This window comes from Dipteris shenzhenensis, chromosome 15 (assembly GCF_047967505.1).
Source record: "Dipteris shenzhenensis isolate YYH24624 ecotype China chromosome 15, Dip_SZ_1.0, whole genome shotgun sequence".
In the NCBI taxonomy this organism is placed as follows: Eukaryota; Viridiplantae; Streptophyta; class Polypodiopsida; order Gleicheniales; family Dipteridaceae; genus Dipteris; species Dipteris shenzhenensis.
In genome coordinates this window covers 1,523,467-1,595,555 of record NC_141610.1, presented here as the reverse complement: position 1 = coordinate 1,595,555, position 72,089 = coordinate 1,523,467, and the positions used below count along the sequence as shown (strand labels likewise).

The window sequence follows — 72,089 nt, the reverse complement described above, 5'->3', positions numbered from 1 at the left end:
TGCTTATGCTTATGCATAAGCATATGCTCTCTCTCTTTTTCTCTTATGCATATGCTTTCTCTCTTTTTTCTCTTATGCATATTTGGTTCTTTTCCCCTCTTTCAGTCTCTTTTCCCCTTTTCTTTCTCTTCTTTTCCCCTCTGGTTCTCTTATGCTTCTCCTTCTCTTTTGCTTCTTATGCTTTTCCTCATATGCTTTCCGCTTCTTACTTGCTCTTGTTTTTATATTTTTTGTTTTCATGTTTGTGTCTACATTTGTCCAATCCCCCCAAATTAGACATGGGATCATGTCGCACGTCTGACACGTATGAAAACCCTCGTAGGAGGAGACATCATGATCTCTATTCTCTAGAGGACTTTGATTTCACTTAGGCGACACCTCAAGGACCTACCCCTACAACTACCCCTGGCCCAATGCCTGGCCCAACTCCTCTCGGGCGTAGCACTGTGACTACCCCTCGGGGAACTTCTTTGCTAGCAGCCCATGGCTTTGTCGAGTCCTGACGAGTTTGTCGTACAGATGAGCAATGAGGAGGCAGCGAGATTCTTCTCTTTGCTATCCCAGAGGACCTCAGCAACTCTCTCTCCTACATTGACGATTGGACCTACTGTCCAATCATCCCCTCTAACCCCTTTGACTGAGGGATCATCACCTGGGTGTGCCCATCATAAGGGAAGGAAGAGTAGGAGGGGTCGCTTATGTTGTGCTAACTCGGGAGATGTAGATGAGTCAGCACACTCACATCCCTATAGGTCTCCACTTGGTCCCGAGACCTAGTACCAGTCAAGTTCCTTGCCCTCTCCTACTCCCACTACTACTCCTCGCTCCGGAAGCTCCGGAAGTACTCGCACAAACACCACTCACTCTAACTTTGCCACTACCATGAGTCCTCCTTACTCGATCGAGGACCTGGCCTATAAAATCACGGCTGCTGCTGGAGAGATAATACAAGATAAAAAGGGCATAGCAGTGATGGCCACCATGAGGCGGTTGATGAGCCACCACTTCAGGAGCGGCATAGCTACTAACTGGCAGTACCAAGATGACCAAAAGAATCAGGCAATCATCGATGAATTGAAAAGAAAATATTCTAACCCCCCAAATTGGGAGTTCAATGAGAATTACATGCGAGAGCGCATGGGTTTGGTCTTGAAGCATCGTAGGTCAACCTTGTGTACTTCCATCGCAAAGGGGAAAGCTAAACCTAGCTGGGCAGACAAAGCTGACTAGAAGTTCTTCAAGAAGCAAAACAGGGACCATCCTGAAATGTTCGAGGGTTAGAGGAGGGCTGTGAGGAGATGGCTAGACTCTGTAGGTACTTCGCACTTTGGTGTAGGCAGACGGTTGGCATTCGAGGCAATCGTGGTAAGTCTACTTCTTCTCATTTAATGCATTGTTTTATTTGTTTTACTACATATTGCATGCACTTTATCTAACTCTTATAAATTGGGCCCACAGCAAGTTGTGATGGGTCTCCTTTCTACAAACGCAGAGACGAGATGCACGTTTGACGTAGGAACAAAGCCGTGGTTTATTGAGCAAGAGACACTAGGAGCGACAATCGATTGGGCTAAGGTGGCTGCTCGCATGGTATAAGTGTACTCCTACTTGTAATCTCACTTTTTAAACTGTTTTATTCTTTAAGTTCCAATCTAATTTCCAATTAATATGGTTTTACTCTTAGAATCAAAGCTCGAATGTCCCATCAGCGGAGGTGAGCGGTGATGATGAGGGATTAGGCTTACACGGCTTCGACGAGGGCCAGAGATCATCAGGCACAGCTCACGAGGGCCAGGGAGCAGGGCCAGCAAGATGAGGACGAGGATGACGATGATGATTCGGATGAGTAGTAGTAGTAGTAGTAGTAGTAGTAGTAGTAGTAGTAGTAGTAGCAGTTTGCATATACTTCATCATATATATGCTTTTGTATATTGGCTCGTTCGAGCGATTTTGTATCACCCTTTTCAAAAGGGTAATTTTGTAACAAACAATGTTGTATATCTTTGACATATATATGCTTCTGTTGCTCGGTTCATTTGAACGATTTTGTATTACCCTTTCCACAAGGAAAATTTTGTAATAAAAAAACATTCTTTTGTAATTACTAAATAAAAAACATTAGTGGGGCAAAACAGGCCTTACTGTGGCCTTGTTTAGCCCCACTAATGTTTTTTTTTGCTTTTGTTAATCGTCGCTATATAGCTACATTTACCAGTGTCGCTATATAGCAACGTTTATGATATTTTCATTGAAAAAGGACCTATGCCTTGTAGTGCTGTAGCAGTGACTTCCGCACTTAGGCTGTCTCTCCTTTTCTTGTGTTCTATTGAAACCCATAGACTTCTCAGATCGGGATGATCATGCATTGCTTCTGCTCTACATTTAACTGCTAGAGCCACGTTGGTCCTTCTAATTGACAACATCTTTGACATTGAGCACCCAAACCATCTCTCCTTTGTTTCATGGGACACCAACATAGCTAATGTCACCCTCTTTGCAGCTAGTTGATCTAAGTTGTGCACCCCTTTCACTTTTTGTAGGCCGTTTTTGAAGTTAGAGAGCATCACCTCTTGGGCATGCATCTCCCGAGGTGTTGGTAGGGTGTTACTCTACGGACTTTAGGATGCAGGCTAAAGCTTGTAAAGACTTGAGACAGGTAATCACCTGAATGGCCTGATGTTGCTACCTCTAATACTCCCACCAATCGTGATACCATGATGCATATTCTTTGCTTTGATGGCAATGATCGAATGGACTTACGATGGGTATGACCAAGTGATGACCCCTCGATTGAAGGGACTATAGGGGACGGCTATCAAGTAGGTCCTGTCGTTGGTCCTGATCTACATTTGAGGGGTGTAGGAGAGGGAATAGATGAGGTCCTCTTAGATAGCAAAGAGAAGAATATCGCTACATCCACATCACTCATGGATGCGACAAACTCGTCGGGACTCCCAAGGAAGCCATGGACTGCTAGTAGCAAAGGAGTTCCCCAAGGGGTAGTCGCAATGCTAGGACTGAGAGGAGTCGGCCCAGGAGTAGTTATGGGAGCAGGTCCCTGAGGAGTCAGCTAAGGGGAATCAAAGTCCTTTGGAGAGTACAGATAATGACGTCTCCTCCTATGAGGGGTTCCGTACTCTCCGGACATGCGACGTGATGCCATGTCTAATTTGGGGGGAATTGGAAAAACATAGACACAAACACAAAAACCAAAACAAACACAAGATTGGGTAAGAAGCGGAAAGACAATTTAGTTAAATACAATTTATTACTTCAAACTCAATTTCAATTTAATAAAACTATGAAAAGACAATTATGAAAGGACAACTATTTACTTAAGACAAGTGGAATCCAAGAGAGTTTTCATATATAAAAAATATCACAAAAAATAGTATTGCTCAACAAGAGTTCTCATATACAAAAAATATCACGAAAATAGTATTGTTAAGCAAAATCTGTCTCCAAAAGAGACATTCTCCAAAAATGCCAAAATAGAGGAGGAGGTCTACTGCTCTGCATTACTATCTGAGGTACTTTCCTCCTACTCACCACTAGACGGGTCACCCGGGACCTCATCTTCCACTTCTTCTAATATATAATCATACTCTTCATGGATTATGTACTTGTAGTCCATGAAGACCTCTACACAATCCATTATGTCCTTTATATTGTCATCCTTCCTATATAGTCAGTCATAGCAGTCTCTCGAAAGCTTACGGAGATCCCATAGGTTGTTTTGTGCCTTCCTCAGTCTTCCTCGCTCCACGTGCCATCAGTTAGAATCCCACCCAAGCACACACACTTCGATGTTATACTTCACCCAATCTAGATCATGCATAATCTTCTTTGCTACATGTGATAGCAGAGTTTATGTCCTGAATCACTCCAACGTGGGGAACCGGGTTAAGGTTTTGGGAAGACACTCGTGGATTTTGTTTAGAATCTGTTTGAAAAAAAAACCAAATACGGCTAAGGAAAAGAGAGGAAAAGAGAGGAAAAAAAAGAAAAAGAGAGAACGAAAGAGAGCAAAAGAGAGGATGAAATAGGAGGAAAAGAGGATGAATGAGAGAAAAAGAGAGGAAAAAAGAGAGGGGAAAGAGGATGAAAGAGGAAAAAAGAGAGGGAAAAGAGGATGAAAGTGGAAAAAAGAGAGGGGAAAAGAGGATGAAAGAGAAAATGAAAAAAGAGGGAAAGAGAGGATGAAAGAGAGGAAAAGAGAGAGGGGAAAAGAAGAGGAAAGGAGAGAATGAAAGAGAGGAAAAGAGAGGAAAGGAGAGATCGAAGGAAAGAGAGGAGGAAAAGAGAGAGGGAAAGAGAGGAAAAGAGAGGAGGAAAGAGAGGAGGAAAAGAGAGAAGGAAAGAGGGGAAAAGAGAGAATGAAGAGAGTGGAAAGAGAGGAAGAGAAGATAAAAGAGAGGAAAAGAGAGGAAAAAAGAGAGGGGAAAAGAAGAGGAAAAGAGAGAATGAAGGCTTAAAGGAAAGAGAGGAAAGGAGAGAAGAAAAAGAGAGGGGGAAAGAAGAGGAAAGGAGAGAATGAAAGAGAGGAAAAGAGAGGAAAGGAAAGAAGGAAAGAGAGGAAAAGAGAGAAGGAAAGAGAGAAGGAAAGATAGGAGGAAGAGAGAGAAGTAAAGAGGGGAAAAGAGAGAATGAAAGAGAGGAAAGATTGGAAAAGAGAGAATGAAAGAGGGGAAAAGAGAGAATGAAAGAGAGGAAAAGAGAGGGGAAAAGAGAGGAAGAGAAGAAAAGAGAGGGGAAAAGAAGATGAAAAGCGAGAATGGAGGCTTAAAGGAAAGCGAGGAGGAAAGGAAAGAAGGAAAGAGAGGAGGAAAAGAGAGAAGGAAAGAGGGGAAAAGAGAGAATGAATAAGAGGAAAAGAGAGGGGAAAAGAGACTTGGAAGAGAGGAGAGAAGGAAAAGAGAGGGAAAAAGAAGAGTAAAGGAGAGAATGAAAGAGAGGAAAAGAGAGAAAAGGAGAGAAGGAAAGAGAGGAAAAGAGAGAAGGGAAGAGAGGAGGGAAAGAGAGAAAGAAAGAGGGGAAAAGAGAGAATGAAAGAGAGGAAAATAGAGGAAAAAAGAGAGGGGAAGAGAAGAGGAAAAGAGACAATGAAGGCTTAAAGGAAAGAGAGAAAAGGAGAGAAGGAAAAGAGAGGAAAAGAGGAAGAGAGGATGAAAGAGTGGAAGGAAAAGAGAGGAGGAAAAGAGATAAGGAAAGAGGGGAAAATATAGAATAAAAGAGAGGGAAAAAGAGAGCAAGAGAGGATGCAAGAGAGGGACCCTTGTTGCCATAGGGTCAACGAATCCCCCAAACCAATTTGATTACTCGTACTTGGGCTATACTTGATTATGCAATTCGAGTTTGTTACTGTCCTTGTTACCTAGCAATTTTGGTATAGTTGGCATCGATGTCTACGAATTTTGTTAAAGGATTTGTGGCTACATCTTCTCTATCATGCTTTCTTTGAACCTTTGAATCTCTTTCTCTGCTTTATAGATCCTCGTTTGGATTGATGGAATTGTGTGCCTTTCTATTTCATATTGCTACTCTTCTACTGCCATAATAGCAAATAGTTTGGACAATTGTAGAACTTGTAGACTTTGATGCTGTATGATTTGAAATGTGGGATTTCCTTGTTTGTATTGGTTACAATTTGGTCCCCTACACCCAGGTTTTATCTTGACTACCACTAGAGTTGTTTGTAGATGTGTCAATGGAATAGCAAGGTAAAGCCAGGTCAAGGCATAAGGAACAGAGTGTGAGTTAAGGAAAGTGCTGGCACGGTATCAAATCAGCAATGGAAGACACTTTTACAACATCTATGAAGGGAGAGACAATGAGAAGAAATAAGACTCCTTGCAGAGCAGCAACAAGAAGCGGTTGCAGATGCACGCATTCGATCATTGCCATTGGAGCAAAGAACATGAGCTGTGGTGTCATGATTGGTGGGAGCATTCGAGACAGCAACATTAGGACATTCAAGTAAATGTCAGTCTTGATTCTTCACAAGCTTTAGCCTATACCCTAAAGTTTGTTGAGTAACAACCCTACCAACACCTTGGGAGATGCACGCCCAAGAGGCGATGCTCTCTAACTTGAGGAATGGCCTACAAAAAGTGAAAGGGGTGCACAGCTTAGATCGAATAGTTGTAGAGAGGGCAACATTAGCTATGTTGGTGTCCCCTAAAACAAAGGAAAAATGGCTTGGGCGAACAATGCGAAAGATGTTGTCAATCAAAAGGACCAACGTGGTTCCAATGGTTGAACATAGAGCAGAAGCAATGCACAATCATCCTGATATGAGAAGTCTGTAGGCTTCAACAGAATGCAAGAAAAGGAGAGACAACCTAAGTGCAAAAGTCATTGCTTGAAGTTTTGGCACAAAAATACGAGAGTTTCTCCAAATAAAAAGGACATTTGTAAGAAGCGGACGGGATGCAAGGTGTTTGAGTAGCACATCATACACATGCTAGATACAACACAAGTCAGTGGTGCCTAACCAGCCCAGTGGTTGTTTGTGATTGAGCTTTGCGATAGTTAACTTGTTTCATTTCTTAAACCATGCTTGGACTAAATATGATTGTCCTAAACCAGCTCGATGGTTGGAACATCATGCATTCGTAGGCTAGTTCAGCTCAATCACCAATTATGTGATTGTCCTGAACCAACGTGGTTGAATAGACATTAGTTGTTGTCCAGCCCGGTGGCATGGTTGAGGAAAAATTAATAGCAATATATTGTTATTTTACTAAACCATCCTGGTGGTTGGAACATCATGCAATCGTGGCTACTTCAGCTTAATCACCAATTATGTAATTGTTTTGAACCAGCGTGTTTGAATAGACATTAGTTATTGACCAGCCCAATGGTTGAAATTATTGTGCTTCTTAGTACTTAAATTCAATAAATTGAATTTCTTGCTATTCGGGTCATATACCACTATTAAATTGTGGAATTTCAAAATGAAAAGCAATATTTATTATTTTCTAGGTAAAATTCAGAAATGAAAAGCAATATACTTGTTATTGTCTAATATGTGAAGTTGAGACCATCAGGCTAAACCATCTTGGTGGTTGAAACTGTGACAGTGTCCTAAACCATCTGATGGTTGAAATTGTGACTATCCTAAACATGTGTTAAACCAGCCCAGTGGTTGAGTGTCCTAAACGTGTCCCAAACCATCCCGGTGATTGAAATTGTGGTTGTCCTAAACCAGCACGGTGATTGAAATTTATTTTGCTTCATTATATACTTTAATTAGGCTGTGTTTAGTGTGTTGTTGTCCAACTTGGTGGCATGGTTGAGCAGAAATTAATAGCAATCACTACAAGGCATAGGCCCTTTTTCGACGGAAATACCGACCTTTTTTACACTAAAAAGTTTTTTTTTGATGGGCGTAAATGTCGATATTTATGTTGCTATAAGCGTCAGAAAAGAACGGTCACTATATAAGCGTCGCTATATAGTGACACTAATAAGTGTCGCTATATAGCGACACTAATAAACGTCACTATATAGAGACACTAGTGAACGTCACTATATAGTGACACTGGTAAACATCGCTATATAGCGACGATTAATAGAAGCTTTAAAAAAAACATTAGTGGGGCTAAACAGGGCCACAGTAAGCCCTGTTTTGCCCCACTAATGTTTTTTTTAAAGTAATTTCCTTTGTGAAAAGAGTGATACAAAATCACTCAAATGAGCCGAGCGACAGAAGCATGTACATGTCGAAGATATATAACATTGTTTGTTACAAAATTACCCTTTTGAAAGAGAGGAGAAAAGAAGAAAAGAGGGAAAAAAAGTGAAAAAAAGAGAGCGTATGCTTATGAAAAGAAGAGAAAAGAAAATGAAAGAGAGGAAATAAGAGAGTGAAAAAAAAGAGAAAGAAGAGAAAGGAAGAGGGGAAAAGAGAAGGAAAAAAGAGAGGGAAAAGCATATGAGCATATGAGCATATGAGCATACACTCATGAATAAGCATAAGCATATGAGCATAAGCATAGGCAAACGCATATGCTTATGAAAAGAATAGAAGAGAGGATGAAAGAGAGGAAATAAGAGAGGGGAAAAGAAGAGAAGGAAGAGAAAGGAAGATGAGAAAAGAGAAGGAAAAAAGAGAGGCGAAAAGCATATGAGCATATGAGCATATGCTCATGCATAAGCATAAGCATATGAGCATAAGCATAGGCAAATGCATATGCTTATGAAAAGAAGAGAAAAGAGGATGAAAGAGAGGAAATAAGAGAAGGGAAAAGAAGAGAAGGAAGAGGAAGGAAGAGGGGGAAAAAGAATGATAAAAGAGAGGGGAAAAGAGTGTAAGCATAAGAGAAGGAAAAAGAAGGGAAAATAAAAAAAGAGAGGAGAAAAGAAGAAAAGAGGGGAAAAAAGAGAAAAAGAGAGAAAGCATATGCATATGCTTATGCTTATGAGAGAGATACATAGACCAATGAATATGCTTATAAAAAGAAGAGAAAAGAGGATGAAAGAGAGAAAATAAGAGAGGGGAAAAGTGGAGAAAGAAGAGAAAGAAAGAGGGGAAAAGAGAAGGAAAAAAGAGAAAGGGGAAAAAATGAAAAGAGAGGAAAAAAGAGAAAGCATATGCTCATGCGAAAGCATAGGCAAATGCATATGCTTATGAAAAGAGGAGAAAAGATGATGAAAAAGAGGAAATAAGAGAGGGAAAAAGAAAAGGAAGAGGGAAAAAGAGAAGGAAAAAAGGGTAAAAGCATATGAGCATATGAGCATATGCTCATGCATAAGCATAAGCATAGGCAAATGCATATGCTTATGAAAAGAAGAGAAAAGAGGATGAAAGAGAGGAAATAAGAGAGGGGAAAAGAAGAGAAGAAAGAGGAAGGAAAAGGGGAAAAGAGAATGAAAAAAGAGAGGGGAAAAGAAGAAAAGAGAGGAAGAAGCAGAAATAAGAGAGGGACGGAAAGAGGAGGGAAAGAGGGAGGAAAAGAGGAAAAGAGGGGAAGAAGAGGGAATAAGAGAAGAGAGGGGAAGAAAGGGTTCCTATGCCCATCACTATAGCTAGCGCTTAAAGCGCTAGCTATAGGCCAATGCAAATAACGGAAACAAAAAAAGAAAAAAAAGAGGAAGCACTTTCTTACCTGGAAAAGTCCCGCTGGGTGTTTCTTGGACTAGCTCTACAAAAGATAGGAAACATACCATTTTTCAAATAACTAGTTAGAGGAAGGAGGAGTTTGGAGAAGCACTTTCCAAAGGGATTGGATTGAGGGAACAAGCATAAGCCCACAAACAAGGAGAAAGCATGAAAGGAAGGGAAAGAGGAGGAAGAGAAATACCAAAAAGAGAAGAGAAAATCTCGTTTTTTGTCCTTAATCTCTAAAAATCAAGCATGAAAATTAGCACATAAGCTTAGCAATGCAAGGAGAAACACGCTTCAACACTCACAAAATGAAATCTCACAAAAAATGAACCTACATTGCTTAAAGAGTCACACCTTCTGGGAAAACTTCCTTTCACACAAGTAGAGAGGGAGAAGAGTGGAGAGGGAGCACAATGTCAATGGGAGAGGGAGAAGGGTGGAGAGGGAGCACAATGTCAATGGGTGAGGAGTGTGGGGAATAGAGGAGGAAAGCGAGGTCACTGAATATAATGTGGGAGGAGAGATTCTTGCATTTCTCAATGTTGCGCGGGGTTTCGGGTTTTAGCCCCTCAGCATTGCTATATAGTAACACTGGTCAGTCATTATATACTGACACCTATACCCTAAAAGTGTCGCTATATAGCTACACTCATATCCTAAAAGTGTCGCTATATAGTGACACTCATACCCTTAAAGTGTCACTATATAGCGACACTCATACCCTAAGTGTCGCTATATAGCGACACTCATACCCTAAGTGTCGCTATATAGCAACACTTATACCTTAAAAGTGCCACTATATACTTCTACCCTAAAAGCTTTGCTATATAGATGAAACAGAGCAAAGCGTTGCTATATAGCGACAGTTCAGGACACTTGATCTAAGAAGAGAGGGAAGGAGCTCATGGGTGGCTATTTTTTGGATCTTGATTTCCTTGCATTTTGTGTTGCGATTTTGGAGGTATGCAAATGGAAGAGATGAGTTGAAGCTTGTCAGATGATGTGCCAATGCTCGGGAGTGCAGAGTGGCTTACAGAGCGGTTGTATTGTCATTGTACTCATTGGAAGCGAGAAGTATGACATCAATGCCATATTGTCATGCGCCACTTGAGGATGTATATGGAGGAGCCCAAACTAGTACCCACTGTTGGTGGTGCACGTGGTGATGGATCATCGAAAAGTCAATGCTATTTGAGTTCCTGATTAATATTGCCTATGTACATGACATGAAATCTTGAGACAAGATCTTATATTTACACGAAACCTTGAGACAGGATAGTCTCCTAGATGTGCCAGATGATGAGGAGGGTATGGTGGACATGATGGATTCTATATTTAGGGAAAATGCACGTGATGTTCGAGTTTGAGGTTGTGTACATGGTACCTTTGATAGAGGAGTTACAGATCTTATGGATAGGAGTGCGGGTCTTTGATATTTCTACAGCTGACATTTCTGTGTGGAATACATTGATTGAAAGAGAGTCACGTATGATTTTGGAGTCATGGCTAACTTCACACAAAATAGGGCAAAGCATCGCTATATAGCAATGATTCATGGCACTTGATCTAAGAAGAGAGGGAAGGAGCTCATGGGTGGCTATTTTTGGAGTCTTAATGGATTTCGTTGCATTTTGTGTTGTTATTTTGGAGGTGTGCAGATGGAAGGGATGAGTGGAAGCTTGTTAGATGATGCGCCAATGCTCGGGAGCACAGAGTGGCTTATGGAGAGGTTGTATTATCATTGCACTCATTCCAAGTGAGAAGTATGATCTCAACACTGTATTGTCATGCACCACTTGAGGATGACCAGTACCCACCATTGGTGGTGCATGTGGTGATGGATCATCAAAAAGTCAATGCTATTTGAGTTCGTGATTAATATTGCATGCATACACAACACGAAATCTTGAGACAAGATCTTATATTTACACGAAACCTTGAGATAGGATGAGGAGGGTAGTGTGCATATACCTTCACACTTTGAGAAGGAGTATAGTCTCCCGGATGTGCCAGATGATGATGAGGGTATGATGGACATGATGGATTCCATTTTTAGGGACAATGCACATGATGTCCGAGTCTGAGGCCGTGTACATTGTACCTTTGATAGAGGAGTTACATAATCTTTCGTTTTTAAATATTAATTGGTACATGTATATAAGCATAGTTTCATATAATTAGTGGCATTTGGCACCCATCTTCAATATAGGTGGTGTTTCATCTGGATCATTCTAATCCAAGATGGTGATACGTGTTCCAAGTTGCACCACGAAGTAAGTAAATTTTTGAAGATAGAGATGTAGATATAAAGATGCCACTACCAATGCCAGATCCAATTGATCTAGATGGATTTAGAGAAGAAGATGAAGATCACAATATGAGCCAAGAGGCAGATGTGCATAATGACATCATACGGGAGGAAGATGGAGATCATGATATTGAGGAAGAAGATGACGATCATCAAGAATCACCCGACTTTATTAAAGAAGATGATCAAGTCTATGGTGTGTTGAGATATCGAGCTCCGATATGCCAGGGTGACCGTTGTGTATTTATGTCACCGACTTGTTAGCTGGAGATGCGGTTGGTACACTGCCCACGAATAATAGCTAGATGACAGCTATCCTTATCTACACTAGTTCGTGGCTCAGTTAGTATGCCACCTTAGTTAGTTGATTTTGGTTTGAGACCCACATATAGGGTTCTTCTATTTCTTTGTACTTGAGTTCTTTTGGCTTTCACAACTAAGAAGAGGAAAACTTGTTTTCAGCCTCCACCTTTGTGTGTATTCCCCCATTGTGCTTGTGAGAAAGCCTCAAGTGAGACTCCTTCCCTCTCTCCCACTATCTTCACATGGTATCAGAGCCTTGTTCGTGGTAAGGAGCTCAAGAAAGCAAACCAACTTCGCAGTGTCCTAGTAAGAGGACCAGTGTTGCTTTCCTTTTTCGAGTTTGGGAGCAAATCTCTGCAGGTAGCACAGCCAGAAGTGCAAGACTGCACTGTCTCAGATTGAGACGCCCTTTGCGGTGTGGTGAGAGGGCATTATATGCTGCGGGATCGAGCAAAGCCCTCGATGACTTTATTTTTTTGATTCGAGGTCATTTCGGGGCCCGTTTTGGAGGCGGAAGTTCTCCGCAGGCACTCAGAAAAAGGCCTTGTTTTTGCTGTGCGACCACTATTCTGCAGGTCGATGAAAAGTTGCCGTAGAAATTGCATCGTATGCCTGTGCGCAGAGACATTGGGAGTTGCAGATTCATGCTTGTTGCCTGTTGATGCAAAATCGTCACTAGGAAGTGACTATGTGGTGAAATACCACTTTCGTCAGTTTTGCAGATCTGCCCATGTGAGGTAAAAGCTGTGTTTTTTGCAGTGACAGAATATTTTGCAGTGTTTTGTAATGGCATCTGATTCTCTTTCACAGATTGTCACTGAAAAGCTTGACAAGAACAACTTCCAGGCATGGAAGTTTAGAATGATGAATTTCTTGATGGGAAAAGGCTATTGGGAGTTCATTACAGGAAATGAAGAAGAACCTGTTCTTCCTAATGTTCCCAATCAACAGGAAATGTAGGCATTCAAAGGATGGCATGAGAGAGCCAGGAAAGTTATGTACTGGCTGTCTATCAGTATTTCGGACTCCATGATTGTGCATATTCAGGATGCAAGTACGCCAAAGGAGGCATGGGATACTTTGGCAAAAATGTACAGCACAAATATGCAAGCCAGGAAAATGCAGCGCTCAAGCAGGAGCTGCACAATGGTGCAGAGAGAAAATATGAGCATCAATGACTACCACATGAAGGTGAAGAAAATTGCGGATGCATTCGCTTCCATTGGGTCGCCAGTGGATGATGACGATTTAGTTTCTGTGACCTTGAATGGTCTAGGAAAGGATTATGCACAGTTCCGGACATCCATTGCCGTCTGTGAAAAATTTCCTGATTTTGAGGAGTTGATTGCTCTTCTAATTTCTGAAGAGCAGAGAAATGGGGGTGCATCTTCTTCAGCAGGAACTTCAAAAGAAACTGTCTTCTACTCAAATGCTAGCAGAGGTAGAGGCAGAGGTAGAGGAGGCCGATCTGCAGGCCGTGGTAGAAATCAGAATATGCAGCAAATGCAAGAAAACCAGTCCTATGCAGGAGGACATGGTAACTCTAGAGGCAGGGGGAGCCAAAGAGGCCGTGGTGGATGGCAGAGAGGCCAAAATGCAAACAGCAATGTTGAATGCTACTATTGTGGCAAAATGGGTCATATGGCTAAAGACTGCTATAAAAAGCAGAATGACATTATGAATGGAAAACTGCAGCAAGGCAATTATGCATCCTCTAGTAGACAGGGTGATGACAGAAATGAGCATTTGTTTATGGTACAGCATATGACAAATTCTGTGACAAGTGCAGAAGAAAGCAATGATGTGTGGTATGTTGACGTAGGTGCGTCAAACCACATGACAGGTCATGCTGAATGGATGCAGGATGCAAGGAAAATGGAAAAACCAGGATTTGTGGAGACTGGTGATGATATTGCACATCCTATTGTGTAGATTGGCAAAATTCCTTTGTCTATGCAGGATGGGAAAAGAAATACTTGTCTGATGTATTTCATGTCCCGAACATCACCAAGAACCTGGTTTCTGTTGGTCAAATGGTTGAGCAGGGCTTGCAGGTCAGATTCAATCCTCATGGATGCTTTGTTGAGGATATGAAAAATAATGGTTGCTTGATAGCAAAAGGAAAGAAGAAGGGCAGGATGTTTACGCTGGATGCAGACATGCCTGAATTGAGTGCAGCAATGTTTGCACATGGGACCGGTGTAGTTCCAGATATTGATATCTGGCATAAACGCATTGGTCATGTTAATATAGCGACTTAAATCAATGCAAGCCCAAAATATTGTTGCAGGATTGCCTAAATTCAAGGTTGCAGAAATGCACAAGGTTTGTGAAGCTTGTCAATTTGGGAAACAGGCAAGGAAACCTTTTCCTAGGCATGTTCAAGAGAGTAAAAAGCCATTGGAATTAATCCACTCTGATGTGTGGACTACTAAAGCTGCATCTATTGGTGGCTGTCACTATTTTGTCACATTTATTGATGACTTCAGCAGAAAACTTTGGGTGTATTTTATGAAAAAGAAAAGTTAAGTGTTTGGGCACTTCAAAGCTTTCAAAGCTATGGTTGAAAAAGAAACAGGCCTGCAAATAAAATGCCTAAGGTCAGATGGAGGGGGAGAGTACCTCTCAAATGAGTTTGCAAGGTTCTTGCAGGAGCATGGTATAAAGCAGCAATATTCATGCAGTCATACCCCACAGCAAAATGGAATTGCAGAAAGGAAAAACAGGCATATTGGAGAGGTATCTCGGGCTATGCTAAATGAAAAAGATCTACCAGATTATTATTGGGCTGAAGCAGTTGCAACAGTAGTTTATATAATGAACAGGACTCCCACTACAGCAATACATGGCATGACGCCAGAGGAGATGTATACTTGTAGGAAACCAGGTATTTCTCATTTGAAAATTTTTGGTTGCATTGCCTATGTCCATGTGCCAGATGAGTTGAGGTCCAAGTTGGATCCAAAAGCTGAGAAGTGCATCTTTATTGGTTATTCTCTACAGCAGAAAGGGTATAGATGCTATAACCCTTCTACTCATAAGTTTACAGTGAGCAGAGATGTTGTTTTTGATGAGATGAGCAGCTGGTATAAACCAGTAAATGTGATGATTGATGTAGATGCACAAAATGGTAATGCTGCACAGAATTCATAGCACCAATCACAAAATATTAGTGGACCTGCAGTGTCGTCTAGCAGTGGTTCACATACTTCGCCATGGACTGGCAGATTGAGATCAGGAGAATCTCCTCAAAGCAATGCAGAGAGTGGTATGCAGGTATCACGAAAAGGAAAAGAGAAGGTAGATCAGCCCATGTTTGATGTGAATTCAGGTCACTCTTGTGTGGATGGTGAATCCAGTGGCTCAGAACAGAGCATTGATTATGAGTTGGGTATTCCTTCTGTTGTTACACCTAGAGTAAGGAAGACCAGGGATGTTTTGAGAGCACCTGGAAGCAATCCTGTTTTGTGCAGGTCTACCAGGGTTAGGTATCCTATGGATAAGTTGAAATATGATGGATTTACAGCCATTCACTATGCCTATATGGTCAAAGTGATACAGGAACCAGAACCCACTTCTTTTGAGCAAGCCATGGGAAATGAAAAATGGGAGAAAGCCATGGATGAAGAAATGGATGCCTTGGATGAAAATGCTACATGGGAATTGGTGCCTTTGCCTAAATACAAGAATGCAATTGGCTGTAAGTGGGTTTATAAGATCAAGCACAATGCAGATGGTTCTGTGAATAGATACACGGCAAGATTAATTGTCAAGGGGTATGCACAGACATATGGCATTGATTATGAAGAAACTTTCAGCCCAGTTGCAAGGATGGCAACCGTAAGAGCAGCCATTGCTATGGCCGCATCAAAGGGATGGTCTTTACATCAGATGGATGTAAAGAATGCCTTCTTGCAGGGTGATTTGCAAGAAGAGGTTTTTATGGAGCAGCCAGCAGGTTATGTTCATGCTATTCATCCTGAGTTTGTTTGCAGGTTAAAGAAAGCCTTGTATGGCTTGAAGCAAGCACCTAGAGCATGGTCTGACAAGATAGGACAGTATCTTGTCACTATTGGCTTTCAGATTTCCAAGGCAGATTTCTCACTCTATGTGAGAAAAACAGAGAAAGGGATTATGCTGCTTGTCATTTATGTTGATGATTTGATCATCACAGGTGATAGTGATGAAGATATCCTTCATGTGAAAATGCTATTGAGGCAGAAGTTTGAGATGAAGGATTTGGGAGAGCTGCATTATTTCTTGGGCATTGAGGTGATTAGATCACCAAGTGGGATACAGCTCTTGCAGAGGCAGTATGGATTGGACATGCTGTCCAAATATGGGACGACAGGCTGTAAGCCTATTTCAGTTCCTTTGGAGTAGAATGTGAAGCTGAGCGCAGATGCAGGTGAGCTTCTGGAAGACCCTACTATGTACAAACGCATAGTAGGAAGTTTGATTTACATGACTATTACCAGGCCAGATTTGAGCTATGCTGTTGGGTTGTAAGTCAGTTTATGCAGGCTCCAAGGAAACCGCATTTGGGTGCAGCTAGATGCATACTCAGGTATGTGAAGTCCACATTGCAGTATGGACTATTTTATGAGGCAAGGGTTCAGATACAGTTGCATGGATATACTGATGCTGATTGGGCTGGTAGTATTTCTGATAGACGATCTACCAGTAGATATGTGTTCTCTTTTGGGAGTGCTGCAATCACTTGGAGCAGCAAGAAACAGCCTACAGTTGCCTTGTCGAGCACAGAGGCTGAGTACAGGTGTGCAGCAATGGCTGCATGTGAGGTAGCTTGGTTGCATAAGCTACTCTATGATATGCATCAGTCTACAGATGGGCCAGGTTTCATTTATTGTGACAACATGAGCAGCATACACTTGGCATACACTTGGCAAAGAACCCATTCTTTCATGCTAGAACAAAGCACATTGAGGTGCATTATCACTATGTACGGGAGAAGGTTTTACTAGGTCTTATTGATCTAGTTTATGTCAGCACAGAGGATCAGGTAGCTGACATATTCACGAAAGCATTGGGTGCAGAGAAGTTGCGCAAGTTCAGAGACCTGCTTGGTGTGCAGGAATTGGGATTGAGCTTGAGGGGGAGTGTTGAGATATCGAGCTCCACTCGCGATATGCCAGGGTGACCATTGTGTATTTATGTTACCGACTTGTTAGCTGGAGATGTGGTTGGTACACCGCCCACGAATAATAGCTGGATGATAGCTATCCTTATCTACACTAGTTCGTGGCTCAGTTAGTATGCCACCTTAGTTAGTTGAGTTTGGTTTGAGACCCACATATAGGGTTCTTCTATTTCTTTGTACTTGAGTTCTTTTGGCTTTCACAACTAAGAAGAGGAAAACTGTTTTCAGCCTCCACCTTTGTGTGTATTCTCCCATTGTGCTTGTGAGAAAGCCTCAAGTGAGACTCCTTCCCTCTCTCCCACTATCTTCACATGGTGAACGTATGATGCCAGAGTATGATGATGATATAGGAGATCAACTCAGTACAGAGTTGGAGATAGACTTGTTTGGCACACTAGACTTGAAGCCAAGTCTCAAACGTGGACATGAAGATATGAGCTTCAAACTTGATGTACATGCTCTTGTACTTTTATTCTTTGAAAGAATCAAACATGTATGAAAAGAAATTGTTTTTGTCATTGGGTAAAACTATCTTTAAAGGTCAGTATGGGGAAAAACACTCTCTATAAAATGTCGCTATATGATGACCTTATACAAGTTCGGCAAGTGTCGCTATATAGCAACACTTTTTAAGCCTGCTTTGCATACCAATGATTAGCATCCTACACATGCTAAATGTCGGTGCTTAACCATAGGAATAAGGCCCGTGTATAGTAGTGAATATATTTTGTAATATATTATTATTTTACTAAACTAGCCCGGTGGTTGAAACATCATGCAACCGTGGCTGCTTCAGCTCAATCACCAATTATGTGATTGTTCTAAACCAGCGTGGTTGAACATACATTACTTATTGACCAGCCCAGTGGTTGAAATTATTGTTTTTCTTAGTACTTAAATTTGCTAAATTTAATTTCCTGCTATTCGGATCATATACTACTATTAAATTGTGGAATTCAGAAACAAAAACCAATATATTGTTATTTTCTAATGGTGAAAATTAGAAATGAAAAGCAATATACTTGTTATTGTCTAACATGTGAAGTTCATGAGACCATCAGGCTAAAGCATCCCCATGGTTAAAACTGTGATAGTGTCCTAAACCATTCCGATGGTTGAAATTGTGACTGTCCTAAACGTGTCCTAAACCAGCCTGGTGGTTGATTGTCCTAAATGTGTCCTAAACCAGCCTGATGATTGAAATTGTGACTACAATCCTAAACCAGTGCAGTGGTTGAATATTTTGCTTCATTATATACTTTAATTGGATTGTGTTTTGTATTCTTTTAGTAATAGCAAAAAGGGGGCTCATTGTTCTATTGTTCCCACATGTTGGGTCAGTAGACAGAGTTGTATCTCAAGTTTGTGGATTAGAATCTGAACATGTCAATTGGGTAGAGGAGCTTTGAGCATTGTAAGCCCTGATACATCAGGAAACTCAAAGTCACGAATGTTTGTTGTTGCAAAACGCACATAGACTTTGACCTGGCCCGGCAAGCTATGAATGACTTGAGATCTGATTGTGTTAGAGCATTTCTCCATGGAGATAGATACCCATGCCTCCCCAATGAATGCGCAATTTGTAGGCCACCTAGATCCTCATAATGTGTTGTAAGGGAGGGCAGGTTTTGTAGCTTGAGGGCTCTGTGGGAGTCAGTGGTTTGTCCAAAGGGAGACCGTGAGTGGCACATGATTAAATACATTCACGGCACATGCAAGCATTGCAGTTTGAGGCTAAAAAAGAAGACATTCAATGTCTATCCAAATGAAATGAGGGAAGACAACCATGTTGCTCTAAAATGGAGGATATTTGAAAATGTCAATGTTGAAGGATCCGATAAAAAGAGATGGCCATTGTCATATAAGAGCACCCAGCCAAGAGATCTTGTAGATCACATGGTTCAATCCATCCCAAAATATGTGCTTCATAATTTCACGGCAGCCGATTGGCAAGATAAGAAGTTCAAGATGTGCCTTGCCAATTTTCCCTGTGACACTATTGTATGTGTCATAAATTTTGCAAAAAATTAATTTTTTCAGAACAAGATGAGATACAAAGTGCTCACTTGTACAACAAGCAGATAACAATTCTTGTGTATATCACGTACAGTAATTTGCTTGATTCATCCACACCTGATGCCAATCTTTTTGCTGACTCATAGGAGTCTAGGTCAATGCAACACACTTATGATTTCTACATTTCAGATGGTAGGAAACATGACACCCTATTTGTGCAGCATGCTTTTCTATAGCATTGGGAATGGTTGAAAAACGAAAATCCCCATGCAGAAAATATAAAACAACATTGGGTGCGGTTAGATGGTGCTGCCTCTCAATTTAAATCAGCACGTGGATTCTACTTTGTCTCAAGGTTCAAAAACCTGACCGATCTAGACATGATGTGGAATTTCTTTGGGTCTAGCCATGGCAAGGGTGAACATGATGGATGTGGTGCTATTATTAAGCAAGCGCTATTTAAACACCAATTAGCATGCCCTCAAGGAAAACTCAATGATGCCCATGATGCTATAACATGGCTTACAACCAACCTCTCCACAAGCACACATTCAACATACAATAAAAAAAGCCTTAAGAATACTGTAATATGTAGAGTGATCCATGAAGTGAAAGTAGATGAAGTGCAAAGGAGACGCTAGCACGATTGAGAGAAAATTAAAGGAGTTCGTGCTCTCCACAGCATATGGGGCTTTTCAAACAACCAACTAATTAAAACGTAAAAACTTTCTTGTTTTTACAGTGCGTGCATCATAGGGGATCATGATGATTGTGAGAACATTGCAACTGCGAAGACATGGGAGCGACTTCAAGTTTTTCCTCTATGTCTAGATGGAGTCACAAATGACTCGCCATAGTGTGGGGAGAGTTTTGATGACCTCACTGACTGTCTAGAAGAGGGGGATAACTTTGCACTTGTCGTAGATTCTTGGGAGAACGAGGAAGATTACCCATACTCTGTGTTGGAGTGCACAAAACCTAAGTACAAGGTTGAGGAAACATTTAAGGATAATTGGGGAATAACCTATGAGAAGTGGGATGTAGTAGTCAGAGCTTTTTGGTACAAAAAACATCCAAGAGATGCCGCAATTATGAACTGCTACATAAGAGTCCACAAACATGTGTGTACTCTCATCTAGTAATAGCTATTAAGTTCCAGGTGCAACCTGTGCCACAACAAAAGAAGGGCAAGAGTGTCTTCAAATTGGATTTAGACACGCATGAGCACATCTTGGGGTGTCTTAGAGCAGTGGACGAGGATGATTGACATAGTACTAAGAAAGTGTATGTAGTCTCATTGCAGGGAAACAATATGTCCACTTGTCCTACAAAATGGAATTTGTATTGAGACTGCTTCTTTTTAGTATATCCCAAACAACCAACTTGCTAGTTTTATTAAATTGTTTTTGTAAATCACAAATGTAAAACCCATGCTTGTTTTTAGTATATCCCAATAACCACCGTGCTGGTTTTCCATAACAAATTCACACATCCCACAAATCCATTCATCTTGTAATAATAGAAGCAAACCACTGCACTGGTGGCTGTTAATATCCTAGTGCAAACCAACCACTACACTGGCGATAATGTATCTTGCACTTATCCTACACTACTACCATGCTATCCCTACACTATTGCCATGCTATCCTAAAATTTGTGGCATAGTTCTATACTAAAATAGTGCCCTTTGGACTATTTATCCTTTCGTTAACCACCATATTATTTCATCCCATGCTTGCTTTTAGTATATCCCAACAACCACCACACTGGTTTCCCATAAAGAATTCATTAATCTTGTAAGAATAGAAGCAAACACAGCACTGGTGGCTGTTCATATCCTAGTGTAACCAGCCATCCCATCGGTGATAACTTATCTTACACTACAACCGCGCTATCCCTACACTATTACCTTGCTATCTTAAAATTTGTTGCATTGCACTAGTGCCCTTTAGACTGGTTATAGTTAACTATTAGATTTTAGCCACTGAGCTACTTAAAACATTTAAGTACTAACATGGAAGTAGGTCGATACAAAATCAGGTATTACGAGTACCATGAGAATATCCACAAGTTCAAGAAATGTCTGCAAGATTTTTATTATTTCAAAACACAATGACATTTTTCTTTTTCAAGGAAATTTCAGACTCCCGACTATCTTATCAACCTCTCTATAGCAAGCATCTCCCAGCTCTTGAGGTCAGTCTGTTGCACAATCGTAGACCTCTTCACATACTCAGATTACACACTGCTTTCTTGACTCTACCAATTTATATGCCCATAGTAACTCCTCCTTTTGCTGGGGGTCCTCTTCATCCTGCTCTTTATGCTTTATACATCTTCGCGCCTCTATCATGTCTTGCCAAAAGAAACCTACATCATCAGCTTGACAAGTACCTTAAAGGAGCAAGAAAAACAATAGCTAGGGAAATTAATATTCACCATCTGTGCCGACTCCAAGTGTCCTCCTTGTAGCTATTTTCCTCATTCTCTGGGTCTGTTTCTATGAGTATGCCATCCAACATCATTTTCAAATATAACAAAAGCATTCCAAAGTATTTTGGGTATGCCATAGATTTGCAGCAGGTGGATCAGTGTACACAGTTTGGATCGATGTACATAATTTTGGGGCTAGATTTTATAATGGGCTCTTAGTTGTGTCTATACTGCACTTAAATAGGGAGAGAGTTCATTGAGCCCCACCTTCTCATTCTTCAATCTCATGTTAGTTGTCTAATCTAAATCTTTTGTCTCACATTAGTGTCTAATCGAAATCTTTCATCTCACATTAGTTCACTAATTGAAATCTTTCAATCTCACATTACACGACTACACATGGGCCCTATTCCAATGCTTAAGCATCGACATTTAGCACGTGTAGGGCACTAATCGTTGATAATCAAAGAGGGATTAGTTAAGTGTTGCTATATAGTGACTTTAGACAAGTGTCGCTATATAGCAATACTTACTAGACTTGTGAATGGTCATTATATAGTGACACTGAGATAGTTTCCTATAGCTACATTTTACAGAGAGTGTTTTTTCCCATATGGACCTTTAAAGATAGTTTTTCCCAATGACAAAATTTTTTTCCTTTTCATATATGTTTGATCCTTTGAGAGAATAAAAGTACAAGAGCATGTACATCAAGTTTGAAGCTCATATATTCATGTCCAAGTTTGAGGTGAAAAAAATTCAATGAAGTGCATTTACATCAACGGCTTCAAGTCTAACATGCCAAACAAGTCTATCTCTAACTCTATACTGAGTTGATCTCCTATATCATCATCATACTCTAGCATCGTACATTCACCTAAGACTTGATATCTTCTTCAATAAAGTGTGGTGATTCTTGATGATCGTCATCTTCTTCCTCAATATCATGATCTCCATCTTCCTCTTGTATGATGTCATTATGTGCATCTTCCTCTTGGCTCACATTGTGATCTTCATCTTCTTCGCTATATCCATTTGGATCTGGAATTGGTAGTGGCATCTCCATATCCACATCTCTATCTTCAAAAATTTGCTTACTTCGTGGTGCAACTTGGATCACATACCACCATCTTGGATCAGAACAATCTAGATGAAAAACCACCTATATTGAAGACATCAATCATATATATGAAATTATGCTTAAGTACATGTATCAATGGATCTTCAAAAATGAAAGCGTCGATTAATTAAATCATTAGTATGCACTTGCTCACAATGCTTGAGAAGAACAAAAGTATTACTTTCATCAGTCCAAAGTTTGGTGGAGTCTATTGCAAAGAGACCGCTACTATCTTTTCTCACTGTCGCATCGGGACCGTTGTAAATAGTTCTAAACCATTTTACATCAAGAATGAAACTACTAAATTGTCTAAAATCAATTTCATAGATCTCACATATGGTCCCACAATAATCCAACTGCGAGGAGTGAAGATTGGTATCCAAAGCACTTGCTCGACTATCTTGTGTGAAGTTAGCCATGACTCCACAATCATACGTGACACTCTTTGAATCGATGCATTCCATGCAAAAATGTCATCCATATGACCATAATGCACTGTACTTTTTATACCTGCAAAAGAGCATCATTAAAACAATGAAGATGCATCTATTTTATAGCATACATTGCCACAAATAATTACTTAATTATGTCAAGAGGTAAGAAACTTACATGCATCATACATCTAGATGATAACTCTCACTCGCACTCATTTATTATCTCTCCATCGCATTCGGCTTTACGTAGAGCTAGTTGTAGCCAATCAAGTGACATGTGAGTGGGGATAAGGGCGAGATCCCATGGATGTGGTTGCGATTGCAATGAGTAATCAACATGACATGTAAAGTTATCATTTTACAATAATGCTAGTTAGTCCAAACATTGTGAAAGTGTTCTTAATTAAGCTACATGGAAAATAGTCCATATACTCATCATCTGTGGTTGCACCATTGATATCACAGACACCACTGATAAGGTAGACACATAAGAAACTCTGCAAGTGACTGTAAGGATCTTCATCATTTGTGACCTAGGAATTTTGAAACTTTACCTTGATGTTCGAGTTGGACTTGAAATTTTCCACCCCAAAACCTCAGTAGTTAGGTCTACCACTTGGAAGAATTGACTCACTTGCTCCTAGGCCTTTTGTGAGGTCATTGTAGACTCCTAATGCATTTGGTACTATCTTTAGGCCTCAAGGGTACAACTTGATGTATACCTATGGGCAAATAGGTTCTCTCTATATTTTGAGAGGAACACAGTCAAACTACCTTAGCTATTATTCATTCACCTCAAATCTACGGTGGTGTCTCTCTCCATCAGAAGCATTATGTTAGTCGAGTATCGCCAAAGACATTCTTGCTACTCTTTGAGTTAGTCTTCGCATTCATTTTGTTGTTCCACCGAGGAGATGACCATCCGCTCAAAATCCAAACTCTTTGTAGATGAGTTAATGGATTCCATTTGCCACGACGGGCCTTCACTTGCCAATCTTCTAGGATGCCTCGGCCTGACACCATTGTTTAGACCTTTTGTCTCTACATAGTAGTCAACTTCCACCCCTAGGGTGGCATAGCAAAGTTATCTTCTCATGCTCATTGCTCTTGTTAAATAGTTGCACCTACCAACCTCCATTGGGCATTAAACTCTGGTTTCGAGGCTGCTCCGCCTTGCATAGTTGGATGTAGCCACTGCCTCTAGTTGAGATATTCTTCATGTCTAGCTGCACATCTTCTTTGTCTCTCCGAACATGTGTCAGCCATTGCTTGAATAAAAAAGCAATCAAAGAGAAATCTAAGTACTTTCTATGTTCCACACCCCGATCTTCAAGCACTCTACTAGTTGATGCCACTCACCTGGAGTTACTCGAATAAATTTACTATAATAACCCACGATTACCAACAAATATTTTGCTTCATCATGTGTTATCATGAACTCTTTCCTTTTCCCTACTAACACTAAGCTTACCGACTTGGTTCTCTAGATTTCCTACCCTAATAGCTTGTCAACTCACAATTCACTTGGCCTTCCCCAGCCGTATCGCCAAATGTGGGTGGTTTTGTTTACTCACCCTACTAACTTAGAAACGCTCTTCTCTGTTGGTGGGTCTGCCATCTCAGCATCTGAGGGCTCTGAGAAGGACACCTTCTTCCTGGGGCGGCTCGGTCCATGGTTTGGAGAGGGGTCTGAGGTGGTATCACTTCTTTTCCCAAGGTCAAGGATCTCTACGTCAGAATCCTGAGTGCCTGATTCACTTAGAAGATTCACCCTTGGAATATTGGGGCATTCCGTGTGATAATGACCCTTCTCGTGGCACTCGTAGCATACAACATTAGCATGGTCTCTTGGAGGGTAGTTGGCTTGATTTTTGATGCCCGCCATCTCAAGCTGAAGGCAAAACATATCCGGAGTCACCTAGAAGCAACAATAACACATATACAAATCCATCATACTTGAGTTGATGAATTGTAAAAAGAATTTCATATCAACTTACGAGAAAATAAATTGCAAAAAGAATTTCATTAAAAAAACAAGGAAGATAAATTGCAAAAATAATTTCATTCAAAAAACAAGAAGATAAATTCTAAAAGAAAACAGGAAGATAAATTACAAAAAGAGTTTCATGTAAAACTTGCAAGACTAGCTCTCATACAATGTCATTTCATAGATGATCTGGTCCTAACATTTGGGGTTGGGCATTTGCTAGGATCAATCAAATACGACTTAGTAACTATTTGACTAAATTTCCTCTTCTTTGTCCCCATAGGAAGAAGGCTACCTAGTACTGTGTCATCCTCCATTTGCTCTCCATCAGAGCTATCAGGCAGTTTAGGCTTTAGCCCTGATATAATCTCAGCTACCTCAGTGACCCTCTCATCGCTATCTATGTTGAGCTTTTCACCACTACCCATGTGTTCACCCTTGCTATTCTTTCTAGTCAACTTCCCACCGCCACCTATGTCTTCATCCTTGCTGTGGTTTCCTAGCAAGTCTTGCATGTCCAATCTTGCTATTACTTCCTCTATAATCTTGTCTGGTTCGCTACAAGACATAGGTCCTTTTCCAACAAAAATACCAAACTTTTTTACACTAAAAAGTTTTTTTTTAATGGGTGCAAAAGTCGGTATTTCCATTGCTATAAGCATCGAAAAAGAACGGTCACTATATAAGCGTTGCTATATAGTGACACTAATAAACGCCGCTATATAGAGACACTGGTAAACATTTCTATATAGCGACGATTAACAAAAGCTTAAAAAAAACATTAGTGGGGCTAAACAGGGCCACAGCAAGCCCTGTTTTTCCCCACATGTTTTTTATTTAGTAATTACAAAAGAATGTTTTTTGTTACAAAATTTCCCTTATGGAAAGGGTGATACAAAATCACTCAAATGAATCGAGCGAGAGAAGCATATACATGTCAAAGATATACAACATTGGTTGTTACAAAATTACCCAAACAAGCCGATATACAAAAGCATATATATGGTGAAGTATATGCAAACCACTACTAGTACTACTACTGCTCATCCAAATCATCGTCCTCATCCTCATCCTCATCGCGTTGGCCTGATCCCTAGCCCTCGTGAGCTGCGCTTGATCCCTGGCCCTCATGGAAGCCATGTAAGCCTAATCCCTCATCATCACTGCTCACCTCCATTGATGGGATGTTTGAGCTTTGATTCTAAGAGTGAAACCATATTAATTGGAAATTATATTGGAACTTAAAGAATAAAATAGTTTAAAAAGTGAGATTACAAGTAGGAGAAGACACATACCATGCAAGCAGCCACCTCAACCCAATCGACCATCACTCCTAGTGCCTCCTGCTCAATAAACCATGGCTTTGTTCCTATGTGAAATGCATGTCTCGTCTCTGTATCTGTAGAAAGGCAACCCATTGCAGCTTGCTGTGGGCCCAATTTACGAGAGTTAGATAAAGTGCATGCAATATGTAGTAAAAAAAATAGAACAATACATTAAATGAGAACTAGACTTACCACGGTTTCTCAAACACCAACTGTTTGCCTGCATCAAAGTGTGAAGTACCTCTACGGATTCCAGTCGTCTCCTCATAGCCCTCCTCTGACCCTCGAAGAGTTCGGGATGGTCCTTATACTACTTCTTGAAAAACTTTCAATTAGCTTTGGCTGCCCAATTGGGTTTAGCCTTCCCCTTTGTGATGGAAGTACGCAAGGTTGACCTACGATGCTTTCACAAGACCCCCATGCGCTCTTTAATGTAATCCAAATTTAACTCCCAATTTGGAGGGTTAGGACATTGTCTTTTCAATTCATCGATGACTGCCTGCTTCTTTCCCTCATCTTGGTACCTCCAGTCAGTAGAGCTATGCTGCTCCTGAAGTGGTGGCTCATCAAGTGCCTCATGGTGGCCATCACTACTGCACCCTTTTTATTTTCTATTATCTCTCCAGCAACCGTGATTTCATAGGACAGGTCCTCGACCGAGTAAGGAGGACTCATGGTAGTGGCAGAGTCAGAGTGAGTGGTGTTTGTGCAAGTGCTTACTGAGCGAGGAGTAGCAGTGGGAGTAGGAGAGGGTAAGGGACCAAGTGGAGACCTGTAGGGATGTGAGTGTGCTAACTCGAGTCAATAGCACAACATAAGCGACCCCTACTACTCTTCCTTCCATTACGATGGGTCCTAAGTGGGTCCAACTATCTCCAGTGTGGGAGAGGGATTTGCTGACATCCTCTGGGATAGCAGAGAGAAGAATCTCATTGCCTCCGCATCGATCATCTGTGCGACAAACTTGTTGGGACTCTCGACAAAGCCATGGGCTACTAGCAAAGGAGTTTCTCGAGGGGCAGTCATAGTGCTACGTCCGAGAGGAGTTGGTCATAGGGGCAGCCCCTAAGGTGTCACCTGAGTGGAATCAAAGTCCTCTAGAGTATAAAGATCATGATCTCTAGTCCTATGAGGGTTTTCGTCCTCATCAGACGTGCGACGTGGTCCCATGTCTAATTTGGGGGGATTGGACAGATGTAAACACAAACACGAAAATAAAAAAACAAAAAACAAGAGCGAGTAAGAAGCAGAAAGCATATGCATAAGAGAACGAGAAGCATAAGAGAAGGAAAAGAATATGCATAAGAGAAAAAAGAGAGAAAGCATATGCTTATGCTTATGCATGAGCATATGAGGGAAGAGGGGGGGAAAGGGGGAGGAAAAGAGGAAAAGACAGGAAGAAGAGGGAATAAGAGAAGAGAGAGAGAGAGGGTTCCTATGCCCATCACTGCAGCTAGCGCTTAAGGTGTTAGCTGATGCAAATAATGGAAATAACAAAAGGGAAAAAGAGGAAGCAGTTTCTTACCTGGAAAAGTCTCGAACCGTGTTTCTGGGTTGGCCCTACAAAAAAGAGAAAACATATCATTTTTTCAGAGGTGCTTCACTGCCTGAGGTTTACAGTATTGCATGAGGTCATTTTGTTGTTGCTACTAGCCTTGTAGGAGCATTATCAGTCAGACTGAAATCTCTCACCTCTCTTTAACAAAAGAAACACTCTCAAACTCTCTTGGAACACCTCTCTATTTCTCTCTCTCAGCACAAATAGTGGACTCACAAGAGCTCTCTCTTTTTCACAATGGAACTCTCACAAAACAATTGAACGAAAATCTTCAACTCTCATGGACAGCATTCTTTCAATCTAAAAACTAAAACTAACCTAGGAGAAAAACATGAGCTCCTAAGACATGCCTACAACTAATCTAGGAGACTAGACCTATGCTCTGATACCATGAGAAATCGGGGGATCGAGCTCTCCTAGTCATGAGACAACATCCTAATACAACACTAATCTAAGGAGGATGCAACCTAAGTGCAAACATGATGAAGAGAGTGCTCATGACATGTACCTCAAGTCAATTAGGTTCCAAGATAGATTAGCTTGGACTCATAAAGAGAATCTTGAGATAGTGTAAAGTGCTTGATTGATATTACTTCAAATGAACCTCCCTTTTATAGGTGAGGGTACTTAAATCCATTTGCTTGCTCACATGTGGGATATCTCCTCCATGCCATGTGGTAGCTTGTCCTTTGCTCATACCTTTGCTCTACATGTGCTCATGGCACCACAACTCTCAACATCCTTCTCCCTCTTTTATGCCTCTATTGGAGCTGCTCTATCCCTCTCCTTCTCCCTCTCCTTTGCCTCTGTTGCTACTGCTTTGTCCCTCTCCTTCTCCCTCTTTTGTGCCTCTATTGGAGCTGCATTGCCTTGTGTAGCAGTCCCATTCTTGCTATTCCAACCTCTGCAAGCATGGTGAGGAGAAAGGTTACAAGACCATGCAATGCTATGACCTCTTGTGTCTTTCACAACACCAAAAATGCATTGGATGAGTGGATCCCTTGCACCTACAGCTTAAATGACTAGATAGTAATGAAAGGATCGGCCAAAGGTCCACATAAGCTTACCAAGAGCAAGAGAGGTGACATCTTGCATGATTGGAAGGGGTGCATCTTGAAGTTCAAGTTTGGGAAGAAAGGATGGCTCGCAAAAGTGCAACATGTTTACATGGGAAAAGATATGCGGCTTCCTCCATCATTCAATCAATCTAGGATACCATCACACTATGAGCCTTTCTATCTATGTACCTTTTTCTCCTGTAAGTGTAATGAGTCCATTTGGAAATTTGGTCTTTGGTTTCTAAGAGCTCTTATTCATGGTGGCAGATGTTTTTCCTTCAGACCTCGAGGAGTCATTCATAGGCAAGTTCACTATGATTCATGAGGATTTAGGTAAGCAAATGCATGCCGAGGAGAAGTTGGCCTCCTTGCAAATGAATTATGTGTATTGGTATAATGCAACATACATCACTCCAATGACATCATCAAGATATGGCCGTTTGCAAACCATTGCACCACAACAACTTCAAGACATGGATTGGAGCAATGTGGACTTGAGGACATTGTGATCATATAAGGACAAGATTTCAAAGGATGTGGGCATGGCCATGAAGTTTACATTTGGATCCAAATGGGCAAGGTTATCTTGGTTTATGCCTTTGCACAATTTTGCTTCTTTATTTCAGAATATACATATGCATAGAACAAAAACTATGTGGTCCTGCAAGCGTGTAGATGAAAAACATACTCTTAAGGATTTACTTGGGATGAATTGGGGAACCAAGTCAGGCGACCAAAAGGGTAATGTATTTCAATGTCATGCATGTAAAGACAATGTGGTTATTACATACCATTTGTCACACCAAATGTTGTATTTAGCTTTTCAGTATAGGCACTGGAAGAAAATGAATGGCCAGTGGCTTCCCCTAGACTCTAATGGATGAAGACAATACAGGGGTAAGTTTGTCTATTGATGTTGAAGAGGGAGATGTCAAGAATGTAAATGTCACATTGCAATGGACTCTAAGGGATGTGTGAGAACACCTATTGGTCATGGAGGACGGCATGTCAAAGCCCTTCTACTTTACCTTAAATGGTGGTAAGATCAGCGCCGTATGGAGAAGTGCATGCATAGTGCCAATTTCATTCCTTTTGCAACTTTGAAGGTTGCTAACAATGTGTTTGACTAGTGCAGCATTTAATTTTTTATCTGTCAAATCCTAGTTATTGCTTCAAAAGATGGACAATTAAATTAAAATGTTATTTCTTTTAATGTTTTCTCCTTTCAGTTCATGGTAAATGTTTTTCAAAAAATTTGAGGATTTTATGATTAATTTTAATTTTTAGGGGTTTTGATATATATTAAGGGGTAAGAGCCCTTTTTACATCACATTCTCACTTTCACATTTAGAGAGCCATAGAAACTCCCATCCTCAAAAGTTACTCCCTCCATCAATTGCTATTTGCCATGGATTCAACTAGAACTGCATTCCATGACTTCATCTCATGAACTACATTTGCAGATCGTGTGAGGAAGAGCTATTTTTAGTGTTTGATAGGACTTTAGATGTGCTAGGCACATATATGCTAGCCAAGGATGACTTCTCAGATCTCATCCTTTACATGCAAGATAATTTCTCAAATTTGGCCTATACATTTGGCCACTCTTCAAAGAGATGGGTTCCCATAGATTACATAAAGTATTTGTTCATAGAGGAACCTAAGTTTGTAAAGAGGTTGGCCTGCTTTTGTGAGACAACCTTACAGACTAAGGGTTTAGGATAGTTGAAGTTCAAGACATCCTAGACACAGGGATCACAGGAAATATAGGCACCAAATTCCTTTCATGGGAGATGACATTCATCTTTCTTCTCCAAGAAGGAAATTTAGAGGAAGAAGCCTCATCATCTAGCACCCCCTCTAGTAGAACTATTGATCTAGTCATACCTAGACTAGACTCGGACATCTACATGGAAGAGAGTCTTGATGATCCAACAGAGGAGATGGAAGCAGCTCAAGCATTAAGCCTATTTTAAGAGGCCCCAGTAGAGCAAGAATCTGCATTGGAGCCTACTAACCCAGACTTTGAATTATGGCCCTTGTCCCCCCTCATCATCGATGCAGAAGAGCACGTATTCCTCCATGACATAGAGATTCTTTTTGGACTATGAGAGGTTGTGGCACTCGGAGTTCGATGTTGACACAAGTGTCAAAGATCCTGAGGTTTTAGGTACCGAAGACTAGATAATGGAAGACTTTCTACTGAGGATGCTGGTTTCAATGAGGGATGCAGACATGTCCATATAAGATGCACAACCCTCTCATGCAGAAGCTTCCACCTCCAACACAGGTCAAGAGAAAGCGTCCACCTCCAAAATGGAACATCACACAGCACCTAGTTCCATCAACATTGCAAATGAGGAAGAGATAGAAGCCAACAATGGTGTAGTGGTAAGTTCGAACAATATTTTTTATTTTGATGTTCTTTCAGTATAATTTGTTTTGTCAGTCTTCTAATGTTTGTTGAATTGTTGCAGGATGCGTTTGAGCTTGATGAATTCTCATCTCGATGGGGTAATGTTCGTAGCGCATTCGGGCGAGATCATTCTTTGGCCCATTACCTTGGTAAAGTCGCAGAGCATATCATGGTCTTTCACAACAAATTTTCTCCTCGAGGTCCTTTGGAGATGCTGAAGTGCAAGGCTTTGTTGCATGCTATCGGATACTCCAACATTACTTGGAATGCCAACAAAGTCATTTTGGTACACTGCCTGGCTACTATCAATGCCTTTGGATCGAACATTCATGGCAGGGCGTTGACGGCAACGGCTATGTCTTTGGCAGCAGGAGAGGAGGATGTTAGTGCTATTGCAGCTAGACTTATATCTAGGAATCCACTAGGGGATTCAAAGACTCCTATTCTCGATGTACTCAAACTAGCCAAGAAGAAAGATAGCCTGTGAGGCCTTTTGTATATATAAACATATATTTAAATGGATATTTCAATGGATACATGACTACATGTCTTTATTATTTGTTTTAAGTTACCATTGCTCATCATGAACTCCATTATATTTTGTTTAAGTCTTTGATGATATATTTTCTCCATCATTTTAATTATGTTAATTTAATACATTTCTAGTCAATTTAGCATCATTTTCACCAATTCTGGGTATCAAAATTTCATTTTTGTCAAATCCTAAAGGAATTTCACCGTCCCGCAAAAGGAAAAGTGTCCGGCACGTCGCCAAGACCCCAAAAAGCCCAAAACCCACCACAGCATGAAATTCCTTCAGGATTTGATAGAATTCAAAACTTACATTAAAATGATCAGTTACTGTAGTCATAGAAATGGAAAATACACAACAATGCGATAGTGTCGAGAATGTCGATATATTTTATTTAAAAAATGGGCCCTTGGGCCTTAGATACAAGATATACCTTCAAGGGTAGGGGGTGGTCTAAGTCTTAAGAGTGGGCTTCAAACTTGGGTCACTCCGTAGCCACTTCGCCAGAGCCATGTCCTTGTCCATGACCATGACGTGCTTTGCATGGATGGCACACAAGTTGGCATCCTCGAACAAAGCGGTGGTCACTTGCTCCACAGCCTCCTCGAGCGCCCCCATAGCTCCTATGCTGAATCGCATGTCATCCTTGTATCCCTATGCTATCTCTTGTACCACACGTTGGAAGGGAGCATGCGGGATCAAGTTGTCAGTGGTCTTCTGCATTTGCCTGATCTCCCTCATAGCCCATGCTCCTAGCTTTGCTTTGTATGGCTTTCTGACTCGTGGTGGGGGCCTTACAATAGGTACCCGAACACCAACCCACGGCCTCTTGTTTGCCTTGAACTTCTTTCGCTGCTCTTGTTTGCATTAATCCTCCTCCAAGTCCTCCTCTCACTGACGTCTTGAGCTTTGACCTTCTTTGGGATGGGGCTTCCTCGACGTCTGCTTTACCCTCCTCATGGGCATAGGGATCATCTCTGTGATGGGTTGTATCACCAGGAGAGGGAAGATGGTGCTCTTCCTGGTAGTCTGTTGGCCCTCAAGAAGCCTCTCTATGTCTGGGAGGTTATCAAACACATTTTGTTCGATCAGGAGAGGGCTCTGATGGGGAGGGGAAGGCTGAGGGGAAGGTTGAGGGGAAGGCTGAGGGTCATGCTGAGGGGAAATTTGAGGATCAGGCTGAGGTTGAGGCTGAGGGGAAGGTTGAGGCTGAGGGGAAGGTTGACAGTCAGTAAGGCTGAGGCTAAGGGGAAGGCTGAGGGGAAGGCTGGGGGAAAGTCTGAGAGGAAGGCTCATGCTCAGGAGAGTTGGGGGAGGGCTCACAAGAGTCCTAGGAGACCTCATGATAGTTGAGGGAGGGCTCACGAGAGTCAAGGGAGGCGCCATCGAACCCAAGTAGGTTCGTGTGCATAAATGCCATGGTGGTGGTGGAGCTAGAGGAGGAAGAGTGGAGGCAGCGTCTAGTGGGTCTAGCAGTGTACTTCACTCTTGCCATTAAATAATGAGAGTTAGGGTTTTTTTAAACGTTTTATATAGGCCCATCATGTTTTGACATCCCTTTTAATTACGTTTAGGGTTTCATCGTGCCCCCTACCCCTGCCCTAACCCCTCCAACCCCCCCCACTCTCGTTGCCCTCCCCCCCCATTACCCTCCCCCTACTTGCCCCACCCACACCCATCGCCCTCCCCCAACCCCCCATCCCCCCCTCCCCCCACCCTTGCTACCACTCCACCCCTCCCCTTGCCCCGCCCCATGCCCCTCCCTTCTCTCCCCCCTCCTTCACCATGTCCCCACTTTCCCCAATGTCGTACAAAAATTATGGTCAAAATAAGCAAGATGAGTGAGTACACAAATTGTGGTCAAAATAAGTAATATATTTATTTCATATTTGTATACAATTACACCATAGCTTCTGTTGATGGTTGGACCCATCTACTCCCTTCTCTCACTCTAGCTTGCAATCAAGGTGTGACTCCTTGACTCCCTATGGATGCTTTCCAAGCACTATGCCTTCTATTCTTTGATACAATTTGAACTGCTTTTGCAAGTTCTGGTGCCTTTGCCTTTTAGACTTCAAAGTCCTTCCTAGTAAACATCTAAAAAACTAGTCGAACATCTCATGCAATGCATTGCTTGTGAGTGACACCACCACCATGCCTTGAGTTCTTTAAGTAGGCTACCTTGGCTCTATAGTGTGACTTCTCCATGCCTTGTGTATTCCAAATGGACAAAGGACCCCAATTTTGTACAAACCATGGTCCGCAAACCATGGTCCGTGTGCATCGAGAATATGGTGCAAACATGATGAGAATCATTTCAACAACAAAAACTGTTTATAAAGCAAGTGCTAAATATTACGATGGTTACCATGTAATGCGTAATGTGTGACTTCCCCCATGCTTTCACCAATTAATTGCATAAACTCTTTCACAGCCATCCTGAACCTTTCATAATACATCTCATCGATTTGAACCTGGCAAAGCAATTTTATCAATGCATCTACCTTTGTCCATACTTTAGCTCTCAAAGTTGCTACTTGAGGATAAGAAGCCTTATTGGTCATGCATTCACACAATGCTTTCCAGTATTCCCAACCCAAACTACTTTGAGACAATGTATGTTTGTCTTTGTCGAGATTGTGGTTTGATAGGAATCTCCTTGCCTTCCCTCCACCCATGGACACTTTTGCAGGAAGATTTTGTGTTGCCCCAGACATTTTCTTATCCTCCTTAAGTTTGACCATGTCCTCCATGGAATCCCATCTCTAACAGCAACTTCTCAGCTTCTACAATGCACCATGAGGATACTTCTTGTGGAATTAAATTCCAAGCATAAACAAGATGCAAATACAACTTATCAAGTACGTGTAGTTCTGCATGTAAAGTACATATATGTACTCTCTCAAGTGGGATGGGTAAGATGGGATCCCGCTTTGGATCCTTCTTGTCGGTGATTGGGAGCTTGCATTTGGCTGCAAGATAGAATGCCATTCTCCCATTGTAAGCCAGCCTTTTGCTTACGTTACGAACACATGCAATAAAGGCATGTGTTCATTGCATTTGCCTCTGTATCACAACCATGCAAGCACTTGAGGGTTTTCAAATCACCAGCAAGATGCCATTCAACTTGAAAGGTTCCATGGCCATCGACTGTCAATGTTTGCCCTTCCTCTTGTCTTCAGATCATCGATGGGATTCTTGTTCTATCTAGAACCCACTTCAATGTCTCATGGCACTCTTTTGGAGTCTCAAATGTTGCAAGCCACCATATATCTTTCTCTGATTGCACTGAGAAATCTTGCTCTACTTCTTCATCCCCTTGAACAAAGGCTAAGGCTTTATTTATAATGCAGATGCTGACTCTCTCTAACTTGTGTTCTTTTACCAATTGAGCTTCATCCATTTTGATGACAAATATGAGCTTTGCATTGCAATCTGTACAACAAAAGAGAAAAATCGTTAGGGTAAACATGATATAGGAAATGAACTAAGTAAAGTGCAATGCTATAATGGATTTCCTCTTACCATCTTCTCTCTTGCCATAGAATTTGACCATTGGTTGTTGCAGTTTCTCAACATCTAAGTAGACATTGTTGAAAGCAGTCATCTCAAAGCTTTGCAAGCCAAATTTCTTTTTAGCCTTCCAAGTCATTGTGCCCCTTACGCAATGGTACCCTCCAAGCATTTCTCTTGCACATTGGTTTGTTTCTCGCTGTGCACATCTCACAGACCAAGGTGTGGATAGGGGCACTGTAGACTTATTATACTTTCCCAAAATAGCAGACTTGAAAATTTTGAAAATAGATGTGTAAGCTTCACGATTTACACCAGCAGTATCACAAGCTACAAGCATCTCCTTTGCATCCACAATATCCTTGAAGTCCTTCGTCACCTCTTCAGCAACTTGCACATGTAGGCGCTTGTGTCTTGGGTCCCTTAGTATCCCAATGACATCGCTTGACTTCAATAAACTAGCTAGAGTATATGAACAGCCAATATCATCCCCGTCCGTTCTTCCCATCACATCTTCCATGAAGTTTCTAAAGAAGAACACAATAAAAACTTAGTCACAAACAGTGTAGCACAAAAGAGTGTAATCTCATTGGAACATTTGATAACCAATCTTGTAGCTCGGACTCTCCTCTTTCTAGCACTACCAATGGGTGCCATGCATCCATGTTATGTAAGTACCTTCTTTTCCTTTCCTTCAGTCCCAAAGGTGTTTCTTTCATCTTTTGCACTCATTCTTCTGCCTTCTCTCGTTCCTTCTCTATGGCTCATCAAACTCGATTGTATATAGACATTTCCAAGCCTTTTTTAGACTTAGCTAGCTTACAGAGAGTGACTCTTCTAATTTATGTCGCTTCAAGTCCAATGCTTTGGCTTTATCACGAAGATCCTAGTTCTTTCTTTGAAGATCCTACATAGAGTTATGCATTGCAACAATGGTGCTATTTCCTAAATGTGCTAGCATCTTTGCTTGGGCTCTGTGCATCTCGCTTGCTTGCATAGCCATTGACTGAGCATTGTTTAACTGATTGTAATAATCAAGCAACCCCGCATGTCCATTTCCAACAAACCGAACTAGCTCATGCATTGTATGGAAAGGAGGGCTCTTTTGGTTGGCAGGATCTAAAGGATACAAAGATCCTTCTACCCAAAGGTCGAGATGCTTCTTTCCTTGCAAACAAAGACTATGGATTTTGGAAGCTCTTCTCAATCCTAGACTACGAGTGCTTGCATATTCAGCCTCCAACTCTAAGTGAACCTGGTACTTGTTGGAGACGTCCTCGAATGGTGCCATGACTAAAGGAGTGTAGAGAAGGAGAAGGTGTGGAGATGTTGGCTTGAAGGAGCAGCACACAGGAAGAGGGAGGGCGAGGAGGAGGAGGGATGGGGGAGGGAGGACCAGTAGAGTTGAAGAGGAGGAAAGGGGGGCAGACCAATAGATGTGGAGGGTGAGGAGGAGTAGGCGTGGAGGAGGAGGGAGGAGCAGGAGGGAGGGGGGAGGAGGAGCAGCAGTGGAGGAGGAGGGAGGGGGAGGGGAGAGGAGCAGGCGTGGAGGAGGGAGGGAGGGGGAGGGCAAGAGGAGCAGGCATGGAGGAGGGAGGGAGGGAGGGAGAGGAGGAGGAAGGGGGAGGAGGGAGTGAGGAGGGGGAGGGGGAGGGGAGGAGAGGGGAGGGGGAGGAGGGAGGGAGGGGAAGGAGGGAGTGAGGAGGGGGAGTGAGGGAGGGGGAGGGAGGAGGGGGAGGGAGGAGAGAGGAGGGAGGGAATTCAAAATTCAAATTTTGAATTTTGAATTTTTTGGTTCCCACCTAGGAGTAAGAGTTGTGTAAAAGGTGTAAGAGGTGGGGTCACTTTTGGGCTAAAACCACCTAGTTGAGTGGGGGTTAGGACTTTTTAAGACCTACCTTGGCCCTTTCATTAGGACTAATCCATTCCTTATGAGGCCCTTTTGAGATCCCAATTCTCCCCTAATGAGCTTTCAACAATTTAGATTGCTTATTTAATTGATTTTATCTTGGTGTAGTGTACTATGTTCAATGCTATATGGTGTGAGGGCAAGCATTTTGGAACACAACGGATTGATGATAAGAGAAACACACAAGATTTCGGCATCATTGCTAGCTTTGAGGGAGCCAATGGAGCCATGGATGATTATTGTGGCATAATCCAAGATATTATTAAGCTTGACTTTCGACGCTTCTTTGTGTATGTTTTGGATGTAAAGTGGTTTAAGGACATGGTAGAAAGAGGCCCTAATGCAACAATTAAACGCCATGCAAGTGGCTTTGTATTGACTCCACAAAGTTTTGTCAAAGTAAGAAGGACACACTAGTACTACCACAACAATGTGAACAGGTATTATTTGATACCTTCGATGCAAGGAAAATAACATGATTGTATTTGTGTTTGAATTAGGTTGTCTATCAACCAATGGTGGGGATAATAATAGGTGGTGACATGTTATACCTATTATGCCATGTTCCAAAGTGATGTATAGTACATTTGCTAATATGGAGGATGATCATGGCCATGGAGGTGATGATGACCGTGATACGAGTGAGGAGGATGATCATGAGATAGGAGATACAGATATTGAGGCCATTACCCGTGACGATGAGCCTACCATTGGTGATGCTGATTTTGATGAGCACATGAGTAGCACAAGTAGTAGTGGGCTAAATGTATTTGTAGATCTCAACACTGGTTTGTATTTTGAAGTAGATAGTTTGGCAAGGGTTGATCTCATTGAGGATGAGACTGAACCATAGCCCATCATTGATATTGGCAAAACTATTTTTAGATATTGTCTCATTCTCCTCACCTCACTTAATTTTTGCATATGTGGGTTTGCCAACACTACAAGGCATAGGCCCTTTTCCGATGGAAAATACGGAGCTTTTTTACACTAAAAAGTTTTTTTTAAACAGATGCAAAGGTCGGTATTGACGTCGCTATAAGCATCGAAAAAGAACGGTCACTATATAGGCATCGCTATATAGCGACACTAATAAATGTTGCTATATAGTGACACTAGTAAATGTCGCTATATAGCGACACTAGTAAACATCGCTATATAGTGATGATTAACAAAAGCTTTAAAAAACATTAGTGGGGCTAAATAGGGCCACAGCATGCCATGTTTTGCCCCACTAATGTTTTTTATTTAGTAATTACAAAAGAATGTTTTTTGTTACAAAATTTTCCTTGTTAAAAGGGTGATACAAAATCACCCAAATGAACCGAGTAAGAGAAGCATATACATGTCAAAGATATACGAAATCGTTTGTTACAAAATTACTCTTTCGAAAAGGGTGATACAAAATGGCTCAAATGAGCCGATATACAAAAGCATATACATGGCAAAGTATATGCAAACTACTACTACTACTACTACTACTGCTGCTGCTGCTGCTGCTGCTGCTGCTACTCATCCGAATCATCATCCTCGTCCTCGTCGCGTTGGACTAAGATCCCTAGCCCTCGTGAGCTGTGGGCCTGTTCCCTGGCCCTCATCGAAGCCGTGTAAGCCTAATCCCTCGTCATCACCGCTCACCTCCGTTGATGGGATGTTCGAGATTTGATTCTAAGAGTGAAACCATATTAATTGGAGATTAGATTGGAACTTAAAAAAATAGTTTAAAAAGTGAGATTACAAGTAGGAGTAGACTTATACCCTGCGAGCAGCCACCTCAGCCCAATCAACATCGCTCCCAGTGCCTCCTGCTCAATAAACCATGGCTTTGTTCCTATGCAAAACGCACGTCTCATCTTTGTGTTTGTAGGAAGGCAACCCATCATAGCTTGCTGTGGGCCCAATTTATGAGAGTTCGATAAAGTACATGCAATATGTAGTAAAACAAATAGAATAATACATTAAATGAGAAGAAGTAGACTTACTATGGTTGCCTCGAATGCCAACCCTCCGCCTGCACCAAAATGCGAAGCACCTACAGAGTCCAGTCGTCTCCTTGCAGCCCTCCTCTGACCCTCGAATAGTTCAGCCTTGCAGCCGTCCTCTGACCCTCGAACAATTCAGGATGATCCCTGTACTGCTTCTTGAAAAACTTCCAATCAGCTTTGTCTGCCCAGCTGGGTTTTAGCATTTCCCTTTACGATGGAAGTACGCAAGGTTAACCTACAATGCTTCAAGAGGACTCCCATGCGCTCTTTCATGTAATCCGAATTGAACTCCCAACTTGGAGGGTTAGGATATTGTCTTTTCAATTCATCGATGACTGCCTGCTTCTTTCCCTCATCTTGGTACCGCCAGTCAGTTGCTATGCCGCTCCTGAAGTGGTGGCTCATCAACTGCCTCATGGTGGCCATCATTGTGCTGAGCCCTCTTTATTTTCTATTATCTCTCCAACAACCATGATTTCATAGGACAGATCCTCGATCGGGTAACGAGGACTCATGGTAGTGAAAGAGTCAGAGCGAGTGGTGTTTGTGCGAGCGCTTACGGAGCGAGGAGTAGTAGTGGGAGTAGGAGAGGGCAAGGGACCTGACTGGTGGTACTAGGTCTCAGGACCAAGTGGATCCGAATTGAACTCCCAACTTGGAGGGTTAGGATATTGTCTTTTCAATTCATCGATGACTGCCTGCTTCTTTCCCTCATCTTGGTACCGCCAGTCAGTTGCTATGCCGCTCCTGAAGTGTTGGCTCATCAACTGCCTCATGGTGGCCATCATTGTGCTGAGCCCTCTTTATTTTCTATTATCTCTCCAACAACCGTGATTTCATAGGACAGATCCTCGATCGGGTAACGAGGACTCATGGTAGTGAAAGAGTCAGAGCGAGTGGTGTTTGTGCGAGCGCTTACGGAGCGAGGAAAGTAGTGGGAGTAGGAGAGGGCAAGGGACCTGACTGGTGGTACTGGGTCTCAGGACCAAGTGGAGACCTATAGGGATGTGAGTGTGCTGATTCGTCTACATCTCCCGAGTTAGCACAACATAAGCGATCCCTCCTACTCTTCCTTCCCTTATGATGGGCACGCCGAGGTGATGACCCCTCAGTCGAAGGGGCTAGAGGGGACGGCTAGACAGTAGGTCCAGCCATCGGTGTAGGAGAGGGATTTGCTGAGGTCCTCTAGGATAGTAGAGAAGAATCTCCTTGCCTCCGCATCGGTCATCTATGCAACAAACTCATCGGGACTCCCGACAAAGCCATGGGTTGCTAGTAAAGGAGTTCCCCGAGGGGTAGTCACAGTGCTACGTCCGAGAGGATTTGGGCCAGAGGTAGTCACAGGGGTAGGCCCCTGAGGTGTCACCTGAGTGGAATCAAAGTCCTCTGGAGAATAGAGATCATGATGTCTCCTCCTATGAGGGTTTCCATACTCATCGAATGTGCGACATGATCCCATGTCTACTTTGGGGGGATTGGATAAACGTAGACACAAACACGAAAATAAAAAATAAAAAACGAGAGCAGGTAAGAAGCAGAAAGCATATGAGGGAAAGCATATACATAAGAGAAGGAGAAGCATAAGAGAAGGAGAAGCATAAGAGAAGGAGAGGGGAAAAGAAGAGAAAGAAAAGGGCAAAAGAGATTGAAAGAGGGGAAAAGAACCAAATATGCATAAGAGAAAAAAGAGAGAAAGCATATGCATAAGAGAAAAAGAGAGAAAGCATATGCTTATGCTTATGCATAAGCATATGAGCATATGCTCATGCGTAAGCATATGAGCATATGCTCATGCATAAGCATAAGCATAAGCATAGGCATAGGCATAGGCATAGGCATATGCTTATGAAAAGAAGAGAAAAAGAGAGGGAAAAAGAAGAGAAGGAAAGGAGAAGGAGGAGGAGAAGGAGAAGGAGACATATGCTCATGCATAAGCATAAGCATAAGAGAAGAAAAAACATATGCGCGTAAGAGAAAAAGCATATGTTTGAAAGAGGGGAAAAGAGATTGAGAGAGGGGAAAAAGAAGAGGGGAAAAGAAGAGAAGGAAGAGGGGAAAAGAGATTGAAAGAGGGAAAAAAGAAGAGGGGAAAAGAGCATAAACATAAGAGAAGAAAGAGGGGAAAAGAGATTGAAAGACGGGAAAAAGAGATTGAAAGAGGGCAAAAGAGATTGAAAGACGAAAAAAGAACAGGGGAAAAGAGCATAAGCATAAGAGAAGGAAGAGGGGAAAAGAGATTGAAAGAGGGGAAAAAGAAGAGAAGGAAGAGGGGAAAAGAGATCGAAAGAGGGAAAAAAGAAGAGGGGAAAAGAGCATAAGCATAAGAGAAAAAGAAAGAAAGCATATGCTTATGCTTATGCATGAGCATATAAGCATAAGAGAAAAAGAGAGAAAGCATAAGCTTGTGCTTATGCTTTCTCTCTTTTTTCCTCTCTTTTTCTCCTCTATAAGCATATGTATTTGCCTATGCTTATGCTTGTGCTTATGCATGAGCATATAAGCATATGCTCATGCATAAGCACAAGCATAAGCATAGGCAAATACATATGCTTATAGAGGAGAAAAAGAGAGGAAAAAAGAGAGTGGAAAATGAGAAGGAAGAGAAGAAAAGAGATTGAAAGAAGGGAAAAAGAAGAGGGGAAAAGAGCATAAGCATAAGAGAAAGAAAAACATATGCATAAGAGAAAAGGAGAGAAAGATTATGCTTATTCTTATGCATGATCATATGAGGGAAAGAGGGGGGGAAAGCAGGAGGAAAAGAGGAAAAGAGGGGAAGAAGAGGGAATAAGAGAAGAGAGGGAAAGAGAGGGTTCCTATGCCCATCACTGCAGCTAGTGCTTAAGGCATTAGCTGCAGGCCAATGCAAATAACGAAATAACAAAAGGGAAAAAGAGGAAGCACTTTCTTACTTGGAAAAGTCCCGAAGCGTGTTTCGTGGACTGGCCCTACAAAAAAGAGAAAACATACCATTTTTCAGATAACTAGTTAGAGGAAGGAGGAGTTTGGAGAAGCAACTTTTCAAAGGGATTGGATGAGTTTGGAGAAGCCTACAAACAAGAAGAAAGAGGAGGAAGAGAAATACCAAAAAGAGAAGAGTTGAGTCTTCTTTCTTTCACCAAATCTCATTTTCTGTCCTTAACCTCTGAAAATCAAGCATGAAAATTAGCACAAAGCCTTAGCAACAATACAAGGAGAAACATGCTTCAACAATCACAAAACGAAATCTCACAAAAAATGAATCTACATTGCTTAAAGAGACCCACCTTCTTGAAAAACTTCTTTTCACACAAGCAAAGAGGGAGAAGGGTGGAGAGGGAGCACAAATGTTGGGAGAGGGGCTGGGTAGGGGTGAGGAGTGGGGAATAGAGAGGAGGAAAGTGAGGTCATCGAATATAAGATAGGAGGAGAGATTTTTGCTTTTCCTACAATAGAGATGTAAAAGACGGTGTCACGCAAGGTTTCAAGTTTAAGCCCCTAGAGTCGCTATATAGCAACGCTGGTCAATCACTATATAGCGACGTTTATATCCAAAAAGCGTCACTATATAGCGACGCAACAGAGCAAAGCATTGCTATATAGCGATGAAACAGGCAAAGCGTCGCTATATAGCGACGGTTCAGGGCACTTATTGTCAAAAAAGAAAAGGAGCTCATGGGTGGCTATTTTTTGGATCTTAATAGATTTCCTTACAGCTCATGTTGTGATTTTAGAAGTGTGCAGATGGAAGGGACGAGTGGAAGCTCGTTAGATGATGCGCTAACGCCCAGGAGCGCACAGTGGCTTATGGAGAGGTTGTATTGTCATTGCACTCATTGCAAGTGAGAAGTACGACATCAACGTCGTATTGTCATGTGCCACTTGTGGATGTATGGGGAGGAGCCCGAACTAGTATCCACCGTTGGTGTTGCATGTGGTAATGGATCATCGGTAATTCAATGCTATTTAAGTTCGTGATTAATATTGGATACCATTATGACACGAAGTGTGGGGAACAATGATATAAAGATGACTTGCAGGGTGAGCAGATACCGGTGAAGGTCTTGAGACACCTTCCCATTGCAAGAATACAACACATGTTCCGATGCAAATCCATAGTGGAGTTGATGACTTGACATGCATCTCATCAATCCACTGATGACACTTTGAGGATTCCCGTAGATTGTGCAGCTTAGAAGCACATAGACAATCAGTGGCCAGACTTTGCGAAGGAGCCACGTAACTTACATCTTGGGCTCGCCATGGATGGCGTGAATCCTTTCGCTTTACGCTCGACATCTTGGTCGACATGGCCCATAGTCTTGGTGAATTACAATATCCCACCATGGCTAACAATAAAGAAGGGACATCTCATGCTTGCACTACTTGTGCCAAGGAAGTACAAGGCTAAAAATATGGACGTGTACATGGCACCTTTGATAGAGGAGTTACAGATCTTATGGAGAGGAGTGCGGGTCTTTGATATTTCCAGAGCTCCTAGACATACCAATGATATTTTGGTCAGGGGTATCTTGATGTGGACCATGCATGACTACCTAGGATATGGAGAGTGCGCAGGTACGTGGTTGTGTCTTTACATGTATAATATAGGATTATGCTCTTATGACTCTCTTTTGCATGCATGTCTTATACTAACACATTCACGCACGCGTGCAGGACTTGTTACAAGTGGGTACCATGCTTGTCTTGTTTGTGGACCGGGTTTGAAATCGCTTGCACGATACTCTAAACATATGAGGAAAAATGTTTATGAAGGTTATGCCCGATACCTTCCACTAGACCATCTCGCGCCTGGAGGTCAGCTTGATCCACCACCACCATATTTGAAAGCAAGTGATTGGATTCAGGCTTGGAGGGCGAATGGAGATAAACCTCCTCATGGTATGAAGAGGCTATCAATCTTTCACAAGCTTCCTTATTAGGGTCAGTTACAAATCAATCATCTCTTGGATCCCATGCATATCTTCAAGAATGTGGGGGCTACTATTTGGGCACACTTGGTTGGTTCCAAAGACTCGAGAGGAGTGCGAGAAGACTTGCATGCTATGAATAGGATATCTTGTTTGTGGCCCCAAGTGCATGCTTCAATAAACGTTGTCCTCCCGAAAGCAACATGGATCCTCTCTATGAGAGAGGAGGCAGCGGTCAAGGCAGACATTGCCTCTTTTCAAACACCCACAAGGTACATGCATTGCTTGAAAGGAGCAATTGAATTAGATGGGGATGAGATCACTATAGGGAGATAAAGACTAGGCAAATATTGGCTTAGGGTTCTCCAAACATGTCACACAGACCTGACATTGAGTGTAAATGTCACTCTTCATTAAAGGGGGGCGTCAACTGCGTGCATGAACTTCAAGAAAACCCCCTATTTAAGATCCACATATGTTGATAAAACACCTCTATTTAATCTTATAAGATACCACACGAAAATTCTATTATGTCCCCCTCTTTCCTTAAATCTATATTCTTTCTCAAGCATTTAGATTACACAATAAGCAAATTTAGATTACTTTCCCTATGACTATTTAAAACCATACACAAAACCAAACTTGTTCGGACTAGTTACCCAAGGTAGCCTATACTATGTCCCTCCCTCTTAAATATGGCATGGTCCCCCTAACTTAAATTCAATATTGAGAAAATTTAAAAAGGGCCCCCACCCCTAATATATAATCTTATACCTCATTTCAAAAAAAAAAACCTATTGTACACTCACATGTACACTCACATGATATCATACGTTTGCCCTTGTGAATCCCCTGGGGTTACATCTTTTTCATTGACAATATTTATTCATTGTGTCTCTATATTCATGTCCCCTTCATTCACTCTTGACAGGCGGTATCCGCCAAAGTAGAGGGAAGAAAGAAGAAGGAAAGCCCACATGTCTTGTATGTGCATAGTGAAGACCTATGTCTCTATTCATTTTTACCTAATTCATGTCTCTATATTCATGTCCCCTTCATTCACTCTTGACAAACGGCATCCACCACCACCACCAAAGTAGAGTGAGAAAAGAAGAAGGAATGCCCACATGTTTTGTATGTGCTTAGTGAAAGCTTATTTTCTCTAATCATTTCTACTTAATTTATGTCTATTTCATTCCCACTTCATTCACTCTTTATCGACGGTGTCCATCAAGGTAGAGGGAAGAAAGAAGAAATAATGTCGACATGTTTTGTACATTCTTAGTGAAGGCTTGTGTCTCTATTCATGTCTACATTCATTTTTTATGGATATTGTCCATCAAGATAGAGGGAATCATAGAAATGGAATCCTCATATATTTCTTTCATAAGTTAGCATAGCCTCCCCTTGGTAGATCCACTTCATTCACACAAAAAACGGTGCCTATCAAGGCAAAGGCTCAATAAAGGAGAGTAATAGGAAGTAAAGTGCCTATCAAGGCTATCAAGGCAAAGGCTCAATAAAGGAGAGTAATAGGAAGTAAAGTCCTATCAAGGTAAAGGCTCAATAAAGGGAAGTAATAGGAAGGAATTCCCACACATTAAACACGTGTTTAATGAGGAAAAATTGACTAAGGTGAGCCTCTAGAATTGACCAAGGCATAAAATGATGAGATGTCTTGAGGAAAAAGTCTAGCACCTCAAGCGTTAAGTGTTCAACAAGATATGCCCATGTGGATCTTTGCTAGAGCTAGTCCACAAAGAACAAAGAGACAGTATGATCTCTAGGAAGATCTCCAAAAGTTACAACATGACCATGGGGCAATCAGTGGTGGTGGTCCCTAGGTATAAGCAATCATTGGTACAACAACTCAAGAGTTCCAAAATGAAGTTGTGGCTTCCTCCATGAAGAAAAAACAAGAGGAATATGAGTTTTGAGAATCTCAAATAGGAGTAGAGGTAGAACATAGTAATGCTTACCAAGTACACCTAATAAGGATTGGGATGAAAAGGTTTTGGGTGTTAGCATCCAGATCCACGTTATGGGTATAGGAAAAGATTGAAAACTATTGAGGGTTGGTTTCATCTTCCCCATTGGGGTTGGTTTCTTCTTCCCCATTTATAAAATTTCCCCATTGTGTCTCTATATTCATGTCACTTCATTCACTCTTAGCGGTATCTGTTAAGGTATAGGGAAGAAAGGATAAGGGATGCCCACATGTTTCATAAGTGCTTAATGATGGCTTGTGTCTCTATTCATATCTTCTTCATTCACCCTTGACGAATGGCATCCATCAAGACAGAGGGTAGAATAGAGAAATTGTGCACTTCCTTCCGAAAGAACACTACTTTGAATTCCAAATTCCCCCAAAAGTGCTCAGTTTCCAATTCAAATTTCCCCGCAAAGAACTAAACTTTCAATTTAAATTTTCCCCCAAAGGGACTAAGTTGCCAATTGCCAATTATATTTTCCCTCTCCTTAAACTCATCTTGTAGATCTAGATTTATGCTTTTTAGTGCAAAGTTGTATGAGAATCATATGAAGTCCAACAGGCTTGACATGGGGGATGCTCCAATGGTCCAATCAGTGACACTGGTTCCCCATCTATTGTTGCAAGAGCAACTTGTGGCTGGCACAACCAGGTCAGTAGGACTTGCCTGACATTTTCTCCTTTGGTTTGGCTGGAGTGACTATCATGTATGCCTAATCCTTGTGGTGAGGCAGCAAGAGCAGTGCAAGTATATACTATATTTAGCACTACCTTGTAGAGTGGAATATTCATATAGATAGGCATGAATACAAACTGCTTAACCAGGGACATACTTTGATGGCCGAACTCCAGTAACACGAGAAGTGTGTTCACCCCATTCAGCAGCGGCAAACTGAGAAGCTTTGCAGCAGCAGACCTCAATGAACATCCCTACCCTTCTTTGGAAGGGTACACACCCTGCCGACGCAGATTCCCCTGGACCCCTTGCTCAAAGAGCAACCACACCAGTCAAGCATGACTGTGTGCAAGCTCGCACCAACTGAATAATGACAATGTCACGTGGACATCCCATAGTTTACGTGGAACACACAAGGCAGATTAGAAGGAGCCCTAATGAGCTACATAAATCTATTATGTTGGATGTGAACAGACCAATTAGAGAAGTCATGAGCACAATGCCGACATTCGATGCTATATATTGACTCCAAGGAAGAAGAGCGACCATAATCCTCTCAGGCCATGATGCTGCACATTGCTGACTTCACCAAGAAACCGCTTAAATCCCAAGTAATACACCTAGCTCCGAGTCTATGGATTCATTTCTAGATATTGATCTCAACATGGATACCGAACCACTATGACCAAACCAACCACCACATCCCATTGATTTTCACACCTCGCAAGCGTTAACCAGTGATTGTTGCATGTGACAGACTAACACCTTACTGCCAAGTTGCCTTACCCCAATGACCTTGGTCAAGTCTGACTCAGAGGTAGTAACAAATGCCATGCAGCAGATTAATCATCCTATGTCTGGCCAAGCGCCCAGCAGGATCACTGAGTCTAGACAAGAAACAAATAGGGAGGCTGAGTAATGAATGCCCTGCAGCGATCATCCTACATCTGGCCAAGCAACCAGCAGGATGGCTTAATCTAGATAATAAACAAAGTGGGAGGCTGAGTCAAGCCATTCACTGAGCAGAAAGCATTTTGTCCGAAACAATGATCCCTTGAGAAATTGAGTTCAGCACCTGAGTCAACTAATCAAGACAATTCCCAATTCCTTCATAGCAGCAATGTGCAGTGGTAACTCTATTGGTAAGGGAAAGGAAAATTTATAAGAGACAACCAAGTATTGACACACCAAGTTGCATGGGATGATACGCTGGGCATACAGACTGATAAACCCCACTGTCATACATCCAACGCATTTCCCTGAGGTTTGCTAAGCTGAGCCTGTAAAACAAAATTGTGCGCCTATAATGCTCCACAAAAAGAAACTGTGCATCACAGGCAAAACGACATCATGCCAGAATCCCCTGAAAGATGCCGAAGCCTGAGAACAAAAATGCTCTCCCATGCAATTTATTTACAGGTAAAGAGGTGGAAGGTAACTGGAAACAGCTTTGCTAATTGCAAAATACCCTGCAGATAAGTGGACCCCTGTTAAATTGTGCTCGCCTCCAATTGGCACACCGTGATGTAGGATTAGTCACAATGAAGAAGAATTTATTCACTGGAAAAATAGAACAAGTGCATGGTGTAAGACTAGCCACCCTTGAAACTGCACACAACCTGATCCCCTCGGCCCACATCTCACCCAAACTCTTTTCACCAAGGCACATTCTGACTCCCATCCGAACTCTTCTCACCAAAGCATATCCTGACCAAGCATTTTTTGCGCAGCTTGGCAAGGTAGCTCAACACAACCAAGCTATGCCATGGGCTGGGAGAGCCATTGCAGATGCACCAAAACCTCGTAAGATGAACAGGCCTTCTAACTGAGATTCAAACTAGCAGCATTCTTGTGATCTTCCACCCAGTTTTGGACCATGAACGTACGATAGTTGCCGATCAAAAGATGAGGGGTAGTAACACCTCAGGCATCAAAGACCGAAACACCATACAAATGTGTCACACCATAACGAATGGTGAAGATATAAATCAGCTACCTAATTAACACATTAAGTAGAAAATGGTGTATGTAAGTTCTTCTGTGAGCTGTTATGTTCTTGAATCTATGGGATTCCATATAAACATATTGCAAAAGGGAAATGAAGGAACTGATATACTAAGAGACCAAACATGTATAGAGTAGGTGAAGACCTGAGAAAAGTTTTGTGGTTTTAGCTAGAGAGTTCTAAGCAGCTGCTTATTGGGCTATTTTGCTCCATGTGAAGCTGCTTCAGTTTTGCATAGCCGCAATGCCTCAAAGGTGAGACTAATAAGGGTATCCCTTTAGCAGTTGTCTTTTGTAATCCTGCGAGTGTTTTGCTGGCTGTTCAGCTGTAACACATTCAATTAGTCCTGCAAAACCCTTCTTGGCATCCTTCATTGATGACTATGCATTTGACATCATGTCAAAGGCTGTAGGGATAGCATAGCAACAGCAAGTTTCTCACCATGATAACAAAGGTGATATCCCTTGTGCTCTGCTTCCACATCATGAAGAAAGTTGCATATTAATCCATCACATCAATGGCAATGTACATTTAGTCACGTGGTCTTACGTTCTAACGTACATTATGTTCACCTCTACTTATGGTCCATCTAGGATTGTATGTGTTAATTGTGGCTTCTGATGAGAGCTGAGACTTCTTTCAAAAAATCAGTCTGGGTTTGTGACTCTAGAGACCATGACACAAATTCTCCATACCAACCAATATTGTTAAATGAACATTCTGCATATTACAATCATCATTGACAATTCTAATGTTTCTTTTCTTCTAGTTCCAACGTGTGCACGTCTCTATAATTTATAAGGAAATCTTGCATTTTATTTTGACAGCTGTCCTTTTCACCAAAGTTTTTGAGAAGTTAACAGTTGTAACCCATTTCCTTACCGATTTTGTAACATGGCATTATGTAGGATCTGCGCTTCATTCATACCCTGCATGTATTATCTACACCGTCAAGCATATCTTGTCCATGGTGGGTGGGATATGAATTCATATAAGCTTCAATAGAACTGATCGCAGGCTCTTTTCCAACCCCTTGATTCACCATCACATGTGTCATATTTGCTGCAACATGGATGCTTGATAGCATCACATACACTGAAGGATTCTGAGGTTCCAACTCAAAAACATGGTCTGCAATATGTTTTCCTTGCTCCATATTGACATGGACCTTGCAGGCACCAAGCAAGCTCAACCATGGCACAGAGCCTGGTTTGTGTGGCATACCTGCGATGAAATCCACTGCTTTTTCCAGCTGCCCTACTCGCCCAAGAAGGTCAACTATACAACCATAATGCTCCACTGTAGGTTTGATGCCATGCTCTCGACTCATCAAAGAAAAATAATGACAAGCTTCATCAACCATACCGGCATGGCTGCATGCAGAAAGAACACCGATAAAAGTGATTGCATCTGGCTTTACACCTTCCTGCTGCATTTGGTGCAAGAGTTGGACAGCCTCCTTAGCATGACCATGTTGGGCAGTTGCAGCAATTATTGCATTCCAGGAGACCACGTTAAGTGCAGGCATTCCATTAAAAACCATGCAAGCATCTTCCACACTTCCACATTTGCTGTACATGTTAACGAGTGCATTGCCAATGATAAGATCTGATTCAAAACCCTGATAAACAGTGCACATATGAAGCAGCTTGCCCTCTGGTAGAGAGACCAGGCTAGTGCATGCATCGAGGAGACTGACAAATGTGATCTTATTTGGTTTCATCCCTTGCTCGCTCATTTCTTGAAAGAGTTGGAGGGCTTCCCTCGCGTCACCATGTTGGGCATAGGCTGTGATCATTGCACTCCACAAGACTACATCTCGTTTCATAGGCATCTTGTCAAACATGTGACGTGCATCTTCTAGGCTTCCACACCTGCCATACATACTAAGAAGGGCAGTATTCACAACTTTACCAGTTTCACATTCCCTGTAAACAATAAGAGAATGAATCACTTTACCATCTGCCAATGCTGCTGGGCTTGCACATGAACTAAGAATGGTGATAAGAGTGACCTTATTTGGCTGCACACCTACCTCAGACATTTTTGCAAATAACTGAAAGGCCTCCTTGCAGCAGCCCTGCTGGGCATATGCCGCAATCATTGCAGTCCAGGAGACCACATTCTTTCTGGACATTTTCGTGAACATCTTGCATGCATCGTCCAGACTACCACATTTACCATACATGTTAACAAGGGCAGTAGCCACAGCAATATCTGACTCCATCTGATTGCTAGTAATGCGGGAATGGATGAATTTTCCCTCATCTAAAGCTAATGGGTTGCTACACGCATTCAGTATGTTGAGAAAGGTGACCTTATCAGGCTTAATTCCTTCCTTCTGCATCCTTTTGAAAAGTTGAATGGCCTTGTCACGATGCTCATGTTGGGCATACGATCCAATCATCATGTTCCATGAGACTAGGTTTTTCTCATGCAAACCGTCAAACACTAGCCATGCATCCTTGGGACTGCTACACTTGTCATAAGTCCAGATAAGGCGGTTCCCTAGAAAAGTATCTTGCCCTAAGCCACTTCTGACGATGTGAGCATGAATACGCTTGGCATCCACAAGGGACTTTGCATTGCCACAGTCCTGGAGTCGATGAGAGAATGTAACTGCATCTGCCTGACATGACTGTTGTTTAAACCGATACCAAGTACGAAGGGGCTTCTTCAATCGTCCCTGCTTACTCGATGTGACCACACTCCTGTAAAAGCTTTCTTTTAGAGTAACATATCCAGTAAAATGGATGCTCGAACCAACACGCTTGAATGTTTGAAAAGTCATAAACCATGCTTGAGATGAACAAACATGTCCATCCAGAGACTAGGGAAGGGGTATAATCATGCGTCTCTCAAGCTCTATTATACACGTTTGATTCGTTGCGATCGATGCATCTGGACGTGAGATATTCCTTCCAAGTATGTCAATGATTGAGACAGCGTCGTAAACTATTTTGATCTTCAACGGTGTGTTGGAGCAATTAAACAAGTTCCGAAATGTACCTCAGATTCGGGCCTCTACTCAAGCTAATCTTGAGGCGACAAAACATTCGAGGCAATCTCCATATTTAGCAAATCGTTTTTTTTAGGTCTGCCTTGCAGATCTACTAACACTTTCATAAAAAGTCACTCTCTATTTATTCAGCTCTACATTAATGTCTCTCTCTCTCTCTCTCTCTCCACATCAACTCTCTCTCTCTCTCTCTCTCTCTCTCTCTCTCTCTCCCTCTCTCTCTCTCCACATCAACTATTGATCTACAAGGGGACTCTCCAGCCAAGGTTCCGTTTGTCCAATGGTCTAGTTACGGACCGGGTGAGGTTAGAGTGGTGGTAAAGGGCGGCGGTGGGATTTAAAACTATCGATCTAGCACATCATGTGCTCCCTTGTTTTAATTATAATCTCTTTCGACACTCGAAAAAAATTCTGATTCAAAATGCGATGTCACGTGGAAAATAATACCTCATCCATCCCTAAGCCCTAATGTTATGCCAAGGTTAACAAGACTGATGTGCGACCGAAATAGTGGCAACTCAACAAATGTTTTCCCCTTGCAAACTCAAAAATTACAACAGAGCATGACATAACACTAGAGAGGGAGAGCTAAAGAAAAGGAGGAGAGTGAAAACAAGGAGAGAACTCAAGCTATTTTGGGTCTCTATGATGTATTTCAAATATTTCTCCCACGAAGCACTTACAAAGTATGGGGTAAATGCATTATTTTTCCTCCATGGCACAAGGCTCTTAAGAGCATCTTGCGTCTTGATCTCTCTTCTCCTCGTGTTGGATAAGGCCCTTAGTATTACCTCAACACAAAAGTGCTTCATTGCATCCATCTCTATGATGCAATGGTGGAGAGGTATGTCTTTCTCTAAAGGATATATTTTATTGCACTAAGACATACATCCTTTTTCAACTTCACATCAACACAATCCTCCATACAATCTGGAGAGGTCTTGTCAGCAAATGAGATATAGAACTACATTAGCCACAACGGGCTTCTTGCTCTCCACTATGGCCAAAAATATTTTGTAGCATATGTGTTATCTAGAAACATACTCTTAGTAAATATAGTAGATGTACAAACATAGCTTGCATTTATAGGAAACTATGTAGCCGATACCATCAATAGCCTGCATTTATAGGAAACTATGTGCAACCCCATATGTAGCCAACACCATCAATAGTTGATGACTCCTTCAATCTAAGAGATTCTTCATGGCCATCATCCATCTCCTCCTAAACTCAAGTGATGTTCTTCCCAATCCTTTTTACCATGTCCTTGTGCTCATTAGTTTGTTGAATAATAACTGTGACCATTTTCTAGAAGTACTTCTTATAAATGTCTTCGAGACTATAGCTCTTAAAACATTGCTCCCTTGCAAAGCACAACGTGAGTGTCTTTTGAGAGGCACAACTTTCCTTGCCTCTTTCTTCCTCTATTACTCTTTCTCTCTAATGCAGAATATAAATGATTTGGCTCTCATTACTAAAAAATTGGAGCGAAAAAGGGGCCCCATAAGAGAGCACTTGTGGCTATATGGTATGATAAGATGAATAAACCTGAATATGAAATCAACTTGAGGAGGTAAGGATGTGACATGATTCTCCCATTTTTTATTCAAATGGCCCAAAGTCGAGGGATCTAGGATAGAGGGCAACTCTAAGGGACGTCCCATTTTCTCCCTCCCCTCCCCCCACTTGGAAAGAGACAAGTTCTCAAACTTGGAAATGATAAGTGTGATGTGACCTCGCACCACTCTTTTGAAGATAAGCAGTATGTGCGACTCCCCTTAGCCCTATTTTCCTAGGAGAAAGAGACAGGAGACTTGACCTCTTTCCCTCCTCTCCCGACAATTTGTTGATCCTCTCTCTTGGATTCCCTTACCATCTCATCGAAAAGTTCACCAATGGATAGTCTTTTGCTCATCCAAGTGGACAGACGGTTCCCCAGGTCCCCCACATGGACAAACCAAGGCCCCTGGTCCCATAAGGGGACAAGTCTCTACCCTAGACAGACCCATAGCTCCTACCCGTCCCTCTTTTGCAAGGGCATTACAAACTAATAAAGGAGGGTTCTTTTTTGCTCCTTTCCTCAAAGCAAAATCTACAACTGGCCCACAGCATCCAAGCATCAAGACAACAAAAGACTCTCAAAAGTTTTTAAAAAGTATGGTTCATATGACAATACAACTGCCTTAGAGTGTTGACTAAGCACATCTTCAAACCCATAAGAAGTTTCTAAGGAGAGTGAGCAATCCGACAAAAAAGATGACGACTCCTGGTCTAGGTACTTGCTTTTTTGCAACTATAGATGAAGATCTTCATAATGATTCAATTGAATGGCTTCAATCCCATGATTTAGTTGGATTTCTCCCTAGGTCTCATCCACCAACTATTGTGTTGGAACGGTGGGTTAGCATAATGATTGGGTCAGGAGGGGTCTTATAGTGATATATGTCCATTTCCTTATAAAGGGATACCTTCATTAGAGGTTATACATGGCTACTAGAGTGATCATTAGGGCCTTTGGATAGTTAGAAATAAACACTTGTATTTATGTTTAGGCATGTTCCCTCAAAAGGGTGAAATCAAAAAGCGACTTGCATAACAGCCAAAAAGGAGGGAGAAGAAATGGAACACAAAGCTGAATAATTTTCCAAGAGCTTCCCAATACGAGGGGTGTAGACTCCAAAATAAATATGATTTAAAAATTATCTAAGTGGACAACCGTCCAACCTTCTCCTAACGATCACTTCCACATGTGGGACTGCCACATAACTATCCATCATGCCCAATACCCCCCACTATCCTATGTGCCTAACTCTACACCTAACTATAAGACATGCTACTCCAGCTACCCCTCATCCTCGCATCTCCCACCCAGCCTCTCGGCCTCCCTCCTCGCATCTCCTGCCCAACCTCCCGGCCTACCTCCTCCTCCTTGCTCCCATCTCCTCTTAGCCTCTTCTTGGCCTCCTCCCTGCTCGCTTCTGCTCCCACCTTCACCCCTCCAACCCGCCACCCCTCCTCCTCATCCTAACTTCTTCTCCTACACCTCCCCCCCCTCCATTCCACCTCCCCTTTGCCTCTCTTCCACCTCCCGCTGCATCCTCATCTCCCGCCTCTCTTGCCTCCCATCTGCCCTTTTTCTACCCCTTCTCTGCCTCTTCCCCTTCTTGCATTTCTCTTCCCCTCCCATTCTTCTTCACCTGTCCACTCCACCTCCCTTTGCTGGTGGTGTTGCGCATAGGCCGCGAGTTCCCCTAGCTCTATGGGAAGCCTTTGGTGCTGCATGTGGATCCCGTGTATGGTGAAAACTCTCCTCTTCTAGGCGGTGTTTCTTGGGAAGCAGCCCACTCCTAGCTCAACATTGGCCGGTATCAGACCTCGAGAGCCCTTGGAGCAGTTGCAATCCAACCCACTTTTTTTCCTTTTCTAAGTTTCTTGGAGCCCTCAGGGCTGGTTTTGCCTTTTCTTTTTCCTCCCTTCCCTGAGCTTTGTGCTTTGTTTCGGAGAAAAAGAAACCTTGGTGATGACCCTTGGTCCCGCTAAGGTCATTCTTTTTCTAGCCGACAAGAACAAGTGTAGCATGCAGCTCATTCCCTCCTAAATAAGTTAGTCGTGGGCAGAATTGTGGGCCTCACACCCACAAGGAGGTAGGTGAGGGAGTGGATCCAGGCAAGCTTGGCACTAGAGGGCTACCACATTCAAGAGGTCACCATCTATGGAAGAGGAGTCTTCCTCATCTAACTGAGCTAACCTACTATTGCCTTGTTATTTGTGGAACAAAGCCCCATCCTCCTTGGCCAACATTTGGTGTACCTCTTCCCTTGGTACCATGGCTTTATAGTGGAGGACATGGACACAACACAACATGTTCCCCGATTTCGAGTGCTGCTCTGCTTCTTGGGGCTTCCAAAGGAATACAGAGCCATCCATTCCATCGGTAGAGTGTTTGGCACGATGCTAGAGTCCCTGCAAATTTGATAGCATCAGTGGGGGTAGACAACAGAGTCCCCAGGATCAGATTCGTGGTTAAGAGCCCAAAGTTGATCCTCCTTGTTGAGACCCTTGAGGGGGGTACACCTCGTTAGAGAGTGCAGATTTTTGGGTTACTAGGCTACTATCTTTGTTACAGGCAGATGGGCCAGATCCAGGCTCCTCCCCCCCAACCCTTGTAGGGCAGGCAGAGTCAACAGGCCAGGGTAATAGCCAGAGATCATACTATCCAATGCCCATCAATACATGACAATACTCAAACCACTGACTACATAGACTCTTCATCAGCATATTTGTAGGGTTATCATCTGTATGAACCTTGACAAGCTCCATGTGCTTGTCCTCAAGTACCTCCTTGATGAAATGGTACATGACCTCAATGTATTTGGTATTTGCATAAAAGACCGGATTCCATGCTAACTGAATAGGACTCATGGAATCATTATGCAATGTCGGTACACCTGTATGAATCCCCAAATCTCCCACTAGCCGATCAAGCCATATAGCTTCCTTGCAACCCTCTATGGTTGCAACATTCTCAACCTCTGTGGTAGACAAAGCAATGCACTTCTATGCATGAGATATCCACGACACTACACCACCTGCAAAGGTGAACACATAACTAGAAGTGGATCTCCTTAGTCTCAATCTGTGTACCCAAGTACATCCATCTCTCCTCTGCCAAAGCATATGCACGTCTCCTTGGTACCCTTCATGTACCTCATGATGCACTTAACTGCCTCCCAATGCCTCTTTCTTGGATTAGCCATACACCGGCTAACAACTCCCATTGCAAATGCAACGTACGGTCTAGTAGCTATCATAGCATACATAAGACTCCCAACCACTGATGCATAAGGAACCTTGGCCATCATGGCCCTCTCCTCATCTGATTTGGGATATCTGCCTAACTCAGTTTCACATATGGAGGCAATGGAGTACTTACAGCCTTCACCCCCTCCATATTGAAATGCTGAGTAACATACTCCTTCTGAGAAAGCCAAAAGAGTTTCCTACTCTGGTCACATGTGATGCGCATACCAAGAATATGACCTGCAAGTCCCAAATCCTTCATGTCAAAGGTCTCATGCAACTTGGCCTTCAATGCATCCAACTCATAAGTGTTCTTGCTAGCCAATAGCATATCATCCACATAAAGTGCCAGGAGTATTAGGCTATTATCCTTAGTCCTTTTAGTGTAGAGGCAGTGATCAATCTCACTTCTTTTAAAACCATGGGACCGAATGAAAGGATCAAACTTTTGATACCATTCTCTAGGCATTTGCTTAAGGCCAGAGAGACTCTTTTTCAGCTTGCAAACCAAATGCTCTTTGCCCTTTTCTTCAAAGCCTTTCGGATGTACCATGTAACTTCCCTCATGCAAATCTCCATGCAAGAAAGATGTCTTAACATCCATCTGCATAAGCTCCATATCCTCTACTACCACAAGTCCAAGTACACATCTAAGTGTGATCATCTTCACAATTGGAGAGAATATCTCATCAAATTTCACACTCTTCTCTTGCTTAATCCCTTTAGCAACCAAACGGACCTTGTACTTAGGCACATCATCACGTGTGACCTTCATCTTGTAGACCCATCTACATGGCAATGCTTTCTTTCCATGTGGCAAAGAAAACAAGTCCCAAGTCTTATTCTTCATGAGCGAACTTACCTATGATTGCATAGAATACTCCCATTTGTGCTGATCCTCACACATCATAGCCACCCTGTAGTAGCAAGAAGGCTCCTCGCAATTAGTAAGCATGACAGTGTTTTCCCCTGGAACAAATCTATCAAGCGGTCTAGAAATTCTAATTGATCTTCTCAAGGGCAGTTCAGCTTGCTGTCCTGCCTACATATCAGCCACATTTGGCTCAACATTTCCACAAATAGATGATCCATCATCTACCCTTAATTGTGTACTTGTGGGAGTACCTGGGGGTACCATTTCTTGCACATTTGGTTCATGGACAGCTTGTTGTCTATCAACATATGTGGGTAGATTCACATCTTGGAAAGTGATTCTCCTCATTTCCACATCCCTCATGGGTATCTATGCATCTTCTTCCCATTGAAGATCACATCATGGCTTCATATGATCTTCTTTGCTTTTGGATCCGAGAGATGATAGCCCATCTTTCCACTTGACCATAACCTATATAGATGCATTTCCTAGACTTAGGATCTAGCTTCTTCCGAAGCTTTTTTGGCAAATGTACGTATGCCTCACACCCAAATATATACAAACCCTTTTAGGGTTAGGGTTAGGATTAGGGTTAGGGTTAGGGTTAGGGCATCTAACCCTTTATTTATAGCACTCTACGTGTTAGTGCTATGCACAATATCAAACATATGATGTTGAGATGGTTCCTCAACACCTTCCTTAAAGATTAACATCTTAAAGTAGGCCTTCCCTCAAGATGATGATTCTAGGGAATCGAAGAAGGACTGAGCATTACATTCCATCACACCTCCTTAATGGGAATGTCCTTCCTCTCCCTCAAACCAAGAGCTTGTCAGTGCTTCTCAGAAAGCTCTTTGCCAAGTGGTTTGGTAAAGATGTCTACAACAATTTCTTTGCTATCACAATGCTACAGTGTGATGTCACCAAGTAAAACTCTTTCTCTGATGAAGTGCTCTCTGGCATCAATGTGCTTTGTCCTAGAGTGATACACTAGATTCCTGGCCAATGCTTTAGCCGATTGATTATCACAGCTTATTGTTGTTGGCTTTGATTCATTAAAGGAGTCTGTTTCTAACAATAGTGTTCTAAGCCATAGCCTCACATGCACCTGTAGTGAGTGCTCTACATTTTTCTTCTATTGAAGATAAAGAAACAGTTGGTTGCTTGTTTGACGACTATGATATGGCACCTTGACCAAGGCAAAATGCATATCCCTATGTGGATCTCCTAGTCTCATGATCTCTGGCATAGTCACTGTCACAGTATCCATGCAACCTTGGATGACTTCCTGTGTATTCTATTCCAAACTATCTTGTACCTCAAGACTCTTTTGGCTACATTCCAGTGAGACTATTTTGGATTTGCCATAAACTATGCTAATGAACTTATTGCATAATTCTATTCACACAAGTAGACTTCAAACATTGAATCACCAAGGGCACTTTCCAACAAAAGATGGTTGGATTTTCTAAGAACGCTCAGCATCCTCCACAATGTTGCCTTCTTTCTAGAGGTCTCAAGTGCTCTACTATGAGTTGAGACAAACAATGCGCCAAAAGAATAAAATATTCATCAATGTTTTGAATAAGATCCATGTGGGCGAACATTCAATCACAAACCTCTCTACATTGAATAACTTGTCCGCCGTTCACGAGCCTCCCCAAAAGCATGTAGTGCTACATTTTTTTGACACGAATGTTTCCAAAGATAAGCACAATGATGATGTTTTCAACTTGTTCAATTTGCACTACTAAAAGCAAAGGCATACATCACAACACCTATAACAAAATATTAACAATAACAAATTCCCCCACAAACATGGGTGGTTTGCACATAGAGCTACTGATAAAAACTAGGATGACTGTAAAAATTTACTATGAAACTCTTAACATCAATGATGGGATCGTTAACGATGCAAATGGAATTTTCAAAGACTCACGCACACATGTGCACACACATACACACACACACACACACACACACACACACGAATGCATGCATGCATAGAGACACACACACACACACATGCATGCACGCACAAAGCTAGTAGTTCTTTGGGTGAATTTATCGACAAAAAGATGGGAGCACACATAGGCAAAAAACAGAGACAATACACCATGCACATGGACTCACATCCTTCAAATCACTCATTAGTTCCAAATTGGAAAGGAATTCCTTAACAAGCCCTTAACATAGTCTATCAACAACAATTCCCGATCCAACTAGTAGTAGCTTGAAATATTTATCATTTGCAAGGCCTTTCAATGGACTCCCTAGCATGTGATCCCTCTAAAATCAAATCTCACAGGTTGGTTTACACCACCTTATTGCACGTGAATGACCCCTCCACTCTTGATCTCCTTGCAACAAAGATTGAACAAAGACACATCAAGGTGGATTCGTTAGTCCTACAAGAAATTGCATGCCTTAAATCTCACTACGCATGGCCATTTTATGAAGCATGACCCCTCTGCTTTTAATCTCTTCACAAAGATTAAACAAAGACACATCAAGTTGGATTCGTTAGTCCTAGAAGACATTGCATGCCTTAATATCACTACACATGGCCATTTTACAAAGCAAATTCAAATTAATCAAACACTACATGCCAACCTTGCAATCACTGAACACAAGGTCATTCCACTCCCATATAGATGAATTCCTTTAAAGAAAAATAATCTTTGATGCAATAGTACTCTTACTCTATCTCCAGGAAATCCACATAATACATCAACGGATATTTCCCTGCCAGGGGTCTATTGCATCACAACAAGAGAAGGGCTAGGCATTGTGACTTGCTAAAAGCGACAACTAGACCTCTTTGAGAAAATAGAATCATGTGATCAAGTTTGTAAATGCTTGCTCACCATAACTCCCTAGTCTTGCATTGATTTGCAACAATAATTTCTACAAATCTCCAAGAGCAAGAATAACAATTATACTTCAAGCTCTCCAACAACTCCTCAAATTTCTACCTTCAACTGTGATGTATGCCTTGGGAGACTTCAACAAGTCTACAATATGACAACCCCTAACATGATATGGATCTACCAATTTATGTCAGATCAAAAAATGGAGCAACTAATTATGGTGCCTATAACAGTTATGGATCAACACTTGACCAAACATGCCAGCAAACTAGGAAAAATGAACGCTCACTAATCTATACCGCAGTAACTCCTACACTCTCTAACTAAAAAAGAATTACCTTTACATGAACATTAATTCATACTCCTACCTCAACCACTTCTTTTGGGTGGGCTTGATGAATATAATTCAAATTGTTTTCTTTTTTGGGAATATAATTGGCTTGTATTATTGGGACGTAGAAATTGACAATAAAATAAAATTTGCCAATAAGGTGTAAAAGGGAAAGCAAGTGAAAGTAAAATACATGTGGGGAGAAGAAGATGAATGAAAGGGAGATAGAGGTGAAGGTATGGGAAGGGATAATAAATGTAGGACCATGGAATGGAACCATTGTCATACATTAAAAAAACCCATTATCGTACATTTGAAAACCTTATCCTCTCATGCTAAAGGCAACATTAAATAATAATGAATCTTAATTATAAATTAGGTAGTCTTAATAGGGTCATCCTGACCCAATATTCATTATAAAAAAAGATAGCATGAATCCATATATCCTTATGGGACAAAAAGAGACCAACATACAAACAAAAACAAGCAACTACATGGGGCTACTTGCCTATGGCTTACACTACACCACATCAGAGGAAACCTTTTAGACAAAGATGGCACTACTAACATCACCAAGGCTAGCACTTATCAAAGAAGTTTTTATGATAGGTTGTTAAACTCATATCTAGGAGTAGTTTCCTCAAGTCGTCTGACATCTGGGCTTTTTTATCCCCTCTAACAAACCTCCATTAAAGACGAGAATTTTTTACTCCCCATAAGGAAGTGAACACAGTCACCTAAGAAACAGCTGTGCAAGGCCACTGTCTCCCATACCCATATCTTTCTAATTGGTTAAGTAGGCTAACATTAACCCAATGCATTTCACTGCACTCACAATCTTCCTCCAAAGCACAAGAGCAGAAGTAGTCTCAGAATAGATGCTAAAGCCCTTTGATTGAAATCTCACAAAAGGACAAACAAGATTAACCTCCAACCATTTATTGAGGCTCCTTCTAGCTAGCACCCAATCATGCATGATCATCCACATAAGGAATTTCCCCTCTCCTTAAACAACCCTTCCAAATCTCTGTCAATGTAATTGTCCACTACCCCAAACCGCTTCACAATTCTCACTCATCATTCAATGATGCCAACAAGGATTCTTTCCACATTAAAGATGTGTGCATCACTCTAGTTGTCTCTTTCCTTAGATCTATCTTACATCCTACAATCCATTTGTTTAACTCTCCATTGTGATGACACAACCAAGTTCATTGGCCAAACCTAAGGGATATAGCTTAGCACTCTCGAAACCCCTCTGATTTCCCTTTGATTAAGTTGAAAGGTGTCTTGAACTACATCTGTCTACTTCTAATCAATAGATCTAACATCCCATAATTGCCTCCATTAATAAACACCTTTCCTCTATAGGGGCATGTTAATGAAGGCTAGTGGCTTACCATCTTTCACTCTTGCATGGTTGCATGAAATGATCTCTAATGAGCTAGCATCACCTCTTAGCCAACCATCCACCATTCAAGCACAAATTCATAGAGGCATTGCCAAAGATGGTCACAAACTTCTCCTCAAACCATAAGTTATCAAGCACAAAATAGATATAATCTTACCTAATTTGTTCATATGCTTTATCTATAATAATAGAATGCACTTTTTGCCTGTAGCACAAGCATAGTCCAAAGCATTAGAAATCCTAATGGCCAATGATTTGGCTAGGTCTTATAAGAGGTGTTTAACATTGTGATAAGCCTCTGGTTGACACAAGAACTAGACCAAGAGCCATGCAGCCAAGCATTTGAGTTGGTCCAATGTGTAGCTAGGATTGTCCCATGTGAGTGGGGGAACGTGCCGGTGCAGACGGATCATCAATCGGTGGTCACAGTGAAAACTTATGAAATTAGTGAAAAAGGAGCCCACACGGGGTGCAAATTGACGAGTGTTAGGGATGCCTAAATGGTGTGGAATGGGCTGGAAAATTTCCCCGTAGTGCGATGTTTCTATGTGTGAAGTTGTGGCTCAATCCGGGTCTAATTTGGGTCCCAAATGAGTGAGTTATGGGCTCGTAAAGTTACATGGAATGAGGGGTAGGTCCTGGTTTGGACACCAGATGGGGGCCATGTGTGGCCTAATGGCTGGACGGCTTCAAATAGAGTTGGCACACCACCAACTAGGCTACATGCAAGTGCAGGAAGGCATCTCATGACTGACTGCACTGAGGGTAGACAGAGCATTTCCTAGGGCAGCACACCACTCTCGAGTTGCGAGGCCCGTTTGGAGCCTCAGATGATCCCGAATGGCTCTGCGTTGAACGATACCATAGGTTAGTTGCTCTATTTTGTGCACCGTTCTATCGTGTGGTTGGTGGCCTATTCCGACCCCCAGTCGGCGGTTTTGGGCGGTCACCGAATTGGGTCTAACCGACTATGACTGGTGGCTATATAAGAGCAAGCCTGTGAAGCCCATTTCATCACTAGTTACAGCAACCCTGATTCCTTAGCATCCAGCCTCCGTCCTCTACTGTTTCTAGCACGCCATCGAAGCTTCTTTCATAAGAGTGCACGGTTGGGAGGCAGCGCCATCTATTACATCAGTTTTACAGTAATCAAATTTTTGATTCTCCATATTATCTGTTTTTCTCTCTTGCGTACGAGATCCTGTTATCTGTTGAGCACAGATGTTGTATTGTTTTCTTACATGGTATCAGAGCCTGGACTCTGGCAAGAAGATTTGGTAGTGTGTTTCTGTTTGCGAGCAGATTGTGAGAGATGGCCCAGCCCGCAAGACTGCGAATCCCACCATTCGGCGAAAGCGGAAAGTTGGATGGCACTAACTATCCACTCTAGAAGTTCAAGATGAAGACCATCCTAAGCACATACGAGATTTGGGATACTGCTATTGGGGTGGACATGAAGCCGGTCCCAAGATTGAATCTGGCCAATGTAGCACAACAGATAGTACCAATTGCGGATGAGATTCTCGTGTGGACAAGAAGAAATGTAGATGCATTGTGTTCTATTATCTGCAGTGTAAGTGATTTTGTCATGGCATTAATTCAACATGTCATCATAGCGGAGGAGGCATGGACGGTCTTGAAAAATCAGTACGAGACCACGAATCAGATGCGGATTCAAAATCTAGAGACTCAACTCGTGAACGAGAAATTGTTTGTCTAAAATGGTAGAGAAGTTCATCACCAGGGTGAAGAATTTGCGCAATCAAATGACTGTGATTGGCATCACCATCACCAGCGAGAATCTAGCACGGAGGTGCATATGGATTCTCCTACCAAAGTATGACGGTCTTGTTATGGCGTTGAATACGCATAACAAAAATCCGCCCCTCAACTTTGAGGATTTCAGTGCAATGCTTCTGGAGAAGGAGATGCGTCAAAAGACGAGTACTGGAGAATTGGCTTTGTATGCTGGATCAAAGAAAGGACTATGGTAACCCATCTTCTTCTGATGATAAAAAGAGAAAGAAGAAGATCAAGTGCTTCTATTGCATCAAGGTAGGGCACAAGCAGAATGAGTGCCGGAAGAAGATTGCAAATGAGAAGAACGGAGTAAAGAAAGAGTCTAACAATAGCACACAAGCAGTACCAGTACAGCTGTTCATAGCAATTGAGGAGATTTGCACGGAGGCAATTCATGTACCTGTAGATGAACCTTGGATTATTGACAATGGTGCATCACGCCACATGACCAGTTGAAAGGATCGGTATACCTCTCTATAGTTGGTAGGGAATGACATCCTGGTAGCAGTCGACAATGATGCAAAATGTCCAACAAAAGGAAAAGGTACGATTTCTCTCAAGTCAGATGGAGTTGTAAAATGGTTGTCTGATGTCCTTTATGTGCCAAATATCAAGAGGAACTTATTGTCCATTTCTGCGATCACAGATCGGGACCTCAAAGTTCACTTCAATAAGAATTACACAGATTTTGGATCTTCAAGGGAAGGTCATTGGTAAAGGTACACGGCACAACAACATCTACGAACTCTCAGCTTTCAGTGCTCGAGTGGATGTGAAGAACACTAAGCTATGGCATGAGATGTTTGGTCATCTAAACCTTAGTTCTTGAAAGGAGATGCATAAAAGTGGAATGATTGCAAACCTACCAGAAATTACAGATTTGCCCGATGTATGTGAAGCTTGCATGATGGGCAAGCAGCATCGGCATCCCTTTCCTAAAGAGGCCAGTAGGGCAAAGGCTCCTCTAGAGCTCGTTCACACAGACCTTTGCGAAAAGATGGAGACGAAAGCTTTGGGTGGTTCCTACTACTTCATGACGCTGATCGACGACTACAGTAGAAGGATATGGATATAGTTCCTGAAGACTAAAGACAAGGCTTTTAGTAAGTTCAAAGAATGCACGTAATGGTCGAGAAAGAAATGGGGAGGAAGGTGAAGAAATTAAGATCAGACAGAGGTGGAGAGTTCACATCAAGTGAATTCGAAAGTTATTGCAAAAGTCATGGGATCAAGAGGCAGAAACCCCCGCCACATACATCACAGCAAAATGGAGTAGCAGAATGCAAGATGCACGTCATCTGTGAAATGGGCAGGAGTATGATGAAAGGGAAAGATTTGCCAAAGACTTTCTGGGTTGAAGCATGTAGCACAGCATTTTACATTCTGAATCGTAGCTACATGAAGGCTGTGAATGGGATGACTCCACTGCAAGCCTTTTTAGGTAAGAAACCTTTAGCTACACATTTCAGAGTTTTGGATGTGACTGTTTTGTGCATGTCCCTAATGCTAACAGGACCAAATGGGAACCGAAGAGCCGGAAGTGTATTTTCTTAGGCTACAATGAAGAGGCAAAGGGTTATCATCTCTATAACCCTATTACCAAGAAGGTAATAGTAAGTCAAGATGTGAACTTCTCAGAACAACCACATCAATTGGAGGAGAATGCTTCCTTCCCAAACAACCAGGACTAGGATATCCATCCAGTACAACCACCAACAGTAGACCGAACTCCCCCAACAATGCTTCAGAGGATTCAAGATAAAGAAGAGGAAGAAGAGCCTACAGAACCACAATGGCAACGGCCATTCTCGAAGTGGGTAAAGCAGCTTTTGGATGGCAGAGAACCTCCAGCCATTGAGGAGGAACCATCTGAACACCGCCGGTCCAAGAGATTAGAACACTTGGTCAACTATGCTTTGATGACAGAGGTGATCCGTGCTGATGAACCCAAGTGTCTTGAAGAGGCACAGGGTGATGACAGGTGGATGGAGGCTATGCAGTCAGAGTATGGCTCCATGATGAAGAACAACACTTGGGACCTTGTGGATCTTCCACCAAAATGCAAGGTAATTGGCACCAAGTGGGTGTACAAGACCAAGTACAAGTCCAACAGCATGTTGGATAAGTACAAGGCTCGGCTCGTGGCAAAAGGATTTGCACAGGTACATGGTTTTGATTATCAGGATACTTTTCTCCCACAACACTTGACTAACCACAATTCGCAGTGTTTTGGCTTTAGCAGCCCAGGGAAGTTGGCCCGTGTTTTAGATGGATGTAAAATCTGCCTTTTTGAATGGAGATCTCAAGGAGGAGGTATACATGGGAACAACCACTAGGTTTTGTGATCCCCGATTCAGAAGGTAAAGTCTGTAAACTAAAGAAGGCACTTTATGGGCTGAAACAGGCCCCACGAGCGTGGTACCAACGAATTGATGCCTACTTTCTGCAAAACGGGTTCAAGAGGAGCCCATCTGATGCAAATTTGTATACCTTAAGAGAACGAGGCAAGTGTATGATCTGGACAACCTTGTCATAACAGGGAACCATGAAGAGAAGATCTCGCAGACAAAGCATTTGCTAGGAAGAGAGTTTGAAATGACAGTGCATTTCTGTTTGGGGATTGAAGTTTGGCAAGAGCCAAAACAGATCTTCATTTCATAGCTGAAGTATGCTGGAGAGATACTGAAGGCATTTGGCATGGCTGAGTGCAAGACAGTTGGTACCCCTATGGAGGTTGACATGAAGCTCTTAAATGAGGATTCATCACCACTGGTGGACAAAGCAAAGTACAGAAGGCTTGTGGGTAGCTTGATTTACTTGTGCAACACACGGTCGGACATCAGCTTTGCGACTAGTGTACTAAGCAGGTTTTCCAATAAGCCCCAGGAGAACCATTGGAGGGCAAGGATGCGGGTGCTAAAATACATCAAAGGCACACTTGATTATGGCATCACCTATACCAAGGGCAACATCTTGACTGGATTCTGTGACTCGAATTGGGCAGGAGATGTGGACAGCAGGAGATCAGTGACAAGTTACTGTTTCTCACTTGGATCTGGAGCTATGTCATGGGTCAACAAGAAGCAACCTACATTTGCTCTTTCTTCTACCGAGGCTGAGTACAAATTAGCATGCTTTACTTCTTTGAGGCAATGTGGCTGAGGAGGATTTTAGGGGACATGGGTGCAGTGCAGAACAAGCCTACGTAGTTATCATGTGACAATCAGAGTTGCATGGCGATTACAAAGAACCCTGTGTTCCACACTCGCACAAAACACATTGAGATTCAATATCACTTTGTATGCAAGCTCACCATGGATGGAGAGGTCAACTTGGTGTACTGTTCGACTATAGAGAATGCTGTGGACATCTTCATGAAGGCTCTTGGAAGAGACTTGCTGGAGAGGCATCTTCATCGACTTGGCATTGGTCCGAAAAATAAGTTCACTTACGGGTGGACATTGAGGGGGGGTTTTAAATATCAATGCTCCACTCTCATGTAATTATGTGGGAACCAGCTAACTCTACTTGTAAGCCCCCCATATGAGGAGAAGGCATTTGAGTAGCTCGGTTATCCGGTAGGTCCTGGTTTGGACACCAGATGGGGACCATGTGTAGCCTGATGGCTGGACGACTTCAGATAGAGCTCAGATAGAGTTGGCACACCGCCAACTAGGCTACATGCTGAGAGTGCTCTCAACGGAAGCAAGAACGGAAGAAGGAGAGAGAGAGACAGAGAGCCACACAAGTTTGGTGGGTGCAGAACCACCCTAATCTTCTTTTTCATTCATTTATATATGTGTTTGAGTATTGTACATAACTGGGGTTAAGGCACAGTTACCTTTAACCCCCACAACCTCCCACTTAAAGGACAATGTGCCTTTAAGGGAGAACAACCAGTGAGCATACTATCCAATGCCCATCAATACACGACAATACTCGAACCGCTGACTAGGTAGACTCTTCGTCAGCATATCTGCAGGGTTATCATCTGTATGAATCTTGACAAGCTCTATGCGCTTGTCCTCAAGTACCTCCCTGATGAAATGGTACCTGACCTCAATGTGTTTGGTCTTTGCATGAAAGACCGGATTCTGTGCTAGCTGAATAGCACTCATGGAATCACTATGCAATGTCTGTACACCTGTATGAATCCCCAAATCTCCCACTAGCCGATCAAGCCATATAGCCTCCTTGCAACCCTCTGTGGCTGCAACATACTCAGCCTCTGTGGTAGACAAAGCAACGCACTTCTGTGCGCGAGACATCCACGACACTGCACCACCTGCAAAGGTGAACACATAACCAGAAGTGGATCTCCTACTATCCACATGCCCTGCATAGTCTGAATCTGTGTACCCAAGTACACGCATTCTCCTTTACCAAAGCAAATGCACATCTCCTTGGTACCCTTCATGTACCTCATGATGCACTTAACTGCCTCCCAATGCCTCTTTCCTGGATTAGCCATATACCGGCTAACAACTCCCACTGCAAATGCAATGTCTGGTCTAGTAGCTATCATAGCATACATAAGACTCCCAACTACTGATGCATAAGGAACCTTGGCCATCATGGCCCTTTCCTCATCTGATTTGGGACTATTTGTATGACTTAGTTTCACATATGGAGGCAATGGAGTACTCACTGCCTTCCCCCCCTCCATATTGAAACGCTGCAATACTTTTGTAACATACTCTTTTTGTGAAAGCCAAAGGAGTTTCCTACTCCGATCACGCATGATGCGCATACCAAGAATATGACCTGCAAATCCCAAATCCTTCATATCAAAGGCCTCATGCAACTTGGCCTTTAATTCATCTAGCTCATAAGTATTCTTGCTAGCCAATAGCATATCATCCACATATAGTGCCAGGATTATCAGGCTACTATCCTTAGCCCTTTTAGTGTAGAGGCAGTGATCAATTTCACTCCTTTTAAAACCTTGGGACCGAATGAAAGCATCAAACTTCTGATACCATTCTCTAGGTGCTTGCTTGAGACCATAGAGACTCTTTTTCAGCTTGCAAACTAAATGCTCTTTGCCCTTTTCTTCAAAGCCTTCCGGCTGCACCATGTAGATGTCCTCATGCAAATCCCCATGCAAGAAAGCTGTCTTGACATCCATCTGCATAAGCTCCATATCCTCTACTGCCACTAGTCCAAGCATGCATCTAAGTGTGGTCATCTTAACAACCGGAGAGAATATCTCATCAAAGTCCACACCCTTCTCTTGCTTGAACCCTTTAGCAACCAAACGAGCCTTGTATCTAGGCACATCATCACCTGTGACCTTCATTTTGTAGACCCATTTACATGGCAATGCTTTCTTTCCATGTGGCAAAGAAACCAAGTCCCAAGTCTTATTCTTCATAAGTGAACTCATCTCTGATTGCATAGCATACTCCCACTTGCGTTGATCCTCACGCATCATAGCCTCTCTATAGCAAGAAGGCTCCCCGCAATCAGTAAGCATCACATAGTCTACCCCTGGAACAAACCTATCAGGTGGTCTAGACACTCTAGATGATCTTCTCAAGGGCATTTCAGCTTGCTGTCCCACTTGCATATCAGCCACATTTGGCTCATCATTTCCACCAATAGATGATCCATCATCTACCCTGGATTGTATACCTGTGGGAGTACTTGGTGGTACCATTTCTTGCACATTTGGTGCATGGACAGCTTGCTGTCTATCAACATAGGCAGGTGGATTCACATCCTGGAAAGTGATTCTCCTCATTTCCACATCCCTCATGGGTGCCTTATGCATCTTCTTCTCATTGAAGACCACATCATGGCTGCGTATGATCTTCTTTGCTTCTGGATCCCAGAGACGATAGACCATCTCTCCACTTTCACCATAACCTAGAAAGATGCATTTCCTAGACTTAGGATCTAGCTTCTTTCGAAGCTCTTTTGGCACATGTGCATATGCCTCACACCCAAATATACGCAAATGAGAGTAAGAGGGCTTCTTTCCACTCCATGCCTCTTCAGGAATACCCCCATCCAAACTCTTACTAGGTGATCTATTGATCACATGCACTGCAGTCTTCATTGCCTCAGCCCAAAAACCACCAGAAAGACTTGCATTGGAAAGCATGCATTGCAACCTTTCTTGAATGGTACGGTTCATCTTTTCTGCAACTGGATTTTGCTCTGGAGTACGAGGGGATGTGAGCTCCCTCTTAATCCCACGTGTATCATAGAAATGCTGAAAGTCATGAGAGAGATACTCTCCACCATTGTCAGTCCGTAGGTATTTAAGCGTTCTACCTGACTGATTCTCAACCAAGGCCAGCCATTTTTGAAATACCTGGAACACATCACTCTTCCGAGCTATAGCATAAGCCCACACTTTCCTAGTTGCATCATCAATGAATGTCACATAGTATTCAGCCCCACCTAATGACCGTGTAGGCATGGGACCACATACATCTGAATGCACCAAATCAAGCTTTTCAAACTCTTTCTTTCCCCTTCTTTTATGGGCTGATTTCGTCTGCTTCCCATAGAGACAATGCTCACAAAATTCAAAATCAGAGAAACTCAAATGCGGTACATAACCCAAACGGCATAAGAGTTTCATTCCATTCTGGCTCATGTGCCCCAACCTGCAATGCCACAAAGAAGTGCTTGGCTGCTCGGTTATTGCAACAACATGATCAAATACCCCTAATACATGTAAGGGATACAAAGTCCCACACTTGGCACCCCTGGCCAAAAGCATAGAGCCCTTTTGAATTTTCCAACTCTGAAAGCCAAAAGTGGTGTGAAAACCAGCATCATCTAGCTGACCCACTGAAATAAGACTCTTGGTCAGCTTAGGCACATGTCTCACATGTTTCAAAACAAATGCAGACCCATTTGTAAAAGAAAACTTTATGTCACCTGCTCCCACTATGTCACATGCATAGTCATTTCCAAGATGCACACAACCTGTCTTTCCACTATCATAAGTGGAGAACCATTCCCTATGGGGAGTAACATGGAATGAAGCACCAGAATCCAAAATCCAATCCTGGGAATATGCATCATCTGAAGTGGTAAGCAACTCTGCAGATAAACTAGACATGAAGAGAACATCATTGTCACTATCACGTGTGACTGCATTGATCTCCTCGATCTTCACTTTTCCTTTGTCCTCCCTTGGACTCTCTTCCTTTTGATTTGCACCCCAATTTGCATTCTTTTTCTTATCCTTTTGCTCTCTTTTCAGCTTGTAGCAATCCTTTTTCATATGGCCCTTCTTGCCACAATGGTAACACTCAATGTTCCGTGCCCTGGATTTGCTACGAGACTTCCCTCTTTCTTGGGACTTCCCCCTGAACTGTGATCTGCCCCTTTGCACATTTAAGGCTGCATCCTGCTTGTTGCCATCCATAGACTTCCGTCTAATCTCCTCGGCCAACAAGCTACCCACAACATCATCAAATTTCAGTACTCCACCAGGTGCAGAGTTACTGACAGCTGTACGGAAGGTATCCCATGAGGATGGCAATGAACATAAGAGAAATATTGCCTTAGTCTCCGCATCAAAATTCATTTTCTGAGCCTGAAGCTGGCTGAAAATAATATTGAATTCATTCAAATGAGAAGCAATGGAGACCCCTTCCTTCATCTGCAGCTCAAACAACCTCTTCATGAGGTTAACTTTATTAGAGGCAGTTTCCTTCTCATAAGTGGCACACAGTTTCTTCCACAAATCTTCCGTAGTCTGCTCATTTACTACTGTGAAATAAACTGACTCTGCAAGATGAAGTCTAATAGTAGACTTTGCTAATGCATCCAACTCATTCCAATCATCCTCAGACATATTTGCAGGCTTAGCTTCAATCCCTGCCAAGGGTTTAATCTGCTTCTTTTGAATAAGCACATCCCTTATCTGTTCTTTCCACAAAGAAAAGTTTGTCCCATCAAACTTTTTAATGCTGAAAAACTCCTTTTCAGGCATGGAAGAGGATGCCATGATGCAAATAAAGCAAAATCCCAAATGCTAGTGCCTGCAAGAGAGAATCACACCAAATACCAAGTGCACCCAAATGTGTATGCCACAATAGAGTGAAATATCACCAAAATTCAAAGCTCAAAGCATCAAAAGATGCATCTGACTCATGTGCATATACTATGCATCCATATGAGCAAATCTAGCCCAAAAGAAAATGCCAATAAGTGCCAAATGACTCAAGCATAAACACCGTCCACTGGTATATGCATCAATTATATCTCATCCAAG

General features: G+C 42.2%; 1 protein-coding gene across 1 annotated transcript; it reads right to left on the bottom strand.

Annotated features, from left to right (window-relative positions):
• Positions 1-49,480: 49,480 nt before the first annotated feature.
• On the bottom strand, positions 49,481-51,847 carry LOC147893196 (pentatricopeptide repeat-containing protein At2g13600-like). Its single transcript, XM_087386018.1, has 2 exons — positions 51,755-51,847; positions 49,481-51,456 (listed from the first exon to the last, which is right to left on the bottom strand). Exons 1-2 carry the CDS (start codon positions 51,799-51,801, stop codon positions 49,668-49,670), a joined length of 1,836 nt encoding a protein of 611 aa, XP_087242144.1. The 5' UTR covers positions 51,802-51,847; the 3' UTR covers positions 49,481-49,667.
• Between the last annotated feature and the right edge of the window lie 20,242 nt (positions 51,848-72,089).

Coding starts and splice junctions, on each gene's coding strand:
- LOC147893196 (XM_087386018.1), bottom strand. CDS start 51,801: ATGTTTTGTCGCCTCAAGATTAGCTTGAGTAGAGGCCCGAATCTGAG. Junction 51,457..51,754: donor AGTAGAGGCCCGAATCTGAG/GTACATTTCGGA, acceptor AAGCTTTTACAG/GAGTGTGGTCACATCGAGTA.